General features: G+C 43.3%; 8 protein-coding genes across 8 annotated transcripts; all 8 read left to right on the top strand.

Annotated features, from left to right (window-relative positions):
* Positions 1–2,266: 2,266 nt before the first annotated feature.
* On the top strand, positions 2,267–3,904 carry LOC310791792 (E3 ubiquitin-protein ligase TRIM39-like; the record flags this gene model as incomplete). Its single annotated transcript, XM_083653456.1, has 1 exon — positions 2,267–3,904. The coding sequence occupies one exon, from the start codon at positions 2,267–2,269 to the stop codon at positions 3,902–3,904; it is 1,638 nt and encodes a 545-aa protein (XP_083509582.1).
* A 4,249-nt stretch (positions 3,905–8,153) lies between these two features.
* On the top strand, positions 8,154–9,878 carry LOC310791784 (E3 ubiquitin-protein ligase TRIM21-like; the record flags this gene model as incomplete). The annotated part of the gene is made up of 1 exon (XM_083653449.1): positions 8,154–9,878. The coding sequence occupies one exon, from the start codon at positions 8,154–8,156 to the stop codon at positions 9,816–9,818; it is 1,665 nt and encodes a 554-aa protein (XP_083509575.1). The 3' UTR covers positions 9,819–9,878.
* Positions 9,879–17,945: 8,067 nt separating this feature from the next.
* Positions 17,946–19,586, top strand: LOC310792315 (E3 ubiquitin-protein ligase TRIM39-like; the record flags this gene model as incomplete). The annotated part of the gene is made up of 1 exon (XM_083654038.1): positions 17,946–19,586. The coding sequence occupies one exon, from the start codon at positions 17,946–17,948 to the stop codon at positions 19,584–19,586; it is 1,641 nt and encodes a 546-aa protein (XP_083510164.1).
* A 6,991-nt stretch (positions 19,587–26,577) lies between these two features.
* Positions 26,578–28,218, top strand: LOC310791789 (E3 ubiquitin-protein ligase TRIM21-like; the record flags this gene model as incomplete). Its single annotated transcript, XM_083653454.1, has 1 exon — positions 26,578–28,218. The coding sequence occupies one exon, from the start codon at positions 26,578–26,580 to the stop codon at positions 28,216–28,218; it is 1,641 nt and encodes a 546-aa protein (XP_083509580.1).
* Positions 28,219–36,336: 8,118 nt separating this feature from the next.
* Positions 36,337–37,977, top strand: LOC310791785 (E3 ubiquitin-protein ligase TRIM21-like; the record flags this gene model as incomplete). The annotated part of the gene is made up of 1 exon (XM_083653450.1): positions 36,337–37,977. One exon carries the CDS (start codon positions 36,337–36,339, stop codon positions 37,975–37,977), a length of 1,641 nt encoding a protein of 546 aa, XP_083509576.1.
* A 7,389-nt stretch (positions 37,978–45,366) lies between these two features.
* LOC310792314 (E3 ubiquitin-protein ligase TRIM21-like) lies at positions 45,367–47,531 on the top strand (the record flags this gene model as incomplete). The annotated part of the gene is made up of 2 exons (XM_083654037.1): positions 45,367–45,465; positions 46,080–47,531. 2 exons carry the CDS (start codon positions 45,367–45,369, stop codon positions 47,529–47,531), a joined length of 1,551 nt encoding a protein of 516 aa, XP_083510163.1.
* Positions 47,532–55,170: 7,639 nt separating this feature from the next.
* On the top strand, positions 55,171–56,811 carry LOC310791790 (E3 ubiquitin-protein ligase TRIM39-like; the record flags this gene model as incomplete). Its single annotated transcript, XM_083653455.1, has 1 exon — positions 55,171–56,811. One exon carries the CDS (start codon positions 55,171–55,173, stop codon positions 56,809–56,811), a length of 1,641 nt encoding a protein of 546 aa, XP_083509581.1.
* Positions 56,812–65,242: 8,431 nt separating this feature from the next.
* LOC310791793 (E3 ubiquitin-protein ligase TRIM21-like) lies at positions 65,243–66,874 on the top strand (the record flags this gene model as incomplete). Its single annotated transcript, XM_083653457.1, has 1 exon — positions 65,243–66,874. One exon carries the CDS (start codon positions 65,243–65,245, stop codon positions 66,872–66,874), a length of 1,632 nt encoding a protein of 543 aa, XP_083509583.1.
* Between the last annotated feature and the right edge of the window lie 4,985 nt (positions 66,875–71,859).

Here is a 71,859-nt window from a genome sequence, read left to right as displayed (position 1 = left end):
ACCCCAGTACTCTTCCCCTCCAATTCTTGAGTGACTGAGTAACAAAGTAATACTCTGCTAATGAGAAATTGCATTGAGGCAAAATTGCCATAACTCCCCAGTTCCCTGATTCCTCTGTGATTTCTGCCTCTGTCTTCTTCCACAGTGAATGCAGCTGCAGGGGGCAGTCAGCATCCACTCTGCTCAAGCACACCACTTCCTGACTCCATCCAGGAGGAACATTGAACCCAAGTGGTACCGCGGCACTCCTGACTTCCAGTCCTACTACCGCTTCTACAACAGCATCGGACACATTGAAGGAGTGAGTTAAGGACGGTGGTTCTCAACGTGGGGTCCGGGGACCACCAGGGGTCCTTGAGGGGGTTCCAGGGGGGTCCTCAGGAAATTGCTGAATTGTTAAACTTCACAATTTTTTGATTTACAAGAAGTTAATGCGATTAGAGAATGTAGAGGGATGACTGTTTTGATCATAGTTTCACTGTTCTCCCTCTGCCACCTACAGTAGAGCAGTTAGTCTTGGAATTCTGGACAAAATCATATCCAACAATAAACATATTCTCAGATTTGGGTCCAAGAGACAAAATGTCTTGATATGAAAAGGTTTGAGAATCACTGGTGTAGGATTGAATGGGGATGAGCTTTTTAAAGGGATATCTCAGCCTGAGTTCTATATAGCTACTACCATAGGCATTGTCCTTTCATGTGATCCACTAACATGTGTTCTCTCTCTCCTGTACCGATGTGTCTGTCTTTCTGCAGCTCTATGAGATTAACAGGATCAGGATGTTGTATCAGCAGATGCGTCACCTGGAGCAGGTCCACGGCGCCGATGCCTCCAGCTACCAAAACGCTCTGGGTGTCCTGACCACCACTATGTGGAACATGTTGCTGAAGCACCAGTGGAGCAGAAAGCCTCCGACTTTGAACCTTATGATTTCAAACGCGACCTCTATGACCCCTTCTGTTAAGCTGATCCAGCTCCAGAGCCTGAGTAAAAATCAAGCTTAAAAATATATCCTACAGGGAAAGACTCAAATTATTAAGTAGCCTGCAGGATCAATCCAGCCAGGACTGCTTCAGAGGACAGAGAAACACACAATAGGTGTATGCTGCTCATTGTTTGTCCAAATCACAATGTTGGAGTCATTTATGTTTGTTGTTGGCATCATGTCATATTATTTTGTTTAGATATCTTGCAGTATTATTTTTGGACACTTGGTGGCGGTCATGGGATCAGAGTTGTATAATAATAGGCACAGGTAACAGGAGATCATTAGGTACAGGTGAGGGGGAGCACACACAGTTCTCACCAGACCACAGACCAAGAGCAGCATTGGAAACCAACTAGAAACAAACTGGTATGCTCGTCTCATCTCTGTACAATAAACTGCAGTGGTTCCCAACCTTTTTTGTCTTATGTACCCCTTGAGCTGTTTTTCCATGACAATAGTACCCCTCACTCATGCGTGGTGATGATTACATACAAGTAAATCTATACAAAATATATCTTTCACTGAACTGTCGGTGTTTGGGCTTTTTAGTTGTTGTTTTTTGCCATTATCAGTAGCAGAACACTGTAGCAGTTGACACTTGCCAGCAGAACTAGTTGCGGCACACACATCACATTTTAACAATGGGCTTATGAAATGACTTGGAATATATTTATTTATCATTTTGGAGGTATTATTAAGATTATTAAGAGGATTTTAAACAGATAAACACACTCATGGGAGAAAAACTTGAGCCAACTAGAACACCATGCAGTCTTTTGTCAGTAAATGTTGTCCCTAAAGATAAGACATTATTGTGAATGATCCAGGCAGTTAAAGACAGTAAAGATAAGACATTATTGTGAATGATCCAGGCAGTTAAAGACAGTAAAGGAACAACTGGATATCCAGCCGATCAGGACGTGTCACAAAGCAGACATGAACTCATGATAGAGATGTTAGCATATAGGCTACCAAGAAGTGTGAATGGAGATTACTGAGGCCAGACATTTTATTCAAGACATCAGTTGTGTCCTCAATATAGGAGGACAGTTTCATTATGGTATAATGGAGTCAATACATGCAGGTTTGCATTATGACATCACTGATGATGTCACACATCCATGGGATTTATGACATCACTGATGATGTCACACATCACTGGGATTTATGACATCACTGATGATGCCACAGTGGGATTTATGACATCACTGATGATGTCACAGTGGGATTTAAATGCTATTTCACACTTTCCCTTCAGGTCTCAGTGTTTGGATATGTCTGCTGCCAGCAGTCTCCTATCTGAAGAGCAGTTTCTGTGCTCCATCTGTCTGGATGTGTTCAGTGATCCAGTCACCACACCATGTGGACACAACTTCTGCAAGAACTGCATCACACAGCACTGGGATGTTAGTGTCCAGTGCCAGTGTCCCATGTGTCAGAAGCTTTTCAACAGAAGACCTGAGCTGCATGTCAATACTTTCATATCTGAGATGGCTGCTCAGTTCAGGAAGTCAGCTCAGATGAAAGCCAGCAGCTGCCCAGACCAACAAAGTGCCAAACCAGGAGAAGTATCCTGTGACGTCTGCACTGGGACCAAACGGAAGGCCCAGAAATCCTGCCTGGGGTGTCTGACCTCCTACTGTGAGACTCACCTGGAGCCTCATCAGAGAGTGAGGGGCCTGAAGAGACACAAGCTGATGGATCCTGTGGAGATCCTGGAAGACAGGATGTGTAAGAAGCATGACAGACCGCTGGAGCTGTTCTGCAAGACTGACCAGATGTGTGTATGTCAGTTCTGTACTGAGTCAGACCACAAGTCACATCGCTTTGTCCCTCTGGAAGAAGAATATAAAGGAAAGAAGGCTGAACTGGGGAAGACGGAGGCTGAAATTCAGCAGAAGATCCAGGAGAGACGACTGAAGATTCAGGAGATCAAACACTCAGTAGAGCTCAGTAAGGCAAATGCAGACAGACAGATAGCAGACAGTGTGCAGGTCTTCACTGCTCTGAAGCAGTCTGTGGAGAGAGGCCAGGCTGAGCTCATTGAGACGATTGAAGAGAAGCAGAAAACAACAGAGAAACAAGGTGAAGGCTTCATCAAAGAGATGGAACAGGAGATCTGTGAGCTAATGAAGAGAACCGCTGAGGTGGAGCAGCTCTCACACACTGAAGACCACTTCCACCTCATCCAAAGCTTCCCATCCCTGAACACTCCTCCACACACCAAGGACTGGACAGAGGTCAGTGTCCACTCATCATATGAGGGGACTGTGAGGAGAGCTGTGGCTCAGCTGGAGGAGACACTCAGTAAAGAGATGGAGAAGCTGCTTGATGCTGAGCTGAAGAGGGTCCAGCAGTTTGCAGTGGATGTGACTCTCGATCCTGATACAGCACAAGCCAGGCTCATCCTGTCTGATGATGGGAAACAAGTACATGATGGTGGTGTAATGAAGGATCTCCCAGACAACCCAGAGAGATTTTCTTATTGTCCCTGTGTCTTAGCAAAGCAGAGCTTCTCTTCAGGGAAGTTTTACTATGAGGTCCAGGTTAAACGGAACACTGACTGGGATGTAGGAGTGGCCAGAGGCTCGATAGACAGGAAGGGACAAACCCCTCTGAGCCCAGAGGATGGCTACTGGACTGTATGGTTGAGGGATGGAAATGAGTACAAAGCTCTTGCTCGCCCTGCTGTCCTCCTCTCTCTGAAGACAAAGCCTCAGAAGGTCGGGGTGTTTGTGGATTATGAGGAGGGTCTGGTCTCCTTTTATGATGTAGATGCTGCAGCTCTGATCTACTCCTTTACTGGCTGCACCTTCACTGAGAAACTCTACCCATACTTCGGTCCCTATCGTAATTATGGTGGTGAAAACTCTGCCCGTCTGATCATCTCTCCTGTCAATCACACAGATTAGACTGATCATTAATTTTCCTCAGGATTCATTGTCAGTTAAGACAGTTTACACATATGTTGTTGTTTTTTCAGGTAACTAATAGCCATTAATGTTGAATTTTATTTTATAGAACAACAACAAAAACACTTTGCAGACTTGTCTAGCACATTTGAAGATTATTAATGTGTTCTTTCAATAGGGCTCTCCACTGAGAGAAGACTAACTACTGTATCTTGTCTCTTTACCTTTTCCTCCTCTTGGCAGAATGTGTGGCTCATGTTCATGTGATGTAGACATAATGATTTAGTTAGATCATGTGGGGGGGTTAAAGTTAAAGAAGAGTTCAGTATTTTTCTTTATATGCTGTTTTTCTTTGATCATTAAAGTGAGTGTGTGAAAACGACACATTTTCCAGTTTCATTGTAACATCTCTATTCACTCCTCTAACGGTGCATGATGCACACCACAGTGACACTAGTCAGTTGTTCATTCATTCATTGTGTATTGGATGCATCTGTCATCTCCTTCCAAAGCATGCTGGGATACCTGGTGATGGACGAGAGCAACGACAGCGACGTGAGGAGGAGCCAGAAGACAGCAAGACAACCAATCAAGCTGCAGCACCAAGCGAGCAGAGCTGACTTCCTGTTGCAGTGTTTGCTAATACAATATAATATATATAGAGCTTAGCAGGTCCAAAACAACAAGCCCGACCTGGTTTTAAAGTTACAATAATAATACATTTAATAACAGTACATTTGATTTATGGAGCGCTTTTCATGGTATTCAGACACTTTGCAAGGGGGTTTAAAAAGATCAAGTAAACAACACATTAAAAACAATACACAATACAAATGATCAAAGAATGAGGGAAAATCATGCTAAGATAATACAGATACAATACAGTTATCACAGGTTAAAAGCACAGGTGAGTTTTTAGTAATTATTTGAATGTGGGCAGTTTGGTGCAGTCTCTGATGTGTTTAGGGAGAGAGTTCCAGAGGGAGGGGGCAGCAAGGGAGACGGCTCTGTCACCCCGGGTCTTGAGTGGTGGAGACAAGAGGTTTGCATCGGAGGATCGGAGGCTATTGGAGGGGGTATGGTGGTGGAGCCGGTCAGTGAGGTAGGAGGGGGTATGGTGGTGGAGCAGGTCGGTGAGGTAGCAGGGGGTATGGTGGTGGAGCAGGTCAGTGAGGTAGGAGTGGGTATGGTGGTGGAGCAGGTCGGTGAGGTAGGAGGGGGTATGGTGGTGGAGCAGGTCAGTGAGGTAGGAGGGGGTATGGTGGTGGAGCAGGTCGGTGAGGTAGGAGGGGGTATGGTGGTGGAGCAGGTCGGTGAGGAAGGAGGGGGTATGGTGGTGGAGCAGGTCGGTGAGGTAGGAGGGGGTATGGTGGTGGAGCAGGTCGGTGAGGTAGGAGGGGGTATGGTGGTGGAGCAGGTCAGTGAGGTAGGAGGGGGTATGGTCGTGGAGCAGGTCAGTGAGGTAGAAGGGGGTATGGTGGTGGAGCAGGTCAGTGAGGTAGGAGGGGGTATGGTGGTGAAGCAGGTCAGTGAGGTAGGAGGGGGTATGGTGGTGGAGCAGGTCGGTGAGGTAGGAGGGGGCCTGGCTTAAGCTACCAAATACTTCACACTGGGAAGAAATTAACTACAGTAAAGCTAACAGGGAGAATCATAGGGAGAAATTTGGTAAACTAAAGCTACTTATAAAAAGTAGTTGACAGTACAGCAGATAGTCTTGAATTCTGGACAAAATCATATCCAACAATAAACATATTCTCAGATTTGGGTCCAAGAGACACAATCTCATCAAATGGGGGTCTGTGGTGATAATGTGGACTATTAGAGGTCTTGATATGAAAAGGGTTGAGAATCATTGGTGTAGGATTGAATGGGAATGAGCTGTGTGTGTGTGTGTGTGTGTGTGTGTGTGTGTGTGTGTGTGTGTGTGTGTGTGTGTGTGTGTGTGTGTGTGTGTGTGTGTGTGTGTGTGTGTGTGTGTGTGTGTGTGTGTGTGTGTGTGTCTCTCCACTGTTGGCTAGCTGTGGCCGCCCTCAGCCTTTGGATGGTTGTAGTCAAAGACATGCACCATGACTTCTTAATACACTGTATGTTCCTGCCATCACACAGTGGAAGTCAATATGACCCAGCCGTAGTCAGAAGCTCAGCTCTTCTAGGGAATGTGTGTGTGTGTGTGTGTGTGTGTGTGTGTGTGTGTGTGTGTGTGTGTGTGTGTGTGTGTGGCAAACATGGAATAATGACGCAACTTTTGTAATACTATTCTGATTGTTTGCAATTTCTCCATCTATCTAAATGCATTTGACGTTTGACATACAATCATTTTTTACTAACAACAAAACAAACAAACATGCCTGTTCATCATTTTAAGGTTGTCAAGTGTTGTGTTGGCAGATTTTGCTCTGCCTTAGTGCCTTTACTTGCTACATTGATCTACTCAAGTAAGATTTTTTGTTCAAGATTCATTTTAATAGCCATAATGAGTAATCATATTACAAAGGAGGATTTGACTTAGGGCAAGTATGCAGCGCAGCGATCACATCAATATCCCATATGAATTCTCCTGAGCCGTATCTCATATCTCTCTCTCCTCTATTTTCCCCTCTCTCTGCTCTGTGCAAGACTAAAATATTAAGTAGGCCTACAGGATCAATCCAATCCATCCAACACAATATTTGTATGCTGCTCATTGTTTGCCCAAATCACAAATTACACTGTGTGATGTCATGTTTATATGTGTGTTCATAAAAAAATAAATGCACAATAAACTTGTGTGCCAACTATTTGTGTTACAACAGCTCTCTAATGGTAAGAATAAAAATGAATCAACACATTGATTTGACCCCCCCCCCCCCCCCCCCCCCCCGCACAGAAAAAGGCGGAGCAACAGGAAACGGAGGAGAGCGAATTTCAACGTCACATTCCGGAATTGAAAGAGAAAGTAACTTGCGACAAGATTGTTGTTTGCTGCAGTCGAGAAAAGACCTGGGTCTGTCCAATTCTCAAGTGAGCTTCGAGAAAAGACTCTCAAAAGAAAAGAAAACTAGCGGTGAGTAACAGCAGATCATATTTACTGTGTTGAAACAGAGCAAGAAATAACACAAACTTGAGCTGTAGGCAGATCCAGATAGGCCTAATGGAATGGAATTCGGTTTGTCCTGTATCTTGAGATTTCAACTGAAGTGTATAGTGTACGTCCAAAAATTAAGAGACTCCACTTGCTTTCAGACACTCATAAAGTGACAAAGAGGAGAGCTAGGAGTGCCCACTAACTTCAAAGCCTTTATCAGCATGGTCTTCATCAGGCCATCAGCTGACAGGTGGGCGGGCCTTATTGGTTTAATGTGTTCTGTTAATTCTGAATGTTACATAGCGTTCATGTTTGACCCAGAGGTCAGTCAAATCTGTGCCTGGGAATAATCCATTGACAATCAAATGTTCTCATTTTTACAATTTAATATATGAAACTTTCCACTGAATATGACATCAAGAAAATATCATCAATGTAGCCTACTGACCACAGAGTAGTAATACAGTGATACAAATGATTATTAAAGAGGGTCTTAAACAGATAAACACAGTCATGGGAGAAAAGCTTGACCCAACTAGAACACCATGCAGTCTTTTGTCAGTAAATGTTGTCCCTAAAGATAAGACATTATTGTGAATGATCCAGGCAGTTAAAGACAGTAAAGATAAGACATTATTGTGAATGATCCAGGCAGTTAAAGACAGTAAAGGAACAACTGGATATCCAGCCGATCAGGACGTGTCACAAAGCAGACATGAACTCATGATAGAGATGTTAGCATATAGGCTACCAAGAAGTGTGAATGGAGATTACTGAGGCCAGACATTTTATTCAAGACATCAGTTGTGTCCTCAATATAGGACAGTTTCATTATGGTATAATGAAGTCAATACATGCAGGTTTGGTGAATGAACCATTGTCATATAAAATAGGGCGACCTGAGGTGGGTTGTCTCTAGGCTGTTTGTATAGAGTCAGTAGAAATAATGAGGTGTTCAACAGAAGCTAAGTTCATTGTCATTAATCCAACAGTGTCTCTAGACATGCCAATGAAGGCTTTTTAAATCATTGGACACTTAGTCCTCCTCGATGACACTTTAAAAGTGCATAAAGTGTGAGTGTAGTCCCCCTTTTTTTTAACTTAAATTTCCCCTTTTAAGGTATTGTCATTCAAGAATTATGTAATAAATGTTGTTATTTCACACTTTCCCTTCAGGTCTCAGATATGTCTGCTGCCAGCAGTCTCCTCTCTGAAGAGCAGTTTCTGTGCTCCATCTGTCTGGATGTGTTCACTGATCCAGTCTCCACACCATGTGGACACAACTTCTGCAAGAACTGCATCACACAGCACTGGGATGTTAGTGTCCAGTGCCGGTGTCCCATGTGTAAAGAGGTTTTTGACAGAAGACCTCTGCTGCGGGTCAATACTTTCATATCTGAGATGGTTGCTCAGTTCAGAAAGTCAACTCAGATGAAAGCCAGGAGCTGCCCAGACCAACAAAGTGCCAAACCAGGAGAAGTTCCCTGTGACGTCTGCACTGGGACCAAAGAGAAGGCCCTGAAGTCCTGCCTGGTGTGTCTGACCTCCTACTGTGAGACTCACCTGGAGCCTCATCAGAGAATCTCAGGCCTGAAGAGACACAAGCTGATGGATCCTGTGGAGAACCTGGAAGGCAGGATGTGTAAGAAGCATGACAGACCGCTGGAGCTGTTCTGCAAGACTGACCAGATGTGTGTCTGTCATTTCTGCACTGAGTCAGACCACAAGTCACATCGCTTTGTCCCTCTGGAAGAAGAATATGATGGAAAGAAGGCTGAACTGGGGAAGACGGAGGCTGAAATTCAGCAGAAGATCCAGGAGAGACGACTGAAGATTCAGGAGATCAAACACTCAGTAGAGCTCAGTAAGGCAAATGCAGACAGAGAGATAGCAGACAGTGTGCGGGTCTTCACTGCTCTGAAGCAGTCTGTGGAGAGAGGCCAGGCTGAGCTCATTGAGACGATTGAAGAGAAGCAGAAAACAACAGAGAAACAGGGTGAAGGCTTCATCAAAGAGCTGGAACAGGAGATCTGTGAGCTGATGAAGAGAACCGCTGAGGTGGAGCAGCTCTCACACACTGAAGACCACCTTCACCTCCTCCAAAGCTTCCCATCCCTGAACACTCCTCCACACACCAAGGACTGGACAGAGGTCAGTGTCCCAACATATGAGGGGACTGTGAGGAGAGCTGTGGCTCAGCTGGAGGAGACACTCCGTAAAGAGATGGAGAAGCTGCTTGCTGATGTTGAGCTGAAGAGGGTCCAGCAGTTTGCAGTGGATGTGACTCTGGATCCTGATACAGCAAATCCCTGGCTCATCCTGTCTGATGATGGGAAACAAGTACATGATGGTGATGATGATAATGATGATGATGATGGTGATGTAAAGAAGAATCTCCCAGACAACCCAGAGAGATTTTCTTTTTGTACCTCTGTCTTAGGAAAGCAGAGCTTCTCTTCAGGGAAGTTTTACTACGAGGTCCAGGTTAAAGGGAAGACTGACTGGGATGTAGGAGTGGCCAGAGGGTCTATCAACAGGAAGGGAGACATCACAATGAGCCCAGAGGATGGCTACTGGACTGTAGTGTTGAGGAATGGAAATGAGTACATAGCTGTTGCTGACCCTTCTGTCCTCCTCTCTCTGAAGAAGAAGCCTCAGAAGGTCGGGGTATTTGTGGATTATGAGGAGGGTCTGGTCTCCTTTTATGATGTAGATGCTGCAGCTCTTATCTACTCCTTTACTGGCTGCACCTTCACTGAGAAACTCTACCCATACTTTGGTCCCGGTCCTAATGATGGTGGTAAAAACTCCGCCCCTCTGATCATCTCTCCTGTCAATCACACAGATTAGACTGATCATTAATTTGCCTCAGGATTGTCAGTTAAAACAGTTTACACACTTGTTGTTTTGTCTTCAGGTAAATAATATCCAGTTTAATGTTGCATTTTATTTTATAGAACAACAAAAACACTTTTCAGACTTGTCTAGCACCTTAAGATTAATTTGTTCTTTCAATAGGGCTCAGTCTCCCCTGAGAGAAGACCAGTAACTACTGATGTATCTTGTCTCTTTACCTTTTCTTCCTCTTGGCAGAATGTGTGGTGTTATGGCTCATGTTCATGTGATTTAGACACAATGATTTAGTTAGATCATGTGGGGGGGTTAAAGTTAAAGAAGAATTCAGTATTTTTCTTTCATATCCTGTTTTTCTTTGATCATTAAAGTGAGTGTGTGAAAACTACAACTTTTCCAGTTTCATTGTAACATCTCAACATGATGCACACCACAGTGACACTAGTCAGTTGTTCATTCATTCATTGTGTATTGGATGCGTCTGTCATCTCCTTCCAAAGCATGCTGGGATACCTGGCGATGGATGAGAGCAACAACAGCGATGTGGGGAGGGGCCAGAAGACAGCAAGACAACCAATCAAGCTGCAGCACCAAGCGAGCAGTGACTCCAAGCCTCTTTTGTCGTGCTGGTGTGCGTTGGCCGTGCAGAGCTGACTTCCTGTTGCAGTGTTTGCTAATACAATATAGAGCTTAGCAGGTCCAAAACAACAAGCCCGGCCCGGCCTGAACCCGGATCTTTCTTAGTTGGCTGTTTATCTATTCTTCTAAACTATATCCATGTGTCTGTTCAGTCTTATGAATACATACGGTTATAAGGATACAATAATAATACATTTAATAACAGTACATTTGATTTATGGAGCACTTTTAATGGTATTCAGATGCTTTACAAGGGGGTTTAAAAAGATCAAGTAAACAACACATTCAAAACATAATACACAATACTAATGATCAAAGAATGAGGGAAAAGACAATACAGTTATCGCAGGTTAAAAGCACAGGTGAGTTTCTAGTAATGATTTGAATGTGGGCTGAAAAAAAGGAATAACTGACTGAGGCTATTCTAATGAACTTCTGCTTATGTGCCGGATCAGAGTCACTAGTCCACCACAGGTGATCGGTCAGGATCAAAAGTCCAAGAAAGAAGGTTTAGTCCTTTTATTCAACCCAGGTGTTTCCGTAGTCCTGCATACAGGTATTACTTTAGGTGTGGTTTCCTAAGAAACAAATAAACAATGGAAACATGAATAACTCAAATGGATTGAGTGACCAAACAATTGAGCTATATAACTACGAACAAAGTTCCATAAGGTGGCTCTCTAACACAATATATGCAGTACAGAAACAAACAGATAATTACTATTATCTAATACCAGCAATTCCCATAACACAATTGACCATTTAACATACAATCAATACTGCCCCAAGATGTGAGCTTAAACTATGCTCATTTACAGGTTTCAACATCCTCTTTAGACAGAATGCACATATACACACATTATAGGATGCACAAATTACAAATGTAAGGTAAATACAAATAGTTGCTCAACCCAAATATGAAATGCCCATAAACTAATGAATGATGAAGGTCCTATTAGTGAGAATGATAATAAGGTAGTGGGTTTATATAGACAATAGGGGATGAAAAGGGGATGGCCTTTTTAACAGGCCAGTTTAATGCAGTCTCTGATGTGTTTAGGGAGAGAGTTCCAGAGGGAGGGGGCAGCAAGGGAGACGGCTCTGTCACCCCGGGTCCAGCGCTTGGTCCTGAGTGGTGGAGACAAGAGGTTTGCATCGGAGGAGCGGAGGCTATGGGAGGGGGTATGGTGGTGGAGCAGGTCAGTGAGGTAGGAGGGGGTATGGTGGTGGAGCAGGTCAATTGAGATAGGAGGGGGTATGGTGGTGGAGCAGGTCGGTGAGGTAGGAGGGGGTATGGTGGTGGAGCAGGTCAGTGAGGTAGGAGGGGGTATGGTGGTGGAGCAGGTCGGTGAGGTAGGAGGGGGTATGGTGGTGGAGCAGGTCGGTGAGGTAGGAGGGGGTATGGTGGTGGAGCAGGTCGGTGAGGTAGGAGGGGGTATGGTGGTGGAGCAGGTCGGTGAGGTAGGAGGGGGTATGGTGGTGGAGCAGGTCGGTGAGGTAGGAGGGGGTATGGTGGTGGAGCAGGTCGGTGAGGTAGGAGGGGGTATGGTGGTGGAGCAGGTCGGTGAGGTAGGAGGGGGTATGGTGGTGGAGCAGGTCGGTGAGGTAGGAGGGTATGGTGGTGGAGCAGGTCGGTGAGGTAGAAGGGGGTATGGTGGTGGAGCAGGTCGGTGAGGTAAGAGGGGGCCTGGCTTAAGCTACCAAATACTTCACACTGGGAAGAAATTAACTACAGTAAAGCTAACATGGAGAATCATAGGGAGACATTTGGTTAACTAAAGCTACTTATAAAAAGTAGTTTACAGTACAGCAGATAGTCTTGAATTCTGGACAAAATCATATCCAACAATAAACATATTCTCAGATTTGGGTCCAAGAGACACAATCTCATCAAATGGGGGTCTGTGGTGCTAATGTGGACTATTAGAGGTCTTGATATGAAAAGGGTTGAGAATCATTGGTGTAGGATTGAATGGGAATCAGCTGTGTGTGTGTGTGTGTGTGTGTGTGTGTGTGTGTGTGTGTGTGTGTGTGTGTGTGTGTGTGTGTGTGTGTGTGTGTGTGTGTGTGTGTGTGTGTGTGTGTGTGTGTGTGTGTGTGTGTGTGTGTGTGTGTGTGTGTGTGTGTGTGCAGAGATGGGCAAAAATACATCAAAAAGTATTTTGATACAAATGACAAATACTTGCTCAAGAAATGTATCACAATACAAATACAAAATACTGGTCTGAAAAATGTATTTGAAATACAAATACGTATTTTGTATTTTGAAAATACATAAAAATACATTTTATAAAAACCGATAAAGAGCTGCAAGGATTAGTCAATTCATCGTTTAATTGCCAAATATTACATTAATTGCCTATTTTGATAATCTATTAATCATTTTGACCCATTTCTTTCAGGAAAAATGTCCTAATTCTCTGATTCCATCTTCTCAAATGTGAAATTTTCTGGTTTCTTTAGATGGTAAATCGTCCTCTGTGACAGTATTCTCCTTTGTGTACGCTCTAACACACTACAGTTTTTCCATTTCAGTTTTAGCTGTTTTTCAGCACAGCTAATTTCTCCCTCACTTCAGCTGTTAATCACCTTCTGTGAGGGCTTTTGACTTACAGGCAGCATATCTACATGTTAACTTCAAGTTTTCAAACTTTGACCATGTTTAGCCATAGATATCTGACATCATAACAATATAGGTGGAGACTCTGGAGATGATGCGCCATGGCTGCAGTTATGGAAATCGCCCACTCCACGGACTTCCAAAATCATGACTGACAGACAGACAGACACCGTCCACCCACCTAGGTGCCATCATGCAACTGTGCACCGCATTGGCTCACACTACATTACAGTTGCTTGAGTGACATCACTGATGACATCACAACTGCCTGAGTGACATCACAGTTGGGCAATCAGTTGCTCAAGTGACATCACAACAATTACTCGAGTGACATCACTGATGACATCACAATCGTGACCCACACTGCCGCCACTCCCACGCCACACACACCGCCACCCACTTAGCCAGATTATATTAGTTGTGTCTCTCTAATATGATACACTGGTTTGAAAAACCATTTAATTTGCAGATAGGCCAGTGCATACAATATCGAATCATCACATTTATATTAGTAATTTATCTCTGGGGGAATTTCCACCAACACGATGCTTCACTACTAGTTTATGTGAAGTCTGACTCAAGACCCACCCTACTCTGCCTCTGATTTGTGGTTGAGTTTGTTCTGAGGGTAAGCCAATCAGAGGTAGAGTAGAAGTGACATGTCAGTCACATTGCCTTTCTTTATTCCACAGTTTAAACCTGTGTCAATGTCAAAAATGTCAAATGTGTCAATTTGAGAATAAAATTACATAACATAAAAAAAAGTATTTTATGTATTTAAAATACACAAAATACAAGGTCTGAAGGTATTTTGATACAAATTACATCTTATTTTTCTTGGTCCAGCCAAATACAAATGACAAAATACACAAATGTATTTGAAATACGTATTTTAAACGTCTAGCAGTGTGGAGAAGGAGGTGCTATGTGTATCCATAAGTACTCAGTATTAATTGACCCTGATATATTTGTTTCCCTGCTTATGAAATGTAATTTGTGGAACCAAATAAAGTATTTAAAATGTGTGTGTGTGTGTGTGTGTGTGTGTGTGTGTGTGTGTGTGTGTGTGTGTGTGTGTGTGTGTGTGTGTGTGTGTGTGTGTGTGTGTGTGTGTGTGTGTGTGTGTCTCCACTGTTGGCTAGCTGTGGCCGCCCTCAGCCTTTGGATGGTTGCAGTCAAAGACATGCACCATGAATTCTTAATACACTGTATGTTCCTGCCATCACACAGGGGAAGTCAATATCACCCAGCCGTGGTCAGAAGCTCAGCTCTTCTAGGGAATGTGTGTGTGTGTGTGTGTGGCAAATATGGAATAATGACGCAACTTTTGTAATACTATTCCGATTTTTTGCAATTTCTCCATCTATCTAAATGCATTTGACGTTTGACATACAATCATTTTTTACTAACAACAAAACAAACAAACATGCCTGTTAATCATTTTAAGGTTGTCAGGTGTTGTGTTGGCAGATTTTGCTCTGCCTTAGTGCCTTTACTTGCTACATTGATCTACTCAAGTAAGATTTTTTGTTCAACATTAATTTTAATAGCCATAATGAGTAATCATATTACAAAGGAGGATTTGACTTAGGGCAAGTATGCAGCGCAGCGATCACATCAATATCCCATATGAATTCTCCTGAGCCGTATCTCATACTCTCTCGCCTCTATTTTCCCCTCTCTCTGCTCTGTGCAAGACTAAAATATTAAGTAGGCCTACAGGATCAATCCAATCCATCCAACACAATATTTGTATGCTGCTCATTGTTTGCCCAAATCACAAATGACACTGTATGATGTCATGTTTATATGTGTGTTCATAAAAAAATAAATGCACAATAAACTTGTGTACCAACTATTTGTGGTACTACAGCTCTCTAATGGTAAGAATAAAAATGAATCAACACATTGATTTGACCCCCCCCCCCTCCCCCCGCACAGAAAAAGGCGGAGCAACAGGAAACGGAGGAGAGCGAATTTTAACGTCACATTCCGGAATTGAAAGAGAAAGTAACTTGCGACAAGATTGCTGTTTGCTGCAGTCGAGAAAAGACCTGGGTCTGTCCAATTCTTAAGTGAGTTTCGAGAAAAGACTCTCAAAAGAAAAGAAAACTAGCGGTGAGTAACAGCAGATCATATTTACTGTGTTGAAACAGAGCAAGAAAGAACACAAACAAACTTGAGCTGTAGGCCGATCCAGATAGGCCTAATGGAATGGATTTCGGTTTGTCCTGTATCTTTAGAGATTTCAACTGAAGTGTTTAGTGTACGTCCAAAAATTAAGAGACTCCACTTGCTTTCAGACACTCTTAAAGTGAAAAAGAGGAGAGCTAGGAGTGCCCACTAACTTCAAAGCCTTTATCAGCTTGGTCTTCATCAGACCATCAGCTGACAGGTGGGCGAGCCTTATTGGTTTATTGTGTTCTGTTAATTCTGAATGTGTTACATAGCGTTCATGTTTGACCCAGGGGTCAGTCAAATCTGTGCCAGGGAATAATCCATTGACAATCTAATGTTCTCATTTTTACAATTTAATATGAAAGTTTCCACTGAATATGACATCAAGAAAATATCATCAATGTAGCCTACGGACCACAAAGTAGTAATACAGTGATACAAATGATTATTAAGAGGATTTTAAACAGATAAACACAGTCATGGGAGAAAAAACTTGAGCCAACTAGAACACCATGCAGTCTTTTGTCAGTAAATGTTGTCCCTAAAGATAAGACATTATTGTGAATGATCCAGGCAGTTAAAGACAGTAAAGATAAGACATTATTGTGAATGATCCAGGCAGTTAAAGACAGTAAAGGAACAACTTGATATCCAGCCGATCAGGACGTGTCACAAAGCAGACATGAACTCATGATAGAGATGTTAGCATATAGGCTACCAAGAAGTGTGAATGGAGATTACTGAGGCCAGACATTTTATTCAAGACATCAGTTGTGTCCTCAATATAGGAGGAGAGTTTCATTATGGTATAATGAAGTCAATACATGCAGGTTTGGTAAATTAACCATATAACCATATAAAATAGGGCGACCTGAGGTGGGTTGTCTCTAGGCTGTTTGTACAGAGTCAGTAGAAATAATGAGGTGTTCAACAGAAGCTAAGTTCATTGTCATTAAATTAAACCAACAGTGTCTCTAGACATGCCAATGAAGGCTTTTTAAATCATTGCACACTTAGTCCTCCTCGATGACACTTTAAAAGTGCATAAAATGTGAGTGTAGTCCCCCCTTTTTTTTTTTTTACTTAAAGGAACACTCTGCCCATTTTCAACCAGCTTTGTATCATTAGAACATCAGTAGTATATCAGAAAACTGTAAACTGTTTTGAAGTCTGTCATTTAATTTGACAGTTAATGAGTGTTAAAGGGATAGTTCGGTTTGTTTGAAGTGGGGTCCTATCAGCTAGTCAGATACACTAACTTAATTAGGTACAGTGTTCAGGAGTGAGTGCGCATTGTGGAACGAGACCGCGCACTCAGCGCAGCAGCCAAACCAGCCTTTTCTCTGTAAGTACGGGGGGTCAACAACTAAAACGTAATTTAGCCACCTAAAACACCTAAAACAACGCCCACCTAAACAAATCGACATCCGTGTACTTGCACGCTCTATTTTGACAATTTTCAGCGCTTTACTTTTCCGCAAAACAGCAGTTTCATTCGGCACTGCTTTTTCTCCCAACCGTACAACTACCGTATTCCTCCGCTAAAAGCCAGCACAGAGCACAGAGCCGCAGTTTACAAAACAGGAAGGCTTAGAAGAGAGATAAAACACTGACTTACTTTAGAGACAAGTCACCTGGCCTCTCTGGTCTAGGACGTTTTCCACAATTTACCCTGGGAATGGTGAAAAAGTTCTGCAGGGCACCCTGGCATCTAGGCAGCAGGCGCATCTCTCTGCCTGTTCACTCTCTGCAAAAGTTCCTCTTCTGTATTCTCTCTGGTTCATAATTGTATCCTCTTGTCACCAAGGTGAATGGCATATCATCCTCGCTATCAAAAGCACTCATATTTTCGTTCGTGTATTCTATTTGTTGTCTTCACCAACAAGCTGGGAGAAATAACACAAACAGCTGATCTGCGGAGTAATCCAGCACCGCGGCTCTGTGCAGTGTGCAGGCTTTTAGCGGAGGAATACGGTAGTTGTACGGTTGGGAGAAAAAGCAGTGCCGAATGAAACTGCTGTTTTGCGGAAAAGTAAAGCGCTGAAAATTGTCAAAATAGAGCGTGCATGTACACGGATATCGATTTGTTTAGGTGGGCGTTGTTTTAGGTGGCTAAATTACGTTTTTTTGTTTAGTTGTTGACCCCCAGGACTTAGAGAGAAGAAGCTGGTGATGCTGCTGCTCTGGGTGCCGGATCTCGTTCGACGCTGCGCCCCGCTTCAAGAACACTGTACCTAATTAAGTTAGTGTATCTGACTAGCTGATAGGACCCCACTTCAAACAAACCGAACTATCCCTTTAAAGTGTGGACCAGTGACATCACTGGTCCACACTAACTCAAATGAATAACTCATTAACTCAAATCAACTCTCAATAACTGTCAAACTAGATGAATGATGAATAGTTTGACAGTTATTGAGAGTTGATTTGAGTTAATGAGTTATTAATTTGAGTTAGTGTGGACCAGTGATGTCACTGGTCCACACTTTAACACTCAATAACTGTCAAATTAAATGACAGACTTCAAAACCGTTTACAGTTTTCTGATATACTACTGATGTTCTAATGATACAAAGCTGGTTGAAAATGGGCGGAGTGTTCCTTTAAATTTCCCCTTTTAAGGTATTGTCATTCAAGAATTATGTAATAAATGTTGTTATTTCACACTTTCCCTTCAGGTCTCAGATATGTCTGCTGCCAGCAGTCTCCTCTCTGAAGAGCAGTTTCTGTGCTCCATCTGTCTGGATGTGTTCAGTGATCCAGTCTCCACACCATGTGGACACAACTTCTGCAAGAACTGTATCACACAGCACTGGGATGTTAGTGTCCAGTGCCAGTGTCCCATGTGTAAAGAGGTTTTTGACAGAAGACCTCTGCTGCGGGTCAATACTTTCATATCTGAGATGGTTGCTCAGTTCAGGAAGTCAGCTCAGATGAAAGCCAGGAGCTGCCCAGACCAACAAAGTGCCAAACCAGGAGAAGTTCCCTGTGACGTCTGCACTGGGACCAAAGAGAAGGCCCTGAAGTCCTGCCTGGTGTGTCTGACCTCCTACTGTGAGACTCACCTGGAGCCTCATCAGAGAATCTCAGGCCTGAAGAGACACAAGCTGATGGATCCTGTGGAGAACCTGGAAGACAGGATGTGTAAGAAGCATGACAGACCGCTGGAGCTGTTCTGCAAGACTGACCAGATGTGTGTCTGTCAGTTCTGTACTGAGTCAGACCACAAGTCACATCGCTTTGTCCCTCTGGAAGAAGAATATGATGGAAAGAAGGCTGAACTGGGGAAGACGGAGGCTGAAATTCAGCAGAAGATCCAGGAGAGACGACTGAAGATTCATGAGATCAAACACTCAGTAGAGCTCAGTAAGGCAAATGCAGACAGAGAGATAGCAGACAGTCTGCGGGTCTTCACTGCTCTGAAGCAGTCTGTGGAGAGAGGTCAGGCTGAGCTCATTGAGACGATTGAAGAGAAGCAGAAAACAACAGAGAAACAGGGTGAAGGCTTCATCAAAGAGCTGGAACAGGAGATCTGTGAGCTGATGAAGAGAACCGCTGAGGTGGAGCAGCTCTCACACACTGAAGACCACCTTCACCTCCTCCAAAGCTTCCCATCCCTGAACACTTCTCCACACACCAACGACTGGACAGAGGTCAGTGTCCACTCAACATATGAGGGGACTGTTAGGAGAGCTGTGGCTCAGCTGGAGGAGACACTCAGGAAAGAGATGGGGAAGCTGCTTGCTGATGTTGAGCTGAAGAGGGTCCAGCAGTTTGCAGTGGATGTGACTCTGGATCCTAATACAGCACATCCTGATCTCATCCTGTCTGATGATGGGAAACAAGTACATCATTGTGATGTAGAGAAGAATCTCCCAGACAACCCAGAGAGATTTTCTTGTTGTCTCTGTGTCTTAGCAAAGCAGAGCTTCTCTTCAGGGAAGTTTTACTACGAGGTTCAGGTTAAAGGGAAGACTCGCTGGGATGTGGGAGTGGCCAGAGGGTCGATCAACAGGAAGGGAAAAATCACACTGAGTCCTGAGAAAGGCTACTGGGCTGTATGGTTGAGAAAGGGAAATGAGTACAAAGCTGCTGCTGACACTCCTATCCTCTCTCTGAAGATGAAGCCTCAGAAGGTGGGGGTGTTTGTGGATTATGAGGAGGGTCTGGTCTCCTTTTATGATGTAGATGCTCCAGCTCTTATCTACTCCTTTACTGGCTGCACCTTCACTGAGAAACTCTACCCATACTTCAGGCCCTGCAATAATAATGGTGGTAAAAACTCCGCCCCTCTGATCATCTCTCCTGTCAATCACACAGATTATTAGACTGATCATTCATTTGCCTCAGGATTGTCAGTTAAGACAGTTTACACATAATATGTTGTTTTGTCTTCAGGTAAATAATATCCAGTCTAATGTTGAATTTTATTTTATAGAACAACAAAAACACTTTTCAGACTTGTCTAGCACATTTGAAGATTAATTTGTTCTTTCAAAAGGGCTCAGTCTCCACTGAGAGAAGCCCAGTAACTACTGATGTATCTTGTCTCTTTACCTTTTCTTCTTCTTGGCAGAATGTGTGGTGTTATGGCTCATGTTCATGTGATGTAGACATAATGATTTAGTTAGATCATGTGGGGGGGGTTAAAGTTAAAGAAGAATTCAGTATTCTTTCATACCCTGTTTTTCTTTGATCATTAAAGTGAGTGTGTGAAAACGACACATTTTCCAGTTTCATTGTAACATCTCTATTCACTCCTCTAACGGTGCATGATGCACACCACAGTGACACTAGTCAGTTGTTCATTCATTCATTGTGTATTGGATGCATCAGTCATCTCCTTCCAAAGCATGCTGGGATACCTGGCGATGCACGAGAGCAACGACAGCGACGTGGGGAGGGGCCAGAAGACAGCAAGACAACCAATCAAGCTGCAGCACCAAGCGAGCAGTGACTCCAAGCCACTTTTGTCGTGCTGGTGTGCGTTGGCCGTGCAGAGCTGACTTCCTGTTACAGTGTTTGCTAATACAATATAGAGCTTAGCAGGTCCAAAACAACAAGCCCGGCCCGGCCTGAACCCGAATCTGTCTTAGTAAGTTGACTGTTTATCTATTCTTCTAAACTATATCCATGTGTCTGTTCAGTCTTATGAATACATACGGTTTTAAGGATACAATAATAATAAATTTAATAACAGTACATTGTATTTATGGAGCACTTTTCATGGTATTCAGACGCTTTACAAGGGGGTTTAAAAAGATCAAGTAAACAACACATTCAAAACATAATACACAATACTAATGATCAAAGAATGAGGGAAAAGACAATACAGTTATCGCAGGTTAAAAGCACAGGTGAGTTTCTAGTAATGATTTGAATGTGGGCTGAAAAAAAGGAATAACTGACTGAGGCTATTCTAATGAACTTCTGCTTATGTGGCGGATCAGAGTCACTAGTCCACCACAGGTGATCGGTCAGGATCAAAAGTCCAAGAAAGAAGGTTTAGTACTTTTATTCAACCCAGGTGTTTCCGTAGTCCTGCATACAGGTATTACTTTAGGTGTGGTTTCCTAAGAAACAAATAAACAATGGAAACATGAATAACTCAAATGGATTGAGTGACCAAACAATTGAGCTATATAACTACGAACAAAGTTCCATACTCAAATGGACCACAAGGTGGCTCTCTAACACAATATATGCAGTACAGAAACAAACAGATAATTACTATTATCTAATACCAGCCATTCCCATAACACAATTGACCATTTAACATATATAATCAATACTGCCCCGAGATGTGAGCTTAAACTATGCTCATTTACAGGTTTCAACATCCTCTTTAGACAGAATGCACATATACACACATTATAGGATGCACAAATTACAAATGTAAGGTAAATACAAATAGTTGCTCAACCCAAATATGAAATGCCCATAAAGCAGGTCAGTGAGGTAGGAGGGGGTATGGTGGTGGAGCAGGTCGGTGAGGTAGGAGGGGCTATGGTGGTGGAGCAGGTCAGTGAGGTAGGAGGGGGTATGGTGGTGGAGCAGGTCGGTGAGGTAGGAGGGGGTATGGTGGTGGAGCAGGTCAGTAAGGTAGGAGGGGGTATGGTGGTGGAGCAGGTCAGTAAGGTAGGAGGGGGTATGGTGGTGGAGCAGGTCGGTGAGGTAGGAGGGGGTATGGTGGTGGAGCAGGTCAGTGAGGTAGGATGGGGCATGGTGGTGGAGCAGGTCAGTGAGGTAGGATGGGGTATGGTGGTGGATCAGGTCGGTGAGGTAGGAGGGGGTATGGTGGTGGAGCAGGTCAGTGAGGTAGGAGGGGGTATGGTGGTGGAGCAGGTCGGTAAGGTAGGAGGGGGTATGGTGGTGGAGCAGGTCGGTGAGGTAGGAGGGTATGGTGGTGGAGCAGGTCGGTGAGGTAGGAGGGGGCCTGGCTTAAGCTACCAAATACTTCACACTGGGAAGAAATTAACTACAATAAAGCTAACAGGGAGAATCATAGGGAGAAATGTGGTTAACTAAAGCTACTTAGAAAAAGTAGTTGACAGTACAGCAGATAGTCTTGAATTCTGGACAAAATCATATCCAACAATAAACATATTCTCAGATTTGGGTCCATGAGACACAATCTCATCAAATGGGGGTCTGTGGCGCTAATGTTGACTAAATTAGAGGTCTTGATATGAAAAGGGTTGCGAATCATTGGTGTAGGATTGAATGGGAATGAGCTGTGTGTGTGTGTCTGTGTGTGTGTGTGTGTGTGTGTGTGTTTGTGTGTGTGTGTGTGTGTGTGTGTGTGTGTGTGTGTGTGTGTGTGTGTGTGTGTGTGTGTGTGTGTGCGTGCGTGTGCGCGCGCGTGCCTGCGTGCGTGCGTGTGTGTGGCAAACATGGAATAATGACGCAACTTTTGTAATACTATTCTGATTTTTTGCAATTTCTCCATCTATCTAAATGCATTTGACGTTTGACATACAATCATTTTTACTAACAACAAAACAAACAAGCATGCCTGTTCATCATTTTAAGGTTGTCAAGTGTTGTGTTGACAGATTTTGCTCTGCCTTAGTGCCTTTACTTGCTACATTGATCTACTCAAGTAAGATTTTTTCTTCAAGATTCATTTTAATAGCCATAATGAGTAATCATATTACAAATGTGACGGCTGCTACCTTTAGGAAAAGGGCACCGCCTCTAGTAGGCGGGCCAATTAGAATCATTCCCCTTAAAAAGGCCAGGTGTGCCAGCCAGCCTCCCCTTTTGCCTGCCTTCACCCTGCTGTGTTTTGGTGTGATTTCCCCTACTTCTCTGCAGTACAGCTGACACAGGCTGGATCGGTCCCTAGCTCCGTGACTCTGGTGGCATGTGCTTTGGCCCAGTGGTTGAGGTTCCATCCCATGCTGTAGGCTTCCACAGATGCCCAGTGATAGGCAGTTTCCCCTCTGGCTACACCAAGCTTAGCCTAGATGCTTCACACAGGATCCAGCACCAGGCTGCTGTTTTGCCAATATTGCTTTTAGTCATTGTTTTAACATTGTTTGTATATTACACAAAGCCTAATTTTATGATTGACGTCCACTGTATGATGGCATTTATGCACTGTGTACTGATGAGCCAATTGTTCCACTGTTACCCTGTTGGGTTTTGACCAATTGGTCCAAGCTTCCAAAATCATAGTAATCATAGTTTGCAATAAAGATATGATTTTGGATTAATTGGTTTGCCCCTTTTGTTTACCCAGGGCCATCCTTTCTTATAACAAGCTTTAAATAAACATTTCTGTGTTCACTAGATGCACGTCTCCTGCTCCGTCTGTAATCTTTAGAATTGAACCTTTGTGTGAAGGCCCAAGTGGTTGGTTGCAACCAGTGGTTACTTATACTGGGCCCGGTTACACAAAGGAGGATTTGACTTAGGGCAAGTATGCAGCGCAGCGATCACATCAATATCCCATATGAATTCTCCTGAGCCGTATCTCATACTCTCTCGCCTCTATTTTCCCCTCTTTCTGCTCTGTGCAAGACTAAAATATGAAGTAGGCCTACAGGATCAATCCAATCCATCCAACACAATATTTGTATGCTGCTCATTGTTTGCCCAAATCACAAATTACACTGTATGATGTCATGTTTATATGTGTGTTCATAAAAAAATAAATGCACAATAAACTTGCGTGCCAACTATTTGTGGTACTACAGCTCTCTAATGGTAAGAATAAAAATTAATCAACACATTGATTTGACCCCCCCCCCTCCTCCCCCCGCCCAGAAAAAGGCGGAGCAACAGGAAACGTCACATTCCGGAATTGAAAGAGAAAGTAACTTGCGACAAGATTGCTGTTTGCTGCCGTCGAGAAAAGACCTGGGTCTGTTCAATTCTCAAGTGAGCTTCGAGAAAAGACTCTCAAAAGAAAAGAAAACTAGCGGTGAGTAACAGCAGATCATATTTACTGTGTTGAAAAGCAAGAAAGAACACAAACTTGAGCTGTCGGCCGATCCAGATAGGCCTAATGGAATGGAATTCGGTTTGTCATGTATCTTTAGAGATTTCAACTAAAGTGTATAGTGTACGTCCAAAAATTAAGAGACTCCACTTGCTTTCAGACACTCTTAAAGTGAAAAAGAGGAGAGCTAGGAGTGCCCACTAACTTCAAAGCCTTTATCAGCATGGTCTTCATCAGGCCATCAGCTGACAGGTGGGCGGGCCTTATTGGTTTAATGTGTTCTGTTAATTCTGAATGTGTTACATAGCGTTCATGTTTGACCAGAGGTCAGTCAAATCTGTGCCTGGGAATAATCCATTTACAATCTAATGTTCTCATTTTTACAATTGAATATATGAAAGTTTCCACTGAATATGACATCAAGAAAATATCATCAATGTAGCCTACTGACCACAGAGTAGTAATACAGTGATACAAATGATTATTATAAGAGGATTTTAAACAGATAAACACAGTCATGGGAGAAAAACTTGAGCCAACTAGAACAGTGGTTCTCAACTGGTGTAGCCTCAGGACCCACTATTTTCCTTGTCATGAAGTCACGACCCAAATTTCAGATTTTTTTTTAAACCACTCAAATTGATTGCACAAAAAATAGCGCATTAATTTAATACACAATGCCTTCATGCACTGTTATAAACCTCAAATGAACAAAAAAGTGCAACAGAAGTGCAACTAGGGCTAAAAACCAATTGAAATAAGGCAGACTTGAATTACAGGCAAGTCAAACTGGTCATGCTCAGAAAGTCTTATTTGAACTGTATGAAATATGAAATAAAAGGCAGACTTATCTTGAATTACATGCCTATATGTTTTTAAACAAGTTAATAATAATAATAAAACAAGTTAACCTGGACATGTTAATCCAGTTTCAATAGTCTGAATTTAACTAATATGAAATAAAAAGGCAGACTTTTCTTGAATCACAAGGCTATATGCTTTTTAGTTAAACTGTCATAACTTTTAATTAAACTGGGGCCATGCTAATCCAGTTTCAATCATCTGAATTGAACTAAAATTAAATATGAAATGAAAAGGCAGACTTCTCTTGAATTACAGGCAGAGCATATGCTTCAGCTTGTTAAACAAGTAAAACTGGTCAGGCTAATCCAGTTTCAATAATCTGAATTTAACTCAAATGAAATATGAAAAAAAAAAAAAAAAAAAAAAAAAAAAATTGGGCCAATGTCCGCGACCCAATCAAAACGGCCCGTCGCGACCCACCACTTGAGGAACGCTGAACTAGAACACCATGCAGTCTTTTGTCAGTAAATGTTGTCCCTAAAGATAAGACATTATTGTGAATGATCCAGGCAGTTAAAGACAGTAAATGTTGTCCCTAAAGATAAGACATTATTGTGAATGATCCAGGCAGATAAAGACAGGACGTGTCACAAAGCAGACATGAACTCATGATAGAGATGTTAGCATATAGGCTACCAAGAAGTGTGAATGGAGATTAATGAGGCCAGACATTTTATTCAAGACATCAGTTGTGTCCTCAATATAGGAGGACAGTTTCATTATGGTATAATGAAGTCAATACATGCAGGTTTGGTAAATGAACCATATAACCATATAAAATAGGGCGACCTGAGGTGGGTTGTCTCTAGGCTGTTTGTATAGAGTCAGTAGAAATAATGAGGTGTTCAACAGAAGCTAAATTCATTGTCATTAAATTAATCCAACAGTAGCTGTGTTTCCATTACAGTTTTTCGCAAAAGAATTGCGATATTTCTACAACTTCGACAATGTACAATTGCGACTTGTAGGCGTTTCCATTGAAGTTGCGTTTGAGTGATTCCCCGTTGCAGCAGCTGCCACAGTGATTACGCACGGGGATCTGCCCCATATCCCGTCCCCTGCATGCTCAAATCCAACCAATGGTCAATGCAAATCCCAACATGAAGTTACAATGCATATAAACGAGCCTGATTATCAATTCAAAAGAAAATGAGTCGCAAAATGTTGCTGGCTGCGTGAATGCAGTCAGCGCGACAGGCAGAGGAAAAAAGGTAGCCTAATAGCCTACAACTGGTCCGATTTAGAGATGGAGGGGGGAAAAGGCTGATTTGGTTCTATAATTGCACCTGAAACGTGTGCAATGTATTAGCCTACTCACAGTCACTGTATTCACTTCAGACAGCACCACCGCACCAGTGTGTGCTTTTCATCCTCTCATCTCGCCGCTGTGCCAAATGCGCGCACACAGGCAGCCTGCTGTCACCATGGACCGATTTCTGCCATTAAACATTATCTAATTTGCCCGGCTACGCTTTTGCATAACACTCGTCTTTCTGCTAGGTAGCGTTGCTTCAAAGTTTTCCACTTGCTGCGGAGGTTTTGACACGGCTATCGAACCTTACTTACCAAACTTATTTTCCGCTCCTTTTCCAAGGGATAATATGGGTCACATGACGTGCAAATGCGAAAAATGTGTTTCCATTACACTTTTGCGATAAACTTCTATATCGACACGTCTGAAAAACCACCTCATGAGAGCGAAAAAACTTTTTGCGATATTTGGGAGGTTTTTCGAAATTCACGTGTTTCCATTACCCAATTTCTATTGCGATATTTAGATTTTGCGCATTTCTGAGGGTAATGGAAACACAACTAGTGTCTCTAGACATGCCAATGAAGGCTTTTTAAATCATTGCACACTTAGTCCTCCTTGATGACACTTTAAAAGTGCATAAAATGTGAGTGTAGTCCCCTTTTCTTTTTACTTAAATTTCCCCTTTTAAGGTATTTTCATTCAAGAATGATGTAATAAATGTTGTTATTTCACACTTTCCCTTCAGGTCTCAGATATGTCTGCTGTCAGCAGTCTCCTCTCTGAAGAGCAGTTCCTGTGCTCCATCTGTCTGGATGTGTTCACTGATCCAGTCTCCACACCATGTGGACACAACTTCTGCAAGAACTGCATCACACAACACTGGGATGTTAGTGTCCAGTGCCAGTGTCCCATGTGTAAAGAGGTTTTTGACAGAAGACCTCTGCTGCAGGTCAATACTTTCATATCTGAGATGGTTGCTCAGTTCAGGAAGTCAGCTCTGATGAAAGCCAGGAGCTGCCCAGACCAACAAAGTGCCAAACCTGGAGAAGTTCCCTGTGATGTCTGCACTGGGCCCAAAGAGAAGGCCCTGAAGTCCTGCCTGGTGTGTCTGACCTCCTACTGTGAGACTCACCTGGAGCCTCATCAGAGAATATCAGGCCTGAAGAGACACAAGCTGATGGATCCTGTGGAGAACCTGGAAGACAGGATGTGTAAGAAGCATGACAGACCGCTGGAGCTGTTCTGCAAGACTGACCAGATGTGTGTCTGTCAGTTCTGCACTGAGTCAGACCACAAGTCACATCGCTTTGTTCCTCTGGAAGAAGAATATGATGGAAAGAAGGCTGAACTGGGGAAGACGGAGGCTGAAATTCAGCAGAAGATCCAGGAGAGACGACTGAAGATTCATGAGATCAAACAGTCAGTAGAGCTCAGCAAGGCAAATGCAGACAGAGAGATAGCAGACAGTGTGCGGGTCTTCACTGCTCTGAAGCAGTCTGTGGAGAGAGGTCAGGCTGAGCTCATTGAGACGATTGAAGAGAAGCAGAAAACAACTGAGAAACAGGGTGAAGGCTTCATCAAAGAGCTGGAACAGGAAATCTCTGAGCTGATGAAGAGAACCGCTGAGGTGGAGCAGCTCTCACACACTGAAGACCACCTTCACCTCATCCAAAGCTTCCCATCCCTGAACACTCCTCCACATACCAAGGGCTGGACAGAGGTCAGTGTCCAATCATCACATGAAGGGACTGTGAGGAGAGCTGTGGCTCAGCTGGAGGAGACACTCAGGAAAGAGATGGAGAAGCTGCTTGCTGATGTTGAGCTGAAGAGGGTCCAGCAGTTTGCAGTGGATGTGACTCTGGATCCTGATACAGCACCAGCCCATCTCATCCTGTCTGATGACGGGAAACAAGTACATCATGGTGATGTATGGAAGAATCTCCCAGACAACCCAGAGAGATTCTCTTCTGGTCCCTGTGTCTTAGCAAAGCAGAGCTTCTCTTCAGGGAAGTTTTACTACGAGGTCCAGGTTAAAGGGAAGACTCGCTGGGATGTAGGAGTGGCCAGAGGCTCGATAGACAGGAAGGGAGACATCACACTGAGCCCAGAGGATGGATACTGGACTGTATGGTTGAGGGATGGAAATGAGTACCAAGCTCTTGCTGACCCTGCTGTCCTCCTCTCTCTGAAGATGAAGCCTCAGAAGGTCGGGGTGTTTGTGGATTATGAGGAGGGTCTGGTCTCCTTTTATGACGTAGATGCTGCAGCTCTTATCTACTCCTTTACTGGCTGCACCTTCACTGAGAAACTCTACCCATACTTCGGTCCCTGCAATAATAATGGTGGTAAAAACTCCGCCCCTCTGATCATCTCTCCTGTTAATCACACAGATTAGACTGATCATTAATTTGCCTCAGGATTCATTGTCAGTTAAGACAATTTACGCACATGTTTTGACTTCAGGTATCTAGCAGCCAGTCTAATGTTGAATTTTATTTTATAGAACAACAACAACACTTTTCAGACTTGTCTAGCACATTAAGATTATTGATGTGTTCTTTCAATAGGGCTCAGTCTCCACTGAGAGAAGACCAGTAACTACTGATGTATCTTGTCTCTTTACCTTTTCTTCCTCTTGGCAGAATGTGTGGTGTTATGGCTCATGTTCATGTGATGTAGACATAATGATTTAGTTAGATCATGTGGGGGGGTTAAAGTTAAAGAAGAGTTCAGTATTTCCTTTCATATCCTGTTTTTCTTTGATCATTAAAGTGAGTGTGTGAAAACGACACATTTTCCAGTTTCATTGTAACATCTCTATTCACTCCTCTAACGGTGCATGATGCACACCACAGTGACACTAGTCAGTTGTTCATTCATTCATTGTGTATTGGATGCGTCTGTCATCTCCTTCCAAAGCATGCTGGGATACCTGGCGACGGACGAGAGCAACAACAGCGACGTGGGGAGGGGCCAGAAGACAGCAAGACAACCAATCAAGCTGCAGCACCAAGCGAGCAGTGACTCCAAGCCACTTTTGTCGTGCTGGTGTGCGTTGGCCGTGCAGAGCTGACTTCCTGTTGCAGTGTTTGCTAATACAATATAGAGCTGACTTCCTGTTGCAGTGTTTGCTAATACAATATAGAGCTTAGCAGGTCCAAAACAACAAGCCCGGCCCGGCCTGAACCCGAATCCTTCTTAGTAAGTTGACTGTTTATCTATTCTTCTAAACTATATCCATGTGTCTGTTCAGTCTTATGAATACATACGGTTTTAAGGATACAATAATAATAAATTTCATAACACTACATTGTATTTATGGAGCACTTTTCATGGTATTCAGACGCTTTACAAGGGGGTTTAAAAAGATCAAGTAAACAACACATTCAAAACATAATACACAATACTAATGATCAAAGAATGAGGGAAAAGACAATACAGTTATCGCAGGTTAAAAGCACAGGTGAGTTTCTAGTAATGATTTGAATGTGGGCTGAAAAAAAGGAATAACTGACTGAGGCTATTCCAATGAACTTCTGCTTATGTGCCGGATCAGAGTCACTAGTCCACCACAGGTGATCGGTCAGGATCAAAAGTCCAAGAAAGAAGGTTTAGTCCTTTTATTCAACCCAGGTGTTTCCGTAGTCCTGCATCCAGGTATTACTTTAGGTGTGGTTTCCTAAGAAACAAATAAACAATGGAAACATGAATAACTCAAATGGATTGAGTGACCAAACAATTGAGCTATATAACTACGAACAAAGTTCCATACTCAAATGGACCACAAGGTGGCTCTCTAACACAATATATGCAGTACAGAAACAAACAGATAATTACTATTATCTAATACCAGCAATTCCCATAACACAATTGACCATTTAACATATATAATCAATACTGCCCCGAGATGTGAGCTTAAACTATGCTCATTTACAGGTTTCAACATCCTCTTTAGACAGAATGCACATATACACACATTATAGGATGCACAAATTACAAATGTAAGGTAAATACAAATAGTTGCTCAACCCAAATATGAAATGCCCATAAAGCAGGTCAGTGAGGTAGGAGGGGGTATGGTGGTGGAGCAGGTCAGTGAGGTAGGAGGGGGTATGGTGGTGGAGCAGGTCAGTGAGGTAGGAGGGGGTATGGTGGTGGAGCAGGTCAGTGAGGTAGGAGGGGGTATGGTGGTGGAGCAGGTCGGTGAGGTAGGAGGGGGTATGGTGGTGGAGCAGGTCAGTGAGGTAGGAGGGGGTATGGTGGTGGAGCAGGTCAGTGAGGTAGGAGGGGGTATGGTGGTGGAGCAGGTCGGTGAGGTAGGAGGGGGTATGGTGGTGGAGCAGGTCGGTGAGGTAGGAGGGGGTATGGTGGTGGGGCAGGTCAGTGAGGTAAGAGGGGGCCTGGCTTAAGCTACCAAATACTTCACACTGGGAAGAAATTAACTACACTAAAGCTAACAGGGAGAATCATAGGGAGACATTTGGTTAACTAAAGCTACTTATAAAAAAGTAGTTGACAGTACAGCAGATAGTCTTGAATTCTGGACAAAATCATATCCAACAATAAACATATTCTCAGATTTGGGTCTGTTATGGTCTTCAACACATAAAATATGGCTCAACAGAAGACCAGAACATATTTAGGACACCAGGCAGGTTGCACAATTATTCAAATGTTTATTTTAACCAAAAATGAAGAAAATGACCAAATAGTAGCAAATGATATAAAGAAAGGAGGCTGAAGATCCGGCCAAACTAAGGAAAAGGCCTGGGCCAACCCCTTTGGGCCGTCGAAGCCAGCTAGATTTCCTGAAGAGACAAAAAGAACAAAGGGTTAAACAGGATAATTTACGAAAACATAACTACCGGGGACTTCAGCCTAAACAAATAAACAAAATAACAGAACAAAGTACAACCAAACAAAGTACAACAAAAATAGAAAGTACAAAATAATAATTACCACTGGAGAGAACCTCCAGGCGCTGCTGCTGCTGTGTGTGTGTGCAAGCTCTCCTGTTCTCCACTCCAACCTCCATTTAAATAACCCTTGGGTTGATTGGCTCCAGGTGTTGCCGCTCAGGCAATTAAGATAGAGCAGGAACTCCAGAGGGAGGGGAGAGAGAGCGAGAAGAGGAGGAGACTGGCTGGTCACATAACAGGGTCCAAGAGACACAATCTCATCAAATGGGGGTCTGTGGCGCTAATGTGGACTAAATTAGAGGTCTTGATATGAAAAGGGTTGAGAAACATTGGAATGAGCTGTGTGTGTGTGTGTGTGTGTGTGTGTGTGTGTGTGTGTGTGTGTGTGTGTGTGTGTGTGTGTGTGTGTGTGTGTGTGTGTGTGTGTGTGTGTGTGTGTGTGTGTGTGTGCGTGTGTGTGTGCACATGTGTGTCTCTCCACTGTTGGCTAGCTGTGGCCGCCCTCAGCCTTTGGATGGTTGCAGTCAAAGACATGCACCATGAATTCTTAATACACTGTATGTTCCTGCCATCACACAGGGGAAGTCAATATGACCCAGCCGTGGTCAGAAGCTCAGCTCTTCTAGGGAATGTGTGTGTGTGTGTGTGTGTGTGTGTGTGTGTGTGTGTGTGTGTGTGTGTGTGTGTGTGGCAAACATGGAATAATGACGCAACTTTTGTAATACTATTCTGTTTTTTTGCAATTTCTCCATCTATCTAAATGCATTTGACGTTTGACATACAATCATTTTGACTAACAACAAAACAAACAAACATGCCTGTTCATCATTTTAAGGTTGTCAAGTGTTGTGTTGCAGATTTTGCTCTGCCTTAGTGCCTTTACTTGCTACATTGATCTACTCAAGTAAGATTTTTTGTTCAAGATTAATTTTAATAGCCATAATGAGTAATCATATTACAAAGGAGGATTTGACTTAGGGCAAGTATGCAGCGCAGCGATCACATCAATATCCCATATGAATTCTCCTGAGCCGTATCTCATACTCTCTCGCCTCTATTTTCCCCTCTCTCTGCTCTGTGCAAGACTAAAATATTAAGTAGGCCTACAGGATCAATCCAATCCATCCAACACAATATTTGTATGCTGCTCATTGTTTGCCCAAATCACAAATTACACTGTATGATGTCATGTTTATATGTGTGTTCATAAAAAAATAAATGCACAATAAACTTGTGGTACTATTTGTGGTACTACAGCTCTCTAATGGTAAGAATCAAAATGAATCAACACATGGATTTGACCCCCCCCCCCCCCGCCCAGAAAAAGGCGGAGCAACAGGAAACGGAGGAGAGCGAATTTCAGCGTCACATTCCGGAATTGAAAGAGAAAGTAACTTGCGACAAGATTGCTGTTTGCTGCAGTCGAGAAAGGACCTGGGTCTGTTCAATTCTCAAGTGAGCTTCGAGAAAAGACTCTCAAAAGAAAAGAAAACTAGCGGTGAGTAACAGCAGATCATATTTACTGTGTTGAAACAGAGCAAGAAAGAACACACACTTTGAGCTGTCGGCCGATCCAGATAGGCCTAATGGAATGGAATTCGGTTTGTCCTGTATCGTTAGAGATTAATTTCAACTGAAGTGTATAGTGTACGTCCAAAAATTAAGACTCAACTTGCTTTCAGACATTCTTAAAGTGAAAAAGAGGAGAGCTAGGAGTGCCCACTAACTTCAAAGCCTTTATCAGCATGGTCTTCATCAGGCCATCAGCTGACAGGTGGGCGGGCCTTATTGGTTTAATGTGTTCTGTTAATTCTGAATGTTACATAGCGTTCATGTTTGACCCAGAGGTCAGTCAAATCTGTGCCTGGGAATAATCCATTGACAATCAAATGTTCTCATTTTTACAATTTAATATATGAAAGTTTCCACTGAATATGACATCAAGAAAATATCATCAATGTAGCCTACTGACCACAAAGTAGTAATACAGTGATACAAATGATTATTAAGAGGGTTTTAAACAGATAAACACAGTCATGGGAGAAAAGCTTGAGCCAACTAGAACACCATGCAGTCTTTTGTCAGTAAATGTTGTCCCTAAAGATAAGACATTATTGTGAATGATCCAGGCAGTTAAAGACAGTGAATGTTGTCCCTAAAGATAAGACATTATTGTGAATGATCCAGGCAGTTAAAGACAGTAAAGATAAGACATTATTGTGAATGATCCAGGCAGTTAAAGACAGTAAAGGAACAACTGGATATCCAGCCGATCAGGACGTGTCACAAAGCAGACATGAACTCATGATAGAGATGTTAGCATATTTATTATTCACCTTTATTTTACCAGGAAAATTACTTGAGATCCAAGATCTCTTTTTCGAGTAAGACCTGGCCAAAATGGCAACATCCATAAAAACAAAAAACAACAAGACGCAAGCACAACAAGAACATAAAAGGCAATACAGTCATGAGGAGAATTGAATGTGGGTTGGAGCAGTTAAGAAAAAGGGGAGATGAGATGCGGGGGGGGGGGGGGGGTAGAAGGGGTTAGGGTAAAAGGTAGGAATGAGGAAAAGGGGGTTGGGTGGGGAGGGGTTGTATACAAGATATTAAAAACACTTTATACAGAAAAGCAGTGACATTGACCCATCACATTCTTTAAAAAGTCTGCGACTTGAGTTTTAAAATCAGGAAAGGTGATGAGGTTAGCTAGTTTTAGGGTTTTTTGCAGCTCATTCCAGGCAGAGGGAGCAGAAAACATGAAGGCCCTTTTCCCAAACTCTGTGCGAGTTTTGGGTACTGAGGCATGGAGGAAGTCCTGAGAGCGTAAACTATAAGATGGGTTTGATGTGATGGAGATGTAGGAGCAGAGATAAAGGGGGAGCTTACCGGTGATTGCTTTATAAATGAAGATATACCAATGATGCAGCCTGCGGGCAGTGAGGGATGGCCAGTTTACCTTAGAATACAGAGTGCAGTGATGGGTGAGTGATCTACAGCCAGTGATGAATCTTAAAGCTCCATGGTAGGTAGTGTCCAGTATATGAAGTGAGGCGGAGCAGGCTTTCATGTAAAGAACATCGCCATAATCTAAAACTGGTAAAAATGTAGCTGCCACAAGCTTCTTTTTAGCATAAAAAGAAAAGCATGATTTGTTCCTGAAATAGAACCCCAACCTCACTTTTAGCTTTCTAGCAAGGCTATCGATGTGAGGTTTAAAAGACAAGCTGTCATCCAGTAAAAAGCCTAGGTATTTAAAAGTTGTGACGGATTGAATGTGTGCACCTTGAGATGTATAAATGCCGGTAGAATTTACACTATGTATTTGTGTTTTGGATTTGGAAAAGACCATCAGTTTTGTTTTGTCCGGGTTTAAAACAAGCCTAAGTTGCTGAAGTTGGGATTCTACTTCTTTAAAAGCATTTTGCAGGTTTTCCAAAGCCCTGGACAGAGAGGCAGCACAACAGTAAATAACAGTGTCATCAGCATAAAAATGAAAGTTTGCATGTGAAGCACTTTTGCCAAGGTTATTAATATAAATTGTGAACAGTAAAGGGCCTAAAACCGAGCCTTGTGGCACCCCCTTGTGGACAGATAAAACTTCAGAAATAAAACCATCAGCCTGAACACATTGAGTCCTGTCAGTAAAATAATTAGAAAACCAAGCAACAGCAGAGTCTGACAAACCAATACTAACTAACCTGTGCTTCATGACATCATGGTCCACAGTGTCGAACGCTTTAGAAAAATCAATAAAAAGGGAGGCACAGTGCTCTCTCCTATCTAAGGCCACAATGATGTAATTTACTACTTTTGTAGCAGCAGTAACTGTACTGTGACACTTCCTAAAACCAGACTGATATGGGGATAAAATTACATGGTTGCTAAGGAATTCTTTTAATTGGTTACTTACCAGCGTTTCCAGAATCTTGGCTAGAGCTGACAAGTTTGATATTGGCCTATAATTGTTGAGGTTTGAGGGGTCACCACCTTTTAACAGGGGGAGAACATGAGCCTTTTTCCACATCTATAGGCTACCAAGAAGTGTGAATGGAGATTACTGAGGCCAGACATTTTATTCAAGACATCAGTTGTGTCCTCAATATAGGACAGTTTCATTATGGCATAATGAAGTCAATACATGCAGGTTTGGTGAATGAACCATTGTCATATAAAATAGGGCGACCTGAGGTGGGTTGTCTCTAGGCTGTTTGTACAGAGTCAGTAGAAATAATGAGGTGTTCAACAGAAGCTAAGTTCATTGTCATTAATCCAACAGTGTCTCTCTAGACATGCCAATGAAGGCTTTTTAAATCATTGCACACTTCACTTAGTCCTCCTCGATGACACTTTAAAAGTGAATAAAATGTGAGTGTAGTCCCCTTTTTTTTAACTTAAATTTCCCCTTTTAACTCATTGAGTGCCAATGACGACAGCTGTCGTCAATTCAAATACTGACGTAGAGTGCCAAAGACGACGATTGTCGTCAATTGCGTTTTTTGACGGTGGGACGTCGATCAAAGCCTTCCGCATCTCCTGTACAACTATTGTAGCTATTGGAGGTCTATAACCTATTTTACAGAACCCTTAGGTGGCGACAGTGCTCTCCAGGTTAACAGAAAGGCAGAGAAAAACAGAGAATAAGTCGTTGGGGAAACGGAAATCGCATCGCATCCGTATGCATCGATATGCATGAAGCGTTTTAACGTTAGATGTGCCTGCAGCAGCCAATCTGCTCCCACAATTGAGCTCCTCCATGTCCGCTGCGACAGCCCATTCGCATGATCAGCTGTGGAGTTGTTATTATTCTCAACTGGAAGCATAGGAGCCGGTGACAAACACACGCGGAACGCTGTAAAAAAGCTGGATGTCGCGCACCCTTCACAGTGCAGAGCAAACTCAGCAGAGAGCCACCTCCCATACGGAGGAGTGTGCAGTTGAGGGGTGGGAGGGGGGGGGGGCACGCAGAGCAGCACACAACACCCAGACAGACCCAGGCAGCAGGACAGGGTTGGCAAACGCAAGCCAGAATATCCGATGCCCACCAGCAGCAAATCAAGACCAGCAAGAAGCTGCAACCAGCAGCGCACGCAGGGGCCAGCGCTGCTGGTTGCAGCTAAAATTATTATTCTGCCAAACAAAATTCCCTGGCCTTCACTGTTTTATTGAAGGAAATTATTTTTGAGGTGTGACTACATCAGAAAATTAGCTTCAGAGTCAGTGATGTGTTTGAAATGTTTAATTTCACAAAAGGGCCATTATCTCAGCTTCTAGAAAAAAACTGCTCTTTTTTGTTAAATCAAGCTATCTTCTCCGGCTGATAACTAAAGAACGGAAAATGATATCAATAAACCTGTTTTTGCTGATGATAGAAAAGAGTCTCATCGTTCTTTTTGCGTGTTCATTGTTTACATAGTAATATCACACAATATTCTGTGGGCCTCGAGAAATCACTGAAAAAAGCTCTGAAACTCTGGCACTGGGAGCGTCCGTTCTCCAAAAGTGGCTGGCACTCAATGAGTTAAGGTATTGTCATTCAAGAATGATGTAATAAATGTTGTTATTTCACACTTTCCCTTCAGGTCTCAGATATGTCTGCTGCCAGCAGTCTCCTCTCTGAAGAGCAGTTTCTGTGCTCCATCTGTCTGGATGTGTTCACTGATCCAGTCTCCACACCATGTGGACACAACTTCTGCAAGAACTGTATCACACAGCACTGGGATGTTAGTGTCCAGTGCCAGTGTCCCATGTGTAAAGAGGTTTTTGACAGAAGACCTCTGCTGCGGGTCAATACTTTCATATCTGAGATGGTTGCTCAGTTCAGAAAGTCAGCTCAGATGAAAGCCAGGAGCTGCCCAGACCAACAAAGTGCCAAACCAGGAGAAGTTCCCTGTGACGTCTGCACTGGGACCAAAGAGAAGGCCCTGAAGTCCTGCCTGGTGTGTCTGGTGTCCTACTGTGAGACTCACCTGGAGCCTCATCAGAGAATCTCAGCCCTGAAACGACACAAGCTGATGGATCCTGTGGAGAACCTGGAAGACAGGATGTGTAAGAAGCATGACAGACCGCTGGAGCTGTTCTGCAAGACTGACCAGATGTGTGTATGTCAGTTCTGCACTGAGTCAGACCACAAGTCACATCGCTTTGTCCCTCTGGAAGAAGAATATAAAGGAAAGAAGGCTGAACTGGGGAAGACGGAGGCTGAAATTCAGCAGATGATCCAGGAGAGACGACTGAAGATTCATGAGATCAAACACTCAGTAGAGCTCAGTAAGGCAAATGCAGACAGAGAGATAGCAGACAGTGTGCAGGTCTTCACTGCTCTGAAGCAGTCTGTGGAGAGAGGCCAGGCTGAGCTCATTGAGACAATTGAAGAGAAGCAGAAAACAACAGAGAAAGAGGCTGAAGGCTTCATCAAAGAGATGGAACAGGAAATCTGTGAGCTGATGAAGAGAACCGCTGAGGTGGAGCAGCTCTCACACACTGAAGACCACCTCCACCTCCTCCAAAGCTTCCCATCCCTGAACACTGCTCCACACACCAAGGACTGGACAGAGGTCAGTGTCCACTCATCATATGAGGGGACTGTGAGGAGAGCTGTGGCTCAGCTGGAGGAGACACTCAGTAAAGACATGGAGAAGCTGCTTGCTGATGTTGAGCTGAAGAGGGTCCAGCAGTTTGCAGTGGATGTGACTCTGGATCCTGATACAGCACATCCTGATCTCATCCTGTCTGATGATGGGAAACAAGTACATGATGGTGATGTAAAGAAGAATCTCCCAGACAACCCAGAGAGATTTTCTTCTTGTAGCTGTGTCTTAGCAAAGCAGAGCTTCTCTTCAGGGAAGTTTTACTATGAAGTCCAGGTTAAAGGGAAGACTGACTGGGATGTAGGAGTGGCCAGAGGGTCGATCAACAGGAAGGGAGACATCACACTGAGCCCAGAGGATGGATACTGGACTGTATGGTTGAGGGATGGAAATGAGTACGAAGCTCTTGCTGACCCTTCTGTCCTCCTCTCTCTGAAGATGAAGCCTCAGAAGGTGGGCGTATTTGTGGATTATGAGGAGGGTCTGGTCTCCTTTTATGATGTAGCTGCTGCAGCTCTTATCTACTCCTTTACTGGCTGCACCTTCACTGAGAAACTCTACCCATACTTCTGTCCCTACAATAATAATGGTGGTAAAAACTCCGCCCCTCTCGTCATCTCTCCTGTCAATCAGACAGATTAGACTGATCAGTAATTTGCCTCAGGATTCATTGTCAGTTAAGACAGTTTACACACATGTTGTTTTGTCTTCAGGTAACTAGCAGCCAGTCTAATGTTGAATTTTATTTTATAGAACAACAAAAATACTTTTCAGACTTGTCTAGCACATTTGAAGATTATTAATTTGTTCTTTCAATAGGGCTCAGTCTCCACTGAGAGAAGACCAGTAACTACTGATGTATCTTGTCTCTTTACCTTTTCCTCCTCTTGGAAGATTGTGTGGTGTTATGGCTCATGTTCATGTGATGTAGACAAAGTGATTTAGTTATATCATGACAGGGGGGTTAAAGTTAAAGAAGACTTCAGTATTTCCTTTCATATCCTGTTTTTCTTTGATCATTAAAGTTTTTGGCCTAATTAGACGAGGTTAGGAGTGACGGGTGTTTCGCCCGGCTGTCTTTTCATGGACCCCTTACGTGGGATCCTGCATACAACTCTTACAAGCACACAAGCACTTGATGTGGCTGGTTAGTGGTAACATTGGAATGTTGATGATGATGTTTTTGTCGGAGCCTATGTTCTGAAAATTGCAACAAAAAAAAAGTATTTTTCCTTATATCCAGTTTTTCTTTGATCATTAAAGTGAGTGTGTGAAAACGACACATTTTCCAGTTTCATTGTAACATCTCTATTCACTCCTCTAACGGTGCATGATGCACACCACAGTGACACTAGTCAGTTGTTCATTCATTCATTGTGTATTGGATGCATCAGTCATCTCCTTCCAAAGCATGCTGGGATACCTGGCGATGGACGAGAGCAACGACAGCGACGTGGGGAGGGGCCAGAAGACAGCAAGACAACCAATCAAGCTTCAGCACCAAGCGAGCAGTGACTCCAAGCCACTTTTGTCGTGCTGGTGTGCGTTGGCCGTGCAGAGCTGACTTCCTGTTGCAGTGTTTGCTAATACAATATAGAGCTTAGCAGGTCCAAAACAACAAGCCCGGACGGCCTGAACCCCAATCTTTCTTAGTAAGTTGGCTGTTTATCTATTCTTCTAAACTATATCCATGTGTCTGTTCAGTCTTATGAATACATACGGTTATAAGGATAAAATAATAATACATTTAATAACAGTAAATTGTATTTATGGAGCACTTTTCATGGTATTCAGACGCTTTACAAGGGGGTTTAAAAAGATCAAGTAAACAACACATTAAAAACATAATACACAATACAAATGATCAAAGAATGAGGGAAAAGACAATACAGTTATCGCAGGTTAAAAGCACAGGTGAGTTTCTAGTAATGATTTGAATGTGGGCAGTTTAATGCAGTCTCTGATGTGTTTAGGGAGAGAGTTCCAGAGGGAGGGGGCAGCAAGGGAGACGGTTCTGTCACCCCGGGTCCAGCGCTTGGTCCTGAGTGGTGGAGACATGAGGTTTGCATCAGAGGAGCGGAGGCTATGGGAGGGGCTATGGTGGTGGAGCAGGTCAGTGAGGTAGGAGGGGGTATGGTGGTGGAGCAGGTCAGTGAGGTTAGGAGGGGGTATGGTGGTGGAGCAGGTCAGTGAGGTAGGAGGGGGTATGGTGGTGGAGCAGGTCAGTGAGGTTAGGAGGGGGTATGGTGGTGGAGCAGGTCAGTGAGGTAGGAGGGGGTATGGTGGTGGAGCAGGTCAGTGAGGTAGGAGGGGGTATGGTGGTGGAGCAGGTCAGTGAGGTAGGAGGTGGTATGGTGGTGGAGCAGGTCAGTGAGGTTAGGAGGGGGTATGGTGGTGGAGCAGGTCAGTGAGGTAGGAGGGGGTATGGTGGTGCAGCAGGTCGGTGAGGTAGGAGGTGGTATGGTGGTGGAGCAGGTCAGTGAGGTAGGAGGGGGTATGGTGGTGGAGCAGGTCGGTGAGGTAGGAGGGGGTATGGTGGTGGAGCAGGTCAGTGAGGTAGGAGGGGGTATGGTGGTGGAGCAGGTCAGTGAGGTAGGAGGGGGTATGGTGGTGGAGCAGGTCAGTGAGGTAGGAGGGGGTATGGTGGTGGAGCAGGTCGGTGAGGTAGGAGGGGGTATGGTGGTGGAGCAGGTCGGTGAGGTAGGAGGGGGCCTGGCTTAAGCTACCAAATACTTCACACTGGGAAGAAATTAACTACAGTAAAGCTAACAGGGAGAATCATAGGGAGAAATGTGGTTAACTAAAGCTACTTATAAAAAGTAGTTTACATTACAGCAGATAGTCTTGAATTCTGGACAAAATCATATCCAACAATAAACATATTCTCAGATTTGGGTCCAAGAGACACAATCTCATCAAATGGGGGTCTGTGGTGCTAATGTGGACTATTAGAGGTCTTGATATGAAAAGGGTTGAGAATCATTGGTGTAGGATTGAATGGGAATGAGCTGTGTATGTGTGTGTGTGTGTGTGTGTGTGTGTGTGTGTGTGTGTGTGTGTGTGTGTGTGTGTGTGTGTGTGTGTGTGGCAAACATGGAATAATGACGCAACTTTTGTAATACTATTCTGATTTTTTGCAATTTCTCCATCTATCTAAATGCATTTGACGTTTGACATACAATCATTTTGACTAACAACAAAACAAACAAACATGCCTGTTCATCATTTTAAGGTTGTCAAGTGTTGTGTTGCAGATTTTGCTCTGCCTTAGTGCCTTTACTTGCTACATTGATCTACTCAAATAAGATTTTTTGTTCAAGATTAATTTTAATAGCCATAATGAGTAATCATATTACAAAGGAGGATTTGACTTAGGGCAAGTATGCAGCGCAGCGATCACATCAATATCCCATATGAATTCTCCTGAGCCGTATCTCATACTCTCTCGCCTCTATTTTCCCCTCTCTCTGCTCTGTGCAAGACTAAAATATTAAGTAGGCCTACAGGATCAATCCAATCCATCCAACACAATATTTGTATGCTGCTCATTGTTTGCCCAAATCACAAATTACACTGTATGATGTCATGTTTATATGTGTGTTCATAAAAAAATAAATGCACAATAAACTTGTGGTACTATTTGTGGTACTACAGCTCTCTAATGGTAAGAATCAAAATGAATCAACACATTGATTTGACCCCCCCCCCCGCCCAGAAAAGGCGGAGCAACAGTAAACGGAGGAGAGCGAATTTCAGCGTCACATTCCGGAATTGAAAGAGAAAGTAACTTGCGACAAGATTGCTGTTTGCTGCAGTCGAGAAAGGACCTGGGTCTGTCCAATTCTCAAGTGAGCTTCGAGAAAAGACTCTCAAAAGAAAAGAAAACTAGCGGTGAGTAACAGCAGATCATATTTACTGTGTTGAAACAGAGCAAGAAAGAACACACACTTTGAGCTGTCGGCCGATCCAGATAGGCCTAATGGAATGGAATTCGGTTTGTCCTGTATCGTTAGAGATTAATTTCAACTGAAGTGCATAGTGTACGTCCAAAAATTAAGACTCAACTTGCTTTCAGACATTCTTAAAGTGAAAAAGAGGAGAGCTAGGAGTGCCCACTAACTTCAAAGCCTTTATCAGCATGGTCTTCATCAGGCCATCAGCTGACAGGTGGGCGGGCCCTTATTGGTTTAATGTGTTCTGTTAATTCTGAATGTGTTACATAGCGTTCATGTTTGACCCAGAGGTCAGTCAAATCTGTGCCTGGGAATAATCCATTGACAATCTAATATTCTTATTTTTACAATTTAATGAAAGTTTCCACTGAATATGACATCAAGAAAATATCATCAATGTAGCCTACTGACCACAGAGTAGGGGAGGTCCGGGACGAATGAAGCACTTTTTGTTTTTTTTGTCATTGTGTAAAGATTGTTTCAGCTGGAGTTATAATATTTTCATGTAAGCAACCTACACATGTCCTCTGGCAATACCAACCGTAGTTTCGTTCCATGGGTCAATACATCAGACGTCATCAGATGGCAACCAGAAGCTGCGCAATGCTTAATTTGTCCCACAGTGAAGGGACAAATAAAGCACAGGCGGGGGACTAATGTAGCGGTTGTGAAAAAGGCACAAAAACAGCCAGGTAACAATTTTTTTCTGGCATTAATTCCTTCATCTTTTGGTCATCTAAGAAACTAAGTATTATGAAATACATTTTAATATGTTATATGTTGCAAATTAATATAATTATAACGTCTATCTATATATTTTGCTGATGTGATGTGATCAATATTTTACCTCCCTTAAATGGCTTATCCAAAGAAATATTTGAATGTGTGCATTTTTTTGCCCTCTGTCCGTGGTCCTCTTCCTTATGCGAGGCATTGTCCTGCAAGCACAGATAAATGCATAGCCTATTCAAGGCAATTGGAGCAAAGTGCTTTATTTGTCCCCCGTGCGTTTCCCTGGATGAAAGCTAAGCTAGCACAAAGGATATGCTAACATTACACACAAAACAATCATTGAGCTGTAGTCTACCGATAGGTCTAACAGATGAAGCGTTAGCAGCATTAAATAAATAAATTCCAACACGCTAATAGAAAAATACACAGTTTGCAATATTTTACTCGCGTTTGAAAATAAGACGAAAAGGCAACGTTTTTGCGGATATCTCCGCCATCCACTGACTGGCCGAGCTGAAACTTCACAGGAAGTGAGGTACCAGGAAGTGTAACATGGGGGGAAAGAATCGTCTTCCTGGGTTTTGTCAAAGATAGTATATGAGGACAAGCTAATTCCGTCCCCCTGCTTAATTCGTCCCGGACCTCCCCTACCCAGCGAGCACAAAACGTTTTTTCAACGTTGATTTTTAGTTTAAATCTGGGTGATATTGGGTTTGAACATCTAAGACCTAATTTCACCCTCTTTTCAACCGGCTAAAATGCGGTTACAACGTCAACGTGTAAAAAACACAATTTGGTTCATCATATTGTTAAAACATTTGTTGTAGTTTGGAATAGAGACAATATTGATAGTGTGTGAATTGGCATTTGTCCATTTTATTGTGTAACTGAGAGTTGAAATCTGGTCTACACGAAAACTACATTTCAACGCATTTTATGTCACATGAAATATCATAAATATGGGACTATAGGCTATGTGGTGCCAGCAAAAAGCTTCCAGGACACAACTATGGTTAATAGTTTAGCGCAATACTATAAAATAATGAATTCAGTTCCTGCTGCAACGCGCATGCGCAAGTAGGCTACTTAGTCACTAGCTAGCTGTGACTGACTAGACCAAAGCAAGTCTGCACCGGTCTGCACCAAGTGCGGAACGAGGTGCTCTGGGCACGCTATGTTATTGTAACAGACTGTATACGAGGCTCTGTGTAGCCTACCTCCTGAGTCTCTGGTGTTAAATTAAGTTAACCTCTGAAGCCGTACAGCCTACAGACTATAGATGCACACACACATACACACAACATAATTTTAGTCTGTTACATAATATGATAGTCTCGTACGCATCACATAAAATAACTTGTCCTCCCGATCGTTGACAATTGTGTAGTCTACGTTGTGTGCGAGATAGAGTATATAATGTGCCCGGCTCTCTGTATAATATAAGAAAATGTATAGCTCAGGACGTAGAGAACGTGGGAGAACGGGGTTCGAATCCCGTGTGCGCTGCTGAATTTTTAATTTAAGATCCTGGTGAAATATGGTCTAAATCTGAACGTTCAGTAAACGTCTGCAAATAGTGGGTGAAAAAACTTTCACTTTCAAACCTTCCTTGCACGTTTTTTCAACGTTGACCCTAAACGTTTTTTAAACGTCTTTTCAACCGAAAAATGCTCGCTGGGTAGTAATACAGTGATAAAAATGATTATTAACTCATTGAGTGCCAATGACGACTTTAGTCGTCAATTCGTTTAGTAACGTTGAGTGCCAATGACCACTAAAGTCCTCAATTGCGTTTTTTGACGGTGGGACGTGGATCAAAGCCAGATCCATCTCCTGTAAAATTTTGGGGCATGTTGAATGTGTATAACCTATTTTACCGACCCATTAGGTGGCAACAGTGCTCTCCAGATTAGAGAAAGGCCAGGAAAAAAGAGAGAAGTCATGAGGAAACGGAAATCGCATCGATATGCATGAAGCATAACGTTAGCTGTGCCTGTGAACAGCAGTCAATCTGCTGCCACAATTGAGCCCCTCCGTCTCCGCTGCGATAGCCCCTCCATATGATTTAGTTGCCGACACCAGCGTCTTTCTGAAAAGTTACATTATTCTCAGCTGGGAGCCGGCGACAGGCTGTGAAAAAGCGGGGGGATGCAGCGCACTTTTCAGTGCAGACAGAGCAAACGCAGAGCAAGCAGCAGAGCCCCAGAGACACTCCCACGGAGGAGGAGGAGGGGGGTGGGGCACGCAGGGCACTACAGCATACAACCATTGACAGTAAACACAGACCCAGGCAGCAGCAGGCTCGATAGACAGAGAGACAGGCAAACAAGCTAGAATATGATGCCCACCAGCAGTAAATCAAGACCAGCAAGAAGGTGTAGGGTCTGCGCACGCAGGGGCCAGCGCTGCTGGTTGCAGCTAAAAAATATTATTTGGCCAAACAAACTTCCTTTGTTTTCACTATTTTATTGAAGGAAATTATTTTTGAGGTGTCATTACATCAGAAAATATTAGCTTCAGAGTCAATGATGTGCTTGAAATGCTTCAGTTCACAAAAGGCGGAATATCTCAGCTTCTAAATTGAAACGTGTGTTTTTGCTAAAATCAACCTATCTTCTCCGGCTGATAACTAAAGAACGGAAAATGATATCAATAAACTTGTTTTTGCAGATGATAGAAGAGAGTCTCATCGTTCTTTGTGCGTGTTCGGTGTTTACATAGTAATATCACACAATATTCTGTGGGCCTCGAGAAATCACTGAAAACGCTCTGAAACTCTGGCACTGGGTCCGTTCTCCAAAAGTGGCTGGCACTCAATGAGTTAAGAGGATTTTAAACAGATAAACACAGTCATGGGAGAAAAACTTGAGCCAACTAGAACACCATGCAGTCTTTTGTCAGTAAATGTTGTCCCTAAAGATAAGACATTATTGTCAATGATCCAGGCAGTTAAAGACAGTAAATGTTGTCCCTAAAGATAAGACATTATTGTGAATGATCCAGGCAGTTAAAGACAGTAAAGGAACAACTGGATATCCAGCCGATCAGGACGTGTCACAAAGCAGACATGAACTCATGATAGAGATGTTAGCATATAGGCTACCAAGAAGTGTGAATGGAGATTACTGAGGCCAGACATTTTATTCAAGACATCAGTTGTGTCCTCAATATAGGACAGTTTCATTATGGTATAATGAAGTCAATACATGCAGACTTTAAAAGTGAATAAAAGGTGAGTGTAGTCCCTTTTTTTTTTATCCAACTTCAATTCCCTTTTTAAGGTATTGTCATTCAAGAATGATGTAATAAATGTTGTTATTTCACACTTTCCCTTCAGGTCTCAGATATGTCTGCTGCCAGCAGTCTCCTCTCTGAAGAGCAGTTTCTGTGCTCCATCTGTCTGGATGTGTTCACTGATCCAGTCACCACACCATGTGGACACAACTTCTGCAAGAACTGTATCACACAGCACTGGGATGTTAGTGTCCAGTGCCAGTGTCCCATGTGTCAGAAGCTTTTCAAATGAAGTCTTAGACTATTTTCAATAATGAAGACTACTTAACAGCAACGCCCAATCTCGTCATATCACAGTGCACGCCCCCTTTCTTTGAGGTCGTATAACCTATTCATTGTTAGGCTCGCCCCCTTTCTCTGATGCTGTCCCCTCACCCATTCACAGTTTACCACACATGTGGCAATAACCAATCAGCCCAAGGTATTCCTCTCCAGCTGATCCCAATCACCTAATCAGCGTAGTATATCAGGGTCCATGTTTACTCTGTTTGCTATGTGCTGTGTATGTGTCATTCTCAGTTGCTGATCATCATCGCTGAAGCAGTTGTTTTGCCCCACCTCCTCCCCTGACACCACCATCGGTCATGACTCCTGATAGAAGAATTCCCTATGGGGGATTTCCTATCCTATTCTTCACTGACGACGCCCTCTCATCATCTCAGGAGAGCGTCATCATATCATGGAGTCATACGCCAAAATTAATATGTTGTCTCATTAAAGCTTGTTATACTTTATACTAGTCTCTCATTATTGAAAAGAAGACCTGAGCTGCATGTCAATACTTTCATATCTGAGATTGCTGCTCAGTTCAGAAAGTCAACTCAGATGAAAGCCAGGAGCTGCCCAGAGCAACAAAGAAGCAAACCAGGAGAAGTTCCCTGTGACGTCTACACTGGGACCAAACGGAAGACCCAGAAGTCCTGCCTGGGGTGTCTGGTCTCATACTGTGAGACTCACCTGGAGCCTCATCAGAGAATCTCAGGCCTGAAGAGACACAAGCTGATGGATCCTGTGGAGAACCTGGAAGACAGGATGTGTAAGAAGCATGACAGACCGCTGGAGCTGTTCTGCAAGACTGACCAGATGTGTGTCTGTCAGTTCTGCACTGAGTCAGACCACAAGTCACATCGCTTTGTCCCTCTGGAAGAAGAATATGATGGAAAGAAGGCTGAGATGGGGAAGACGGAGGCTGAAATTCAGCAGATGATCCAGGAGAGACGACTGAAGATTCATGAGATCAAACACTCAGTAGAGCTCAGTAAGGCAAATGCAGACAGAGAGATAGCAGACAGTGTGCGGGTCTTCACCGCTCTGAAGCAGTCTGTGGAGAGAGGCCAGGCTGAGCTCATTGAGACGATTGAAGAGAAGCAGAAAACAACTGAGAAACAGGGTGAAGGCTTCATCAAAGAGCTGGAACAGGAGATCTGTGAGCTGATGAAGAGAACCGCTGAGGTGGAGCAGCTCTCACACACTGAAGACCACCTCCACCTCCTCCAAAGCTTCCCATCCCTGAACACGCCGCCACACACCAAAGACTGGACAGAGGTCAGTGTCCACTCATCATATGAGGGGACTGTGAGGAGAGCTGTGGCTCAGCTGGAGGAGACACTCAGGAAAGAGATGGAGAAGCTGCTTAATGTTGAGCTGAAGAGGGTCCAGCAGTTTGCAGTGGATGTGACTCTCGATCCTGATACAGCACATCCTGATCTCATCCTGTCTGATGATGGGAAACAAGTACATGATGATGATGTAACAAAGAATCTCCCAGACAACCCAGAGAGATTTTCTTCTTGTGCCTGTGTCTTAGCAAAGCAGAGCTTCTCTTCAGGGAAGTTTTACTACGAGGTTCAGGTTAAAGGGAAGACTAACTGGGATGTAGGAGTGGCCAGAGGGTCGATCAACAGGAAGGATACAAGCACACTGAGACCTGAGAATGGCTACTGGACTGTATGGTTGAGGAATGAAAATGAGTACGAAGCTCTTGATTGCCCTGCTGTCCTGCTGTCTCTGAAGATGAAGCCTCAGAAGGTGGGGGTGTTTGTGGATTATGAGGAGGGTCTGGTCTCCTTTTATGATGTAGATGCTGCAGCTCTTATCTACTCCTTTACTGGCTGCACCTTCACTGAGAAACTCTACCCATACTTCGGTCCCTGTCCTAATAATGGTGGTGAAAACTCCGCCCCTCTGATCATCTCTCCTGTCAATCACACAGATTAGACTAAACATACATTTTCCTCAGGATTCATTGTCAGTTAAGACAATTTATGCACATGTTTTGACTTCAGGTAACTAGCAGCCAGTCTAATGTTGAATTTTATTTTATAGACCAACAACCAAAACACTTTTCAGATTTGTCTAGCACATTTGAAGATTAACTTCTTTCAATAGGGCTCTCCACTGAGAGAAGACTAGTAACTACTGATGTAACTTGTCTCTTTACCTTTCTTCTTCTTGGCAAAATGTGTGGTGTTATAGCTCATGTTCATGTGACGTAGACAAAGTGATTTAGTTTTATTATGGGGGGGGGGTTAAAGTTAAACAAGAGTTCAGTATGTTTCTTTATATCCTGTTTTTCATGGACCCCTTACGTGGGATCCTGCACACAACTCTTACAAGCACACAAGCACTTGATGTGGCTGGTTAGTGGTAACATTGGAATGTTGATGTTGATGTTTTTGTCGGAGCCTATGTTCTGAAAATTGCAATCTTTATATCCAGTTTTTCTTTGATCATTAAAGTGAGTGTGTGAAAACGACACATTTTCCAGTTTCATTGTAACATCTCTATTCACTCCTCTAACGGTGCATGATGCACACCACAGTGACACTAGTCAGTTGTTCATTCATTCATTGTGTATTGGATGCGTCTGTCATCTCCTTCCAAAGCATGCTGGGATACCTGGTGATGGACGAGAGCAACGACAGCGACGTGGGGAGGGGCCAGAAGACAGCAAGACAACCAATCAAGCTGCAGCACCAAGCGAGCAGCGTGGCAGGGTGGACAGCGACTCCAAGCCACTTTGCTGTGTGCAACTGGCTGTCCATAGCTTACTTCCTGTTACAGTGTTTGCTAGTACAATATAGAGCTTAGATCAGGCCCAAACAAACAAGCCCGGCCCGGCCTGTCCCATTGGCTGCATTTATGGGGCAGAACCCGAAATGTTCTTAGTAAGTTGCTGTTGATCTATTCCAGGGGTTTTCAAAGTGGGAGGCGGGCCTCCCCAGGGGGGCTCCAAGCAGTTTCAGGGGACGCTCAGTGAAGTGAAACAATATTACATTAGTTATCAAAAGGTGCTCACATAGAATATCCTCAATGTGTCTGATTTGGTTAAAGAGATAGTTGAGAGATACAATCGTTTGGGGGAATTTGACAGTTTTCCCCACTTTCCCAGAGTTAGAAACAAATAAATGCCTTTAGACAGACCTTGATATATTTGGTGTAGTTTGAAGTATGTCAAACACCAATCTCAGGCCATCTTGGCTCAATTGTTGAGTGTCTATGGTATCAAATAACACAATCATGATGATCCCATAGGCATCCAGGAATTGAGCGAGGGGGCTCCTCTTTCCAAGCTTTGTCTGGGGGGAGGCCCACAGTCTCAGACTTTGAAAACCCCTGATCTATTCTAAACTATATCCATTTGTCAGTTCAGTCTTATGAATGCATATGGTTTTATGGTTAGAATAATAATACATTTAATTAATAAGAAGTCGAGGGATTCACTTTTGTACAATAATAAATTTTATTTACAGAGCGCATTTCATGGTACTCAAAAACGCTTTACAAGGGGGTCTAAAAATATCAAGGAAACAACATTAAAAACAGAATACACAATACAAATGATCAAAGAATGAGGGGAAATGATGTTAATACAGATACAATACACAGTCATCACAGGTTAAAAGCACTTTTGAACAGGTGAGTTTTGAGTAATGACTTGAATGTGGGCAGATTGATGCAGTCTCTGATGTGTTTGGGGTGAGAGTTCCAGAGGGAGGGGGCAGCAACGGAGAAAGGCTCTACCACCCCAGGTCCAGCGCTTGGTCCTGAGTGGTGCAGACAAGAGGTTTGCATCTGAGGAGCGGAGGCTACGGCAGGGGATATGGTGGTGGAGCAGGTCAGTGAGGTAGGAGGGGGTGGGTGTATGGTGGTGGAGCAGGTCAGTGAGGTAGGAGGGGGCCTGGTTATAGAGGGCTTTGTGAGTGAGGAGGAGGACTTTGAACTGGATGTGTTGTGGGACAGGGAGCCACTGGAGGTTATGGAGGACAGGGGTGATGTGGTCACGGGAGCGGGTGTGAGTATGAAACCCACAACCAAAATACAGTCTGCCCTTGTGTTATACTTATGGTTGGTATTCTAGTGAAAATAAATTAGCCTTTTTGCTGGGGACCCATAGAACCCCTTCAAGGACTCCTGGGGGTCCCCGGGCCCCACTGAGCACCATGGCTTAAACTACCAAATACTTCACACTGGAAAAATGTGATTAACTAAAGCTACTCAGAAAATGTAGTTCAAACTACTTATAACAAAATAATACAAAAAAGTCACATGCCAGCAGAAAAATGCCACTCAATTCAGTTTATTGCGAAAAGTGCCCAATTGTTATGTCAGTGTCACATAAGCCAAAAACATAAAATACCCCACTATTCATATGGAAGTGTAAGCAATGTCAGATTGTTATGGTCCAAAATTGTTTGTAGTTTCATCAAGTACCAAAAATGACAAAAAAGTAATTAACTACTTGAGTCTAACTACCAGCAAGCTAAGTTTAGTTTACATTGATTTGTTTGTAGTTCACTACTCCCCAAACTGCTTTCATGATTACTATACTAATATTAAGTAGTATAATAGTCTAAATTCAGAAAAGTTCAGTTATCAAAAAGTCCCATCACCCCAGTACTCTTCCACTCCAATTCTTGAGTGACTTGAGTAACAAATTAATACTCTGCTAATGAGAAATTGCATTGGAGCCAAATTGCCATAACTCCTCTGTTCCCTGATTCCTCTGTGATTTCTGCCTCTGTCTTCTTCCACAGTGAATGCAGCTGCAGAGGCAGTCAGCATCCACTCTGCTCAAGCACACCACTTCCTGACTCCATCCAGGAGGAACATTGAACCCAAGTGGTACCGCGGCACTCCTGACTTCCAGTCCTACTACCGCTTCTACAACAGCATCGGACACATTGAAGGAGTGAGTTAAGGACGGTGGTTCTCAACGTGGGGTCCGGGGACCACCAGGGGTCCTTGAGGAGGTTCCAGGGGGGTCCTCAGGAAATTGCTGAATTGTTAAACTTCACAATTATTTGATTTACAAGAAGTTAATGCGATTAGAGCAGAGGTTCTCAAATGTTTTTCAGCCAAGGACCCCTTACAAGATAGAAAATATACCGGGGACCCCCTCATTCTGATTTGTGATTTTGGGCTAAGCTTAATTGTTTCCACGGTAACGTGCTTGACTTTTAATTTGATAGGTTTGTTATTAGAATCTAATCCATGAACCATTTTAGATTGAAAGCATAAACTATTTTCATTGAACTATGAAGATTTTGCAAAAAAAAATATATATATATTTTTTTTTTATTACATTACATTTACATTACGTCATTTGGCAGACACTTTTGTTTTGTCCAAAGCGACTTACAATATCACAATTTGTCAACAGTACAGAAAACCACTATGCAACACAATCAATGACAGCCAAGATATTTTGATAGACTAGCACCATGTAGGAAGTAGTTTGAGAAGGAATAATTAACATGTAGCATTTTATTTTTTAATAAAAAAAATTATTATTATTATTATTATTTTTTTTTACTTGAAAACTTTTCGCGGACCCCCTGGCAAAGTGCCACGGACCCCTGGGGGTCCGCGGACCCCCATTTGAGAACCACTGGATTAGAGAATGTAGAGGGATGACTGTTTTGATCATAGTTTCACTGTTCTCCCTCTGCCACCTACAGTAGAGCAGTTAGTCTTGGAATTCTGGACAAAATCATATCCAACAATAAACATATTCTCAGATTTGGGTCCAAGAGACAAACTGTCTTGATATGAAAAGGTTTGAGAATCACTGGTGTTGGATTGAATGGGGATGAGCTTTTTAAAGGGATCTCAGCCTGAGTTCTATATAGCTACTGCCATAGGCATTGTCCTTTCATGTGATCCACTAACATTTTCTATGTGTTCTCTCTTTCCTGTACCGATGTGTCTGTCTTTCTGCAGCTCTATGAGATTAACAGGATCAGGATGTTGTATCAGCAGATGCGTCACCTGGAGCAGGTCCACGGCGCCGATGCCTCCAGCTACCAAAACGCCCTGGGTGTCCTGACCACCACTACGTGTCCCCCCCCCCCACCACCACCACCACCACCACCACGGCTGCCCCGACACTGGACCACCTGGCTGACCCAGGTTATCTTCCTATGTAACCCCGCCCACAAGCTCTGCAAGCCTCAGATTGTTTACCTGCTGACGGCCGCCGTCCCGGTGCTGTGCGACCCGCACTACAACCCGGCCTGCAGGCCTAGCCTAGGTAAACCCAGCCCCCACATGACCTGCTCTCTCAGTTCCCAGTCACCTTGTGACTGTAAGCAGGGTGAGCCTGAGAGCAGGTCACTGGGGGCTGGGTTTACCCATGACAGAGGAGGAGATGAAAGCTGCTGCACCTCCCTCTCCGTCCCCACCTCCTGCTCCCAAAACGTCTGTCCCACCCCCATCTCCGCCTCCACCTCCTGTCAAGGGAATGGAGCACGATGGGACCCGTACTGGGACCTCGACTGCCTCATCGACCACCCTCCCCGCCCCATCACAGAAACTGCCTCACCGGCTGCGCCCGTTGAGGAGAAAGTGGTGAAAGAGGAGGTGGCACCAGCTGAGGAACATGTTGCTGAAGCACCAGTGGAGCAGAAAGAGGAGGTGGCACCAGCTGAGGAACATGTTGCTGAAGCACCATGTACCAGAAAGAGGAGGTAGCACCAGCTGAGGAACATGTTGCTGAAGCACCAGTGGAGCAGAAAGAGGCGGTGGCACCAGGCACCAGCTGAGGAACATGTTGCTGAAGCACCAGTGGAGCAGAAAGAGGAGGTAGCACCAGCTGAGGAACATGTTGCTGAAGCACCAGTGGAGCAGAAAGCCCCCGACTTTGAACCTTATGATTTCAAACGCGACCTCTATGACCCCTTCTGTTAAGCTGATCCAGCTCCAGAGCCTGAGTAAAAATCAAGCTTAAAAATAATATCCTACAGGGAAAGACTCAAATTATTAAGTAGCCTACAGGATCAATCCAGCCAGGACTGCTTCAGAGGACAGAGAAACACACAATAGGTGTATGTTGCTCATTGTTTGTCCAAATCACAATGTTGGAGTCATTTATGTTTGTTGTTGGCATCATGTCATATTATTTAGTTTAGATATCTTGCAGTATTATTTTTGGACACTTGGTGGCGGTCATGGGATCACAGAGTTGTATAATAATAGGCACAGGTGACAGGAGATCATTAGGCACAGGTGAGGGGGAGCACACACAGTTCTCACCAGACCACAGACCAAGAGCAGCATTGGAAACCAACTAGAAACAAACTGGTATGCTCGTCTCATCTCTGTACAATAAAGCAGTGGTTCCCAACCTTTTTTGTCTTATGTACCCCTTGAGCTGTTTTTCCATGACAATAGTACCCCTCACTCATGCGTGGTGATGATTACATACAAGTAAATCTATACAAAATATATGTTTCACTGAACTGTCGGTGTTTGGGCTTTTTAGTTGTTGTTTTTTGCCATTATCAGTAGCAGAACAGTGTAGCAGTTGACACTTGCCAGCAGAACTAGTTGTGGCACACACATCACATTTTAACAATGGGCTTATGAAATGACTTGGAATATATATATATTTATTTATAATTTTGGAGGTAAATTGTATTCCCCAATCATTCCAAGTATACCCCCTGCAAGCTGCTCAAGTACCCCTAGGGTACACGTACCCCTGGTTGGGAATCACTGCAATAAAGCACCAACTAAACTGCATATCACTGTCTGGATCTTTTTTTGGGGGGGGGGGGGTTCTGCTTAAGACAGTGGTTCTCAAACTTTTTCTGTCATGCCCCACTTTGAAGGAGGAAAAATGTTCATGCCCCACCGCCCCAACACAATTGTAACAAAAGGGTCCAAGTTGAACTTTTATTGAAATAACATCAAGATCATGACTATTCCATTCTATTTTCTTTCAAAAATGTTGTCCAAATAAAAAAACGACTTCCATTTCAACTTTAAACAAAATCTTGTGACTGCTACTGTAGGCCTACATCTGTGCTTTTTTAAATAATAAATTAAAATAATCAAACAGAAATTCCAATCACTTTGCTAGAACAAACAAAGTTAACCAGATTGCTCCATCAGATAAAAATCAAATGAAATGTGCAATCACTTTGTTATAACGATATCAATAAAGTTATATCTGTGCAAAAAATAAGAAATATTTGACAAGAAAAATTTGCATTAAGTCTTATCACTGTAGCCTATTAGTGGCTGCAATGAACCCATTTTGCACTGCACATATTTTCAAAAGAACATCAATAAAGTGCAACCTGTGCAAAACTAAACAAAACCCGATCAAACATTTGGCAATATGAATGAACCATCATCCATGGAATGAATGCGAAAACAGTCCAACATCAAAACATTGGTTCCACGCTGCATTAGATCACTCCAACCTACCTGTGTATTATGGCAAGTGGCAGGGGCGGTTTTAGCATCAGAGCTTTGGGTGGGCTCAGCCCACCCAATTATTTATGCAAGCATAATTCTACCATATAGTAACCTGTATGCAGAATATATATAGTATATATAGGGAAACAATTATTTTTTCATCGCTGTAAAACCACAGAACGGTAAAGAAGATATTGATGTGTGTAGTTCTTCATATATCTACGGTAGTCTCTTCATTTTGATCTCAAAGTGCGCCAGTTTGATCCATTTTTACTTGAAACTGTACACAATTTTCTTCCGGGGTGGGCTCAGCCCACCCAAAGGTCATGGACCACTGAACCCCTAGGGGGTCCGGGGGCATGTTCTCATTTTTTTTATGAAAGTTTCCACTGAATATGACATCAAGAAAATATCATCAATGTAGCCTACTGACCACAGAGTAGTAATACAGTGATAAAGATGAATATTAAGAGGATTTTAAACAGATAAACACACTCATGGGAGAAAAACTTGAGCCAACTAGAACACCATGCAGTCTTTTGTCAGTAAATGTTGTCCCTAAAGATAAGACATTATTGTGAATGATCCAGGCAGTTAAAGACAGTAAATGTTGTCCCTAAAGATAAGACATTATTGTGAATGATCCAGGCAGTTAAAGACAGTAAATGTTGTCTCTAAAGATAAGACATTATTGTGAATGATCCAGGCAGTTAAAGACAGTAAAAATAAGACATTATTGTGAATGATCCAGGCAGTTAAAGACAGTAAAGGAACAACTGGATATCCAGCCGATCAGGACGTGTCACAAAGCAGACATGAACTCATGATAGAGATGTTAGCATATAGGCTACCAAGAAGTGTGAATGGAGATTACTGAGGCCAGACATTTTATTCAAGACATCAGTTGTGTCCTCAATATAGGAGGACAGTTTCATTATGGTATAATGAAGTCAATACATGCAGGTTTGCATTATGACATCACTGATGATGTCACACATCCATGGGATTTATGACATCACTGATGATGTCACACATCACTGGGATTTATGACATCACTGATGATGTCACAGTGGGATTTATGACATCACTGATGATGTCACAGTGGGATTTAAATGTTATTTCACACTTTCCCTTCAGGTCTCAGTGTTTGGATATGTCTGCTGCCAGCAGTCTCCTCTCTGAAGAGCAGTTTCTGTGCTCCATCTGTCTGGATGTGTTCACTGATCCAGTCACCACACCATGTGGACACAACTTCTGCAAGAACTGTATCACACAGCAGTGGGATGTTAGTGTCCAGTGCCAGTGTCCCATGTGTCAGAAGCTTTTCAACACAAGACCTGAGCTGCATGTCAATACTTTCATATCTGAGATGGCTGCTCAGTTCAGGAAGTCAGCTCAGATGAAAGCCAGCAGCTGCCCAGACCAACAAAGTGCCAAACCAGGAGAAGTTCCCTGTGACGTCTGCACTGGGACCAAACGCAAGGCCCAGAAGTCCTGCCTGGGGTGTCTGACCTCCTACTGTGAGAATCACCTGGAGCCTCATCAGAGAGTGAGGGGCCTGAAGAGACACAAGCTGATGGATCCTGTGGAGATCCTGGAAGACAGGATGTGTAAGAAGCATGACAGACCGCTGGAGCTGTTCTGCAAGACTGACCAGATGTGTGTATGTCAGTTCTGTACTGAGTCAGACCACAGGTCACATCGCTTTGTCCCTCTGGAAGAAGAATATAAAAGAAAGAAGGCTGAACTGGGGAAGACGGAGGCTGAAATCCAACAGAAGATCCAGGAGAGACGACTGAAGATTCATGATATCAAACACTCAGTAGAGCTCAGTAAGGCAAATGCAGACAGAGAGATAGCAGACGGTGTGCGGGTCTTCACTGCTCTGAAGCAGTCTGTGGAGAGAGGCCAGGCTGAGCTCATTCAGACGATTGAAGAGAAGCAGAAAACAACAGAGAAACAGGGTGAAGGCTTCATCAAAGAGCTGGAACAGGAGATCTGTGAGCTGATGAAGAGAACCGCTGAGGTGGAGCAGCACTCACACACTGAAGACCACCTCCACCTCATCCAAAGCTTCCCATCCCTGAACACTCCTCCACACACCAAAGACTGGACAGATGTCAGTGTCCACTCAACATATGAGGGGACTGTGAGGAGAGCTGTGGCTCAGCTGGAGGAGACACTCAGGAAAGAGATGGAGAAGCTGCTTGCTGATGTTGAGCTGAAGAGGGTCCAGCAGTTTGCAGTGGATGTGACTCTTGATCCTAATACAGCATATCCCCGTCTCATCCTGTCTGATGATGGGAAACAAGTACATTATGGTGATGTAAAGAAGAAACTCCCAGACAACCCAGAGAGATTTTCTTCTTGTACCTGTGTCTTAGCAAAGCAGAGCTTCTCTTCAGGGAAGTTTTACTACGAGGTTCAGGTTAAAGGGAAGACTGACTGGGATGTGGGAGTGGCCAGAGAGTCGATCAACAGGAAGGGAGACATCACACTGAGTCCTGAGGATGGCTACTGGACTGTAGCGTTGAGGAATGGAAATGAGTACATAGCTGTTGCTGGCCCTGATGTCCTCCTCTCTCTGAAGATGAAGCCTCAGAAGGTCGGGGTGTTTGTGGATTATGAGGAGGGTCTAGTCTCCTTTTATGATGTAGCTGCTGCAGCTCTTATCTACTCCTTTACTGGCTGCACCTTCACTGAGAAACTCTACCCATACTTCGGTCCCTGTCCTAATAATGATGGTAAAAACTCCACCCCTCTGATCATCTCTCCTGTCAATCACACAGATTAGACTGATCATTCATTTGCCTCAGGATTGTCAGTTAAAACAGTTTACACATATGTTGTTTTGTCTTCAGGTAAATAATATCCAGTTTAATGTTGCATTTTATTTTATAGAACAACAAAAACACTTTTCAGACTTGTCTAGCACATTGAGAATAATTTGTTCTTTCAATAGGGCTCTCCACTGAGAGAAGCCCAGTAACTACTGATGTATCTTGTCTCTTTACCTTTTCTTCCTCTTGGCAGAATGTGTGGTGTTATGGCTCATGTTCATGTGATGTAGACATAATGATTTAGTTAGATCATGTGGGGGGCGTAGTTAAAGTTATAGAAGAGTTAAAGGAGAATTTCGTTTTTTTTAACCTGGACCCATCTCCTGGCAATAATTATGATTTGGCCACTCACCCAGCGATGTTCGCTGCATTTCTGGGCCTCCTAGCGTTGTTTTGAGATCAATAGCGTCCAAGTCAGTCGTAAAATGGAGCTGATTTGGGGCCAAGTGTGAGCCTGTCTATCCTGCATCTAAATAGCTATTTTTATTCCCGTTTTCGCCACATATCGCCATAATCTGATCCGTCAACATCCACCAGAGTGATATCTCCCCCCAGGCTATTTCCTGGTCTCTCCCAGGGACCAAATTACCTCAAACGTGATCTCGGTCACCAAGTCTCGTGAAGTCCCGCGATACTTTCCTGCCGACTCGTCAACTACAGGTAGGACGCTTTGCGGTCGTGGTTTTAGCGTAACCTATGTGGGGTTTGGCATAACCTTCGTTATTTCGAATCCCACATAGGTTACGCCAAACCCCACATAGGTTACGCTAAAACCACCACCGCAAAGCGTCCTACCTGTAGTTGACCAGTCGGCAGGAAAGTATCGCGGGACTTCACGAGACTTGGTGACCAAGATCACGTTTGAGGTAATTTGGTCCCTGGGAGAGACCAGGAAATAGCCTGGGGGGAAATATCACTGGTGGATGTTGACGGATCAGATTATGGCAATATGTGGCGAAAACGGGAATAAAAATAGCTATTTAGATGCAGGAAAGACATAGCCTGGGTAAACCCATCCCCCACGTGACCTGCTCTCAGACCTGTTCTCAGTCACTGGGAACTGAGAGAGCAGGTCACGTGGTGGCTGGGTTTACCTAGGCTAGGAAAGACAGGCTCACACTTGGCCCCAAATCAGCTCCATTTTACGACTGACTTGGACGCTATTGATCTCAAAACAACGCTAGGACGCCCAGAAACGCCGCGAACATCGCTGGGTGAGTGGCCAAATCATAATTATTGCCAGGAGATGGGTCCAGGTTAAAAAAAAACGAAATTCTCCTTTAAGTATTTTTCTTTATATGCTGTTTTTCTTTGATCATTAAAGTGAGTGTGTGAAAACGACACATTTTCCAGTTTCATTGTAACATCTCTATTCACTCCTCTAACGGTGCATGATGCACACCACAGTGACACTAGTCAGTTGTTCATTCATTCATTGTGTATTGGATGCGTCTGTCATCTCCTTCCAAAGCATGCTGGGATACCTGGTGATGGATGAGAGCATTTACAGCCACATGAGGAGGGGCTAAGTTCAAAATGTCAAATGGAAAGACAGCAAGACAACCAATCAAGCTGCAGCACCAAGCGAGCAGCGGGGCAGGGTGGACAGAGACTCCAAGCCACTTTTGCTGTGCTGGTGTGCACTGGCTGTGCATAGCTTACTTCCTGTTACAGTGTTTGCTAGTACAATATAGAGCTTAGATCAGGCCCAAACAAACAAGCCCGGCCCGGCCTGTCCCATTGGCTGCATTTATGGGGCCGAACCCGAAATGTTCTTAGTAAATTGCTGTTGATCTATTCCAGGGGTTTTCAAAGTGGGAGGCGGGCCTCCCCAGGGGGGCTCCAAGCAGTTTCAGGAGACGCTCAGTGAAGTGAAACAATATTACATTAGTTATCAAAAGGTGATCACATAGAATATCCTCAATGTGTCTGATTTGGTTAAAGAGATAGTTGAGAGATACAATCGTTTGGGGGAATTTGACAGTTTTCCCCACTTTCCCAGAGTTAGAAACAAATAAATGCCTTTAGACAGACCTTGATATATTTGGTGTAGTTTGAAGTATGTCAAACACCAATCTCAGGCCATCTTGGCTCAATTGTTGAGTGTCTATGGTATCAAATAACACAATCATGATGATCCCATAGGCATCCAGGAATTGAGCGAGGGGGCTCCTCTTTCCAAGCTTTGTCTGGGGGGAGGCCCACAGTCTCAGACTTTGAAAACCCCTGATCTATTCTAAACTATATCCATTTGTCAGTTCAGTCTTATGAATGCATATGGTTTTATGGTTAGAATAATAATACATTTAATTAATAAGAAGTCGAGGGATTCACTTTTGTACAATAATACATTTTATTTACAGAGCGCTTTTCATGGTACTCAAAAACGCTTTACAAGGGGGTCTAAAAATATCAAGGAAACAACATTAAAAACAGAATACACAATACAAATGATCAAAGAATGAGGGGAAATGATGTTAATACAGATACAACACACAGTCATCACAGGTTAAAAGCACTTTTGAACAGGTGAGTTTTGAGTAATGACTTGAATGTGGGCAGATTGATGCAGTCTCTGATGTGTTTGGGGTGAGAGTTCCAGAGGAAGGGGGCAGCAACGGAGAAAGGCTCTACCACCCCAGGTCCAGCGCTTGGTCCTGAGTGGTGCAGACAAGAGGTTTGCATCTGAGGAGCGGAGGCTACGGCAGGGGATATGGTGGTGGAGCAGGTAGGAGGGGGTGGGTGTATGGTGGTGGAGCAGGTCAGTGAGGTAGGAGGGGGCCTGGTTATAGAGGGCTTTGTGAGTGAGGAGGAGGACTTTGAACTGGATGTGTTGTGGGACAGGGAGCCACTGGAGGTTATGGAGGACAGGGGTGATGTGGTCACGGGAGCGGGTGTGAGTATGAAACCCACAACCAAAATACAGTCTGCCCTTGTGTTATACTTATCGTTGGTATTCTAGTGAAAATAAATTAGCCTTTTTGCTGGGGACCCATAGAACCCCTTCAAGGACTCCTGGGGGTCCCCGGGCCCCACTGAGCGCCATGGCTTAAACTACCAAATACTAAAATTTGATTAACTAAAGCTACTCAGAAAATGTAGTTCAAACTACTTATAACAAAATAATACAGAAAAGTCACATGCCAGCAGAAAAATGCCACTCAATTCAGTTTATTGCGAAAAGTGCCCAATTATTATGTCAGTGTCACATAAGCCAAAAACATAAAATACCCCACTATTCATATGGAAGTGCAAGCAATGTCAGATTGTTATGGTCCAGAATTGTTTGTAGTTTCATCAAGTACAAAAAAATGACAAAAAAGTAATTAACTACTTCAGTCTAACTACCAGCAAGCTAAGTTTAGTTTACATTAGCTTTTGTTTGTAGTTCACTACTCCCCAAACTGCTTTCATGATTACTATACTAATATTAAGTAGTATAATAGTCTAAATTCAGAGTAAGAAAAGTTCAGTTATCAAAAAGTCCCATCACCCCAGTACTCTTCCCCTCCAATTCTTGAGTGACTGAGTAACAAAGTAATACTCTGCTAATGAGAAATTGTATTGAGGCGAAATTGCCATAACTCCCCTGTTCCCTGATTCCTCTGTGATTTCTGCCTCTGTCTTCTTCCACAGTGAATGCAGCTGCAGAGGCAGTCAGCATCCACTCTGCAAGCACACCACTTCCTGACTCCATCCAGGAGGAACATTGAACCCAAGTGGTACCGCGGCACTCCTGACTTCCAGTCCTACTACCGCTTCTACAACAGCATCGGACACATTGAAGGAGTGAGTTAAGGACGGTGGTTCTCAACGTGGGGTCCGGGGACCACCAGGGGTCCTTGAGGAGGTTCCAGGGGGGTCCTCAGGAAATTGCTGAATTGTTAAACTTCACAATTATTTGATTTACAAGAAGTTAATGCGATTAGAGCAGAGGTTCTCAAATGTTTTTCAGCCAAGGACCCCTTACAAGATAGAAAATATACCGGGGACCCCCTCATTCTGATTTGTGATTTTGGGCTAAGCTTAATTGTTTCCACGGTAACGTGCTTGACTTTTAATTTGATAGGTTTGTTATTAGAATCTAATCCATGAACCATTTTAGATTGAAAGCATAAACTATTTTCATTGAACTATGAAGATTTTGCAAAAAAAAATATATATATATATTTTTTTTATTACATTACATTTACATTACGTCATTTGGCAGACACTTTTGTTTTGTCCAAAGCGACTTACAATATCACAATTTGTCAACAGTACAGAAAACCACTATGCAACACAATCAATGACAGCCAAGATATTTTGATAGACTAGCACCATGTAGGAAGTAGTTTGAGAAGGAATAATTAACATGTAGCATTTTATTTTTTAATAAAAAAAAAAAAATATATATATATATATATATATATATATATATATTTTTTTTTACTTGAAAACTTTTCGCGGACCCCTGGGGGTCCGCGGACCCCCATTTGAGAACCACTGGATTAGAGAATGTAGAGGGATGACTGTTTTGATCATAGTTTCACTGTTCTCCCTCTGCCACCTACAGTAGAGCAGTTAGTCTTGGAATTCTGGACAAAATCATATCCAACAATAAACATATTCTCAGATTTGGGTCCAAGAGACAAACTGTCTTGATATGAAAAGGTTTGAGAATCACTGGTGTTGGATTGAATGGGGATGAGCTTTTTAAAGGGATATCTCAGCCTGAGTTCTATATAGCTACTGCCATAGGCATTGTCCTTTCATGTGATCCACTAACATTTTCTATGTGTTCTCTCTCTCCTGTACCGATGTGTCTGTCTTTCTGCAGCTCTATGAGATTAACAGGATCAGGATGTTGTATCAGCAGATGCGTCACCTGGAGCAGGTCCACGGCGCCGATGCCTCCAGCTACCAAAACGCCCTGGGTGTCCTGACCACCACTACGTGTCCCCCCCCCCCACCACCACCACCACCACCACGGCTGCCCCGACACTGGACCCCCTGGCTGACCCAGGTTATCTTCCTATGTAACCCCGCCCACAAGCTCTGCAAGCCTCAGATTGTTTACCTGCTGACGGCCGCCGTCCCGGTGCTGTGCGACCCGCACTACAACCCGGCCTGCAGGCCTAGCCTAGGTAAACCCAGCCCCCACATGACCTGCTCTCTCAGTTCCCAGTCACCTTGTGACTGTAAGCAGGGTGAGCCTGAGAGCAGGTCACTGGGGGCTGGGTTTACCCATGACAGAGGAGGAGATGAAAGCTGCTGCACCTCCCTCTCCGTCCCCACCTCCTGCTCCCAAAACGTCTGTCCCACCCCCATCTCCGCCTCCACCTCCTGTCAAGGGAATGGAGCACGATGGGACCCGTACTGGGACCTCGACTGCCTCATCGACCACCCTCCCCGCCCCATCACAGAAACTGCCTCACCGGCTGCACCCGTTGAGGAGAAAGTGGTGAAAGAGGAGGTGGCACCAGCTGAGGAACATGTTGCTGAAGCACCAGTGGAGCAGAAAGAGGAGGTGGCACCAGCTGAGGAACATGTTGCTGAAGCACCATGTACCAGAAAGAGGAGGTAGCACCAGCTGAGGAACATGTTGCTGAAGCACCAGTGGAGCAGAAAGAGGCGGTGGCACCAGGCACCAGCTGAGGAACATGTTGCTGAAGCACCAATGGAGCAGAAAGAGGAGGTAGCACCAGCTGAGGAACATGTTGCTGAAGCACCAGTGGAGCAGAAAGCCCCCGACTTTGAACCTTATGATTTCAAACGCGACCTCTATGACCCCTTCTGTTAAGCTGATCCAGCTCCAGAGCCTGAGTAAAAATCAAGCTTAAAAATAATATCCTACAGGGAAAGACTCAAATTATTAAGTAGCCTACAGGATCAATCCAGCCAGGACTGCTTCAGAGGACAGAGAAACACACAATAGGTGTATGCTGCTCATTGTTTGTCCAAATCACAATGTTGGAGTCATTTATGTTTGTTGTTGGCATCATGTCATATTATTTAGTTTAGATATCTTGCAGTATTATTTTTGGACACTTGTGGCGGTCATGGGATCAGAGTTGTATAATAATAGGCACAGGTAACAGGAGATCATTAGGCACAGGTGAGGGGGAGCACACACAGTTCTCACCAGACCACAGAGCAAGAGCAGCATTGTAAACCAACTAGAAACAAACTGGTATGCTCGTCTCATCTCTGTACAATAAAGCAGTGGTTCCCAACCTTTTTTGTCTTATGTACCCCTTGAGCTGTTTTTCCATGACAATAGTACCCCTCATTCATGCGTGGTGATGATTACATACAAGTAAATCTATACAAAATATATCTTTCACTGAACTGTCTGTGTTTGGGCTTTTTAGTTGTTGTTTTTTGCCATTATCAGTAGCAGAACAGTGTAGCAGTTGACACTTGCCAGCAGAACTAGTTGTGGCACACACATCACATTTTAACAATGGGCTTATGAAATGACTTGGAATATATATATATTTATTTATCATTTTGGAGGTAAATTGTATTCCCCAATCATTCCAAGTATACCCCCTGCAAGCTGCTCAAGTACCCCTAGGGTACACGTACCCCTGGTTGGGAATCACTGCAATAAAGCACCAACTAAACTGCATATCACTGTCTGGATCTTTTTTTTGGGGGGGGGGGGGGGTTCTGCTTAAGACAGTGGTTCTCAAACTTTTTCTGTCATGCCCCACTTTGAAGGAGGAAAAATGTTCATGCCCCACCGCCCCAACACAATTGTAACAAAAGGGTCCAAGTTGAACTTTTATTGAAATAACATCAAGATCATGACTATTCCATTCTATTTTCTTTCAAAAATGTTGTCCAAATAAAAAAACGACTTCCATTTCAACTTTAAACAAAATCTTGTGACTGCTACTGTAGGCCTACATCTGTGCTTTTTTAAATAATAAATTAAAATAATCAAACAGAAATTCCAATCACTTTGCTAGAACAAACAAAGTTAACCAGATTGCTCCATCAGATAAAAATCAAATGAAATGTGCAATCACTTTGTTATAACGATATCAATAAAGTTATATCTGTGCAAAAAATAAGAAATATTTGACAAGAAAAATTTGCATTAAGTCTTATCACTGTAGCCTATTAGTGGCTGCAATGAACCCATTTTGCACTGCACATATTTTCAAAAGAACATCAATAAAGTGCAACCTGTGCAAAACTAAACAAAACCCGATCAAACATTTGGCAATATGAATGAACCATCATCCATGGAATGAATGCGAAAACAGTCCAACATCAAAACATTGGTTCCACGCTGCATTAGATCACTCCAACCTACCTGTGTATTATGGCAAGTGGCAGGGGCGGTTTTAGCATCAGAGCTTTGGGTGGGCTCAGCCCACCCAATTATTTATGCAAGCATAATTCTACCATATAGTAACCTGTATGCAGAATATATATAGTATATATAGGGAAACAATTATTTTTTCATCGCTGTAAAACCACAGAACGGTAAAGAAGATATTGATGTGTGTAGTTCTTCATATATCTAGTCTCTTCATTTTGATCTCAAAGTGCGCCAGTTTGATCCATTTTTACTTGAAACTACACAATTTTCTTCTGGGGTGGGCTCAGCCCACCCAAAGGTCATGGACCACTGAACCCCTAGGGGGTCCGGGGGCATGTTCTCATTTTTTTTATGAAAGTTTCCACTGAATATGACATCAAGAAAATATCATCAATGTAGCCTACTGACCACAGAGTAGTAATACAGTGATAAAGATGATTATTAAGAGGATTTTAAACAGATAAACACACTCATGGGAGAAAAACTTGAGCCAACTAGAACACCATGCAGTCTTTTGTCAGTAAATGTTGTCCCTAAAGATAAGACATTATTGTGAATGATCCAGGCAGTTAAAGACAGTAAATGTTGTCCCTAAAGATAAGACATTATTGTGAATGATCCAGGCAGTTAAAGACAGTAAAAATAAGACATTATTGTGAATGATCCAGGCAGTTAAAGACAGTAAAGGAACAACTGGATATCCAGCCGATCAGGACGTGTCACAAAGCAGACATGAACTCATGATAGAGATGTTAGCATATAGGCTACCAAGAAGTGTGAATGGAGATTACTGAGGCCAGACATTTTATTCAAGACATCAGTTGTGTCCTCAATATAGGAGGACAGTTTCATTATGGTATAATGAAGTCAATACATGCAGGTTTGCATTATGACATCACTGATGATGTCACACATCCATGGGATTTATGACATCACTGATGATGTCACACATCACTGGGATTTATGACATCACTGATGATGTCACAGTGGGATTTATGACATCACTGATGATGTCACAGTGGGATTTAAATGTTATTTCACACTTTCCCTTCAGGTCTCAGTGTTTGGATATGTCTGCTGCCAGCAGTCTCCTCTCTGAAGAGCAGTTTCTGTGCTCCATCTGTCTGGATGTGTTCACTGATCCAGTCACCACACCATGTGGACACAACTTCTGCAAGAACTGTATCACACAGCAGTGGGATGTTAGTGTCCAGTGCCAGTGTCCCATGTGTCAGAAGCTTTTCAACACAAGACCTGAGCTGCATGTCAATACTTTCATATCTGAGATGGCTGCTCAGTTCAGGAAGTCAGCTCAGATGAAAGCCAGCAGCTGCCCAGACCAACAAAGTGCCAAACCAGGAGAAGTTCCCTGTGACGTCTGCACTGGGACCAAACGCAAGGCCCAGAAGTCCTGCCTGGGGTGTCTGACCTCCTACTGTGAGACTCACCTGGAGCCTCATCAGAGAGTGAGGGGCCTGAAGAGACACAAGCTGATGGATCCTGTGGAGATCCTGGAAGACAGGATGTGTAAGAAGCATGACAGACCGCTGGAGCTGTTCTGCAAGACTGACCAGATGTGTGTATGTCAGTTCTGCACTGAGTCAGACCACAGGTCACATCGCTTTGTCCCTCTGGAAGAAGAATATAAAGGAAAGAAGGCTGAACTGGGGAAGACGGAGGCTGAAATCCAACAGAAGATCCAGGAGAGACGACTGAAGATTCATGAGATCAAACACTCAGTAGAGCTCAGTAAGGCAAATGCAGACAGAGAGATAGCAGACGGTGTGCGGGTCTTCACTGCTCTGAAGCAGTCTGTGGAGAGAGGCCAGGCTGAGCTCATTCAGACGATTGAAGAGAAGCAGAAAACAACAGAGAAACAGGGTGAAGGCTTCATCAAAGAGCTGGAACAGGAGATCTGTGAGCTGATGAAGAGAACCGCTGAGGTGGAGCAGCACTCACACACTGAAGACCACCTCCACCTCATCCAAAGCTTCCCATCCCTGAACACTCCTCCACACACCAAGGACTGGACAGAGGTCAGTGTCCACTCAACATATGAGGGGACTGTGAGGAGAGCTGTGGCTCAGCTGGAGGAGACACTCAGTAAAGAGATGGAGAAGCTGCTTGCTGATGTTGAGCTGAAGAGGGTCCAGCAGTTTGCAGTGGATGTGACTCTGGATCCTGATACAGCATATCCTGATCTCATCCTGTCTGATGATGGGAAACAAGTACATGATGGTGATGTAGAGAAGAATCTCCCAGACAACCCAGAGAGATTTTCTTCTTGTGCCTGTGTCTTAGGAAAGCAGAGCTTCTCTTCAGGGAAGTTTTACTATGAGGTCCAGGTTAAAGGGAACACTGACTGGGATGTGGGAGTGGCCAGAGAGTCCATCAACAGGAAGGGAAAAAGCACACTGAGTCCTGACAATGGCTACTGGACTGTATGTCTGAGGAATGGAAATGAGTACAAAGCTGCTGCTGTCCTCCTCTCTCTGAAGATGAAGCCTCAGAAGGTGGGGGTGTTTGTGGATTATGAGGAGGGTCTGGTCTCCTTTTATGACGTAGATGCTGCAGCTCTTATCTACTCCTTTACTGGCTGCACCTTATCTGAGAAACTCTACCCATACTTCGGTCCCTATACTAATAATGGTGGTAAAAACTCCGCCCCTCTGATCATCTCTCCTGTCAATCACACAGATTAGACTGATCAGTAATTTTCCTCAGGATTCATTGTCAGTTAAGACAGTTTACACTATGTTGTTTTGTCTTCAGGTAACTATCAGCCAGTCTAATGTTGAATTTTATTTTATAGAACAACAAAAATACTTTTCAGACTTGTCTAGCACATTAAGATTATTAATTTGTTCTTTCAATAGGGCTCAGTCTCCACTGAGAGAAGACAAGTAACTACTGATGTATCTTGTCTCTTTACCTTTTCCTCCTCTTGGCAGAATGTGTGGTGTTATGGCTCATGTTCATGTGATGTAGACATAATGATTTAGTTAGATCATGTGGGGGGGGGGTTAAAGGTAAAGAAGAGTTAAATATTTCCTTTCATATCCTGTTTTTCTTTGATCATTAAAGCTTCTGGCCTACTTAGACGAGGTTAGGAGTGACGGGTGTTTCGCCCGGCTGTCTTTTCATGGACCCCTTACGTGGGATCCCGCACACAACTCTTACAATCACACAAGCACTTGACGTGGCTGGTTAGTGGTAACATTGGAATGTTGATGATGATGTTTTTGTCGGAGCCTATGTTTTGAAAATTGCAACAAAAAAAAAGTATTTTTCTTTATATCCTGTTTTTCTTTGATCATTAAAGTGAGTGTGTGAAAACGACACATTTTCCAGTTTCATTGTAACATCTCTATTCACTCCTCTAACGGTGCATGATGCGCACCACAGTGACACTAGTCAGTTGTTCATTCATTCATTGTGTATTGGATGCGTCTGTCATCTACTTCCAAAGCATGCTGGGATACCTGGCGATGGATGAGAGCATTTACAGCAACATGAGGAGGGGCTAAGTTCAAAATGTCAAATGGAAAGACGGCAAGACAACCAATCAAGCTTCAGCACCAAGCGAGCAGCGGGGAAGGGTGGACAGAGACTCCAAGCCACTTTTGCTGTGCTGGTGTGCAACTGGCTGTGCATAGCTTACTTCCTGTTACAGTGTTTTCTAGTACAATATAGAGCTTAGATCAGGCCCAAACAAACAAGCCCGGCCCGGCCTGTCCCATTGGCTGCATTTATGGGGCAGAACCCGAAATGTTCTTAGTAAGTTGCTGTTGATCTATTCCAGGGGTTTTCAAAGTGGGAGGCGGGCCTCCCCAGGGGGGCTCCAAGCAGTTTCAGGAGACGCTCAGTGAAGTGAAAAAATATTACATTAGTTATCACAAGGTGATCACATAGAATATCCTCAATGTGTCTGATTTGGTTAAAGAGATAGTTGAGAGATACAATCGTTTGGGGGAATTTGACAGTTTTCCCCACTTTCCCAGAGTTAGAAACAAATAAATGCCTTTAGACAGACCTTGATATATTTGGTGTAGTTTGAAGTATGTCAAACACCAATCTCAGGCCATCTTGACTCAATTGTTGAGTGTCTATGGTATCAAACAACACAATCATGATGATCCCATAGGCATCCAGGAATTGAGCGAGGGGGCTCCTCTTTCCAAGCTTTGTCTGGGGGGAGGCCCACAGTCTCAGACTTTGAAAACCCCTGATCTATTCTAAACTATATCCATTTGTCAGTTCAGTCTTACGAATGCATATGGTTTTATGGTTAGAATAATAATACATTTAATTAATAAGAAGTCGAGGGATTTACTTTTGTACAATAATACATTTTATTTACAGAGCGCTTTTCATGGTACTCGAAAACGCTTTACAAAGGGGTCTAAAAATATCAAGGAAACAAGATTGAAAACAGAATACACAATACAAATGATCAAAGAATGAGGGGAAATGATGTTAATACAGATACAATACACAGTCATCACAGGTTAAAAGCACTTTTGAACAGGTGAGTTTTGAGTAATGACTTGAATGTGGGCAGATTGATGCAGTCTCTGATGTGTTTGGGGTGAGAGTTCCAGAGGGAGGGGGCAGCAACGGAGAAAGGCTCTACCACCCCAGGTCCAGCGCTTGGTCCTGAGTGGTGCAGACAAGAGGTTTGCATCTGAGGAGCGGAGGCTACGGCAGGGGATATGGTGGTGGAGCAGGTCAGTGAGGTAGGAGGGGGCCTGGTTATAGAGGGCTTTGTGAGTGAGGAGGAGGACTCTAAACTGGATGTGTTGTGGGACAGGGGGCCACTGGAGGTTATGGAGGACAGGGGTGATGTGGTCACGGGAGCGGGTGTGAGTATAAAACCCACAACCAAAATACAGTCTGCCCTTGTGTTATACTTATGGTTGGTATTCTAGTGAAAATAAATTAGCCTTTTTGCTGGGGACCCATAGAACCCCTTCAAGGACTCCTGGGGGTCCCCGGGCCCCAATGAGCACCATGGCTTAAACTACCAAATACTAAAATTTGATTAACTAAAGCTACTCAGAAAATGTAGTTCAAACTACTTATAACAAAATAATACAAAAAAGTCACATGCCAGCAGAAAAATGCCACTCAATTCAGTTTATTGCAAAAAGTGCCCAATTGTTATGTCAGTGTCACATAAGCCAAAAACATAAAATACCCCACTATTCATATGGAAGTGCAAGCAATGTCAGATTGTTATGGTCCAGAATTGTTTATAGTTTCAAGTACAAAAAAATGACAAAAAAGTAATTAACTACTTGAGTCTAACTACCACCAGCAAGCTAAGTTTAGTTTACATTAATTTGTTTGTAGTTCACTACTCCCCAAACTGCTTTCATGATTACTATACTAATATTAAGTAGTATAATAGCCTAAATTCAGAGTAAGAAAAGTTCAGTTATCAAAAAGTCCCATCACCCCAGTACTCTTCCCCTCCAATTCTTGAGTGACTTGAGTAACAAAGTAATACTCTGCTAATGAGAAATTGCATTGGAGCCAAATTGCCATAACTCCCCTGTTCCCTGCTTCCTCTGTGATTTCTGCCTCTGTCTTCTTCCACAGTGAATGCAGCTGCAGGGGCAGTCAGCATCCACTCTGCTCAAGCACACCACTTCCTGACTCCATCCAGGAGGAACATTGAACCCAAGTGGTACCGCGGCACTCCTGACTTCCAGTCCTACTACCGCTTCTACAACAGCATCGGACACATTGAAGGAGTGAGTTAAGGACGGTGGTTCTCAACGTGGGGTCCGGGGACCACCAGGGGTCCTTGAGGAGGTTCCAGGGGGGTCCTCAGGAAATTGCTGAATTGTTAAACTTCACAATTATTTGATTTACAAGAAGTTAATGCGATTAGAGAATGTAGAGGGATGACTGTTTTGATCATAGTTTCACTGTTCTCCCTCTGCCACCTACAGTAGAGCAGTTAGTCTTGGAATTCTGGACAAAATCATATCCAACAATAAACATATTCTCAGATTTGGGTCCAAGAGACAAAATGTCTTGATATGAAAAGGTTTGAGAATCACTGGTGTAGGATTGAATGGGGATGAGCTTTTTAAAGGGATATCTCAGCATGAGTTCTATATAGCTACTACCATAGGCATTGTCCTTTCATGTGATCCACTAACATGTTCTATGTGTTCTCTCTCTCCTGTACCGATGTGTCTGTCTTTCTGCAGCTCTATGAGATTGACAGGATCAGGATGTTGTATCAGCAGATGCGTCACCTGGAGCAGGTCCACGGCGCCGATGCCTCCAGCTACCAAAACGCTCTGGGTGTCCTGACCACCACTACGTGGAACATGTTGCTGAAGCACCAGTGGAGCAGAAAGCCCCCGACTTTGAACCTTATGATTTCAAACGCGACCTCTATGACCCCTTCTGTTAAGCTGATCCAGCTCCAGAGCCTGAGTAAAAATCAAGCTTAAAAATAATATCCTACAGGGAAAGACTCAAATTATTAAGTAGCCTACAGGATCAATCCAGCCAGGACTGCTTCAGAGGACAGAGAAACACACAATAGGTGTATGCTGCTCATTGTTTGTCCAAATCACAATGTTGGAGCCATTTATGTTTGTTGTTGGCATCATGTCATATTATTTTGTTTAGATATCTTGCAGTATTATTTTTGGACACTTGGTGGCGGTCATGGGATCAGAGTTGTATAATAATAGGCACAGGTGACAGGAGATCATTAGGCACAGGTGAGGGGGAGCACACACAGTTCTCACCAGACCACAGACCAAGAGCAGCATTGGAAACCAACTAGAAACAAACTGGTATGCTCGTCTCATCTCTGTACAATAAAGCAGTGGTTCCCAACCTTTTTTGTCTTATGTACCCCTTGAGCTGTTTTTCCATGACAATAGTACCCCTCACTCATGCGTGGTGATGATTACATACAAGTAAATCTATACAAAATATATGTTTCACTGAACTGTCGGTGTTTGGGCTTTTTAGTTGTTTTTTGCCATTATCAGTAGCAGAACAGTGTAGCAGTTGACACTTGCCAGCAGAACTAGTTGCGGCACACACATCACATTTTAACAATGGGCTTATGAAATGACTTGGAATATATATATATATTTATTTATCATTTTGGAGGTAAATTGTATTCCCCAATCATTCCAAGTATACCCCCTGCAAGCTGCTCAAGTACCCCTAGGGTACCCATGGTTGGGAATCACTGCAATAAAGCACCAACTAAACTGCATATCACTGTCTGGATCTTTTTTTTTGGGGGGGGGGGGGGGGGGGTTCTGCTTAAGACAGTGGTTCTCAAACTTTTTCTGTCATGCCCCACTTTGAAGGAGGAAAAATGTTCATGCCCCACCGCCCCAACACAATTGTAACAAAAAGGTCCAAGTTGAACTTTTATTGAAATAACATCAAGATCATGACTATTCCATTCTATTTTCTTTCAAAAATGTTGTCCAAATAAAAAAACGACTTCCATTTCAACTTTAAACAAAATCTTGTGACTGCTACTGTAGGCCTACATCTGTGCTTTTTTAAATAATAAATTAAAATAATCAAACAGAAATTGCAATCACTTTGCTAGAACAAACAAAGTTAACCAGATTGCTCCATCAGATAAAAATCAAATGAAATGTGCAATCACTTTGTTATAACGATATCAATAAAA

The sequence above is a fragment of the Poromitra crassiceps genome, assembly GCF_964638095.1.
Source record: "Poromitra crassiceps genome assembly, chromosome: 17".
In the NCBI taxonomy this organism is placed as follows: Eukaryota; Metazoa; Chordata; class Actinopteri; order Beryciformes; family Melamphaidae; genus Poromitra; species Poromitra crassiceps.
This window is presented reverse-complemented; position numbering and strand designations above follow the sequence as displayed.